This window comes from Panicum virgatum, chromosome 2N, assembly GCF_016808335.1.
Source record: "Panicum virgatum strain AP13 chromosome 2N, P.virgatum_v5, whole genome shotgun sequence".
NCBI classification, from domain to species: domain Eukaryota; kingdom Viridiplantae; phylum Streptophyta; class Magnoliopsida; order Poales; family Poaceae; genus Panicum; species Panicum virgatum.
In genome coordinates, this window is record NC_053146.1 from 47,723,616 (window position 1) to 47,794,352 (window position 70,737).

The 70,737-nt window shown below is 48.0% G+C and overlaps 4 protein-coding genes across 5 annotated transcripts in view; 3 read left to right on the forward strand and 1 right to left on the reverse strand.

The window, feature by feature from the left end:
* The window catches only part of LOC120660833 (protein indeterminate-domain 16-like), a 3,452-nt gene extending 2,639 nt beyond the window's left edge, over positions 1 to 813 (forward strand). Inside the window, exon 3 of the mRNA XM_039939477.1 lies at positions 1 to 813. This exon is cut by the window's left edge and continues 490 nt beyond it. Within this exon, the coding sequence (XP_039795411.1) occupies positions 1 to 471 (471 nt within the window). The 3' untranslated portion in view covers positions 472 to 813.
* A 15,627-nt stretch (positions 814 to 16,440) lies between these two features.
* On the forward strand, positions 16,441 to 18,443 carry LOC120658868 (putative clathrin assembly protein At1g25240). The gene has a single exon (XM_039937010.1). It carries the CDS (start codon positions 17,063 to 17,065, stop codon positions 18,317 to 18,319), a length of 1,257 nt encoding a protein of 418 aa, XP_039792944.1. The 5' UTR covers positions 16,441 to 17,062; the 3' UTR covers positions 18,320 to 18,443.
* Positions 18,444 to 18,918: 475 nt separating this feature from the next.
* On the forward strand, positions 18,919 to 21,671 carry LOC120660835. Of its 2 annotated transcripts, none has more exons than XM_039939479.1 (6): positions 18,919 to 19,256; positions 19,358 to 19,404; positions 19,509 to 19,666; positions 19,739 to 19,820; positions 20,700 to 20,820; positions 21,038 to 21,671. In XM_039939479.1, exons 1-5 carry the CDS (start codon positions 19,085 to 19,087, stop codon positions 20,811 to 20,813), a joined length of 573 nt encoding a protein of 190 aa, XP_039795413.1. In that variant the 5' UTR covers positions 18,919 to 19,084; the 3' UTR covers positions 20,814 to 20,820; positions 21,038 to 21,671. The 2 variants fall into 2 exon arrangements, with proteins under 2 accessions (XP_039795413.1, XP_039795414.1); XM_039939480.1 differs by having other exon boundaries at positions 21,041 to 21,671.
* An 830-nt stretch (positions 21,672 to 22,501) lies between these two features.
* On the reverse strand, positions 22,502 to 27,481 carry LOC120660834 (65-kDa microtubule-associated protein 6-like). The gene is made up of 12 exons (XM_039939478.1): positions 26,761 to 27,481; positions 25,836 to 26,039; positions 25,250 to 25,507; positions 24,700 to 24,915; positions 24,461 to 24,616; positions 24,218 to 24,377; positions 23,974 to 24,125; positions 23,702 to 23,789; positions 23,552 to 23,625; positions 23,383 to 23,457; positions 22,953 to 23,298; positions 22,502 to 22,847 (listed from the first exon to the last, which is right to left on the reverse strand). The coding sequence occupies exons 1-12, from the start codon at positions 26,833 to 26,835 to the stop codon at positions 22,843 to 22,845; spliced, it is 1,809 nt and encodes a 602-aa protein (XP_039795412.1). The 5' UTR covers positions 26,836 to 27,481; the 3' UTR covers positions 22,502 to 22,842.
* Positions 27,482 to 70,737: the final 43,256 nt, after the last annotated feature.

The following is a 70,737-nucleotide window of genomic DNA, read 5'->3' on the forward strand; positions in this document are numbered from 1 at the left end:
GGGCCCGGGGACGCGGGCGAGCGCGGCGGCGAGGCGCTGGTCGCGGCGGCGAGGGCGAGGCAGGAGGTGGAGGCGCGGGAGCTGCTGCGGCAGGCGGTGGCGGAGAAGGCGGCGGCGGACGAGGCCCGCGCGCAGGCGAGGCGGCACGCGGAGCTGGCTGAGCAGGAGCTGGCGAGCGCCAAGCGGATGCGGCGGCAGGCGCAGGTGGAGCTGAGCCGCGCGCACGCGCTCCGCGAGCACGCCGTGCGCCAGGTCAACGCGACGCTGCTCCAGATCACGTGCCTCGGCTGCCGCCACAAGTTCCGCGCGCGGCCGGCGCCGCCCCCCGATGTCGCCTGCAGCTACGTCTCCTCCGTCGTGACCGAGGGCGGCGACGCCGAGGTCGACGAGCCGCCGCCCCTGGACGCCGATGGCGGCGGCATGCGGCGGCGCCAGCACGCCATGGCCATGGCCATGGACATCGTCCTCTAGGTAGAGGCTGGATCGAGCTAGCTAGCCTTCTTCCTGGTCTACCTTTCAATTACTTGTTGTTTTATCAACGAGACGCCCGTGTTGGCGCATTCGCGGTGAGCTTTTGTAATTGATCAGATGCTGCTGATATGGAAGATAGCTAGCTTGATCGCCCCGGATAGCTGCTTAGTGTTGGAGTCCAGTGAGAGCAGCAGGAGAGGTAGCCAAGCGGAGACGAAGACGAAGGCTAGCTGCTAGCTCACTGTGACGTGCATGGAATCTTTTGGTGTTTGCTTCCCATTGGATCTAGTTGGAAAAACATTTCTCATGCATGAAAAGCAAGTTGATGATGCCCTTTGTAAAGCTCAGGCATGCATGCATTCATTCAGTAGCCACCCCCTACCAAGGATAGGGATCGATCGCATGCATGCACGATCTTTGTCGATCACAACCAACCACTACTGAATCCAACAACTGCAGTATCATCTATCAATCTACCATGCACCGATCTGTTTCATTCTTCGGAGTGAGAATAGTCTTTGATTTGGTAGACCACAAAACAGCAGTGGGCGGGGGATGATCTCTCGGCCTCAGGAGGGGCCAGGCCATGGCCGATTCGAGCAGCGGTTGGACCGAGGGGCGGAGGGCGCCAAATGGAAGCGGCCAGGAATGGCGTTGGAAGTGGGGAACCGAGTGGAAGAATCTGATGAGGGGGACAACGAGCTGCGCCTGCCGGGCGCCGGCCGGAACACGAGGGGAGCTGGGGAGGGGTGGCCATGGCCGCGCGTGGGAAATACCACGCGCACTAGAGATAAAGGCTCATCCTAAAACGTAAAATACAAAATTTTTATAAATCGCATTACACAAATAGATTTAAATCGCGAGACGAATCTAATGAATCTAATTAGGACGTGATTAGACACTAAATTGCTACATTAATGATACAGTAACATGCTCTAATAAAATATTAATTAGGCTTATTAGATTCGTCTCGCAGTTTACAGACGAGACATGTAATTAGTTTTATAATTAGTCTATAATTAGTACTTTAAATATTAAAAATTATTTTTTAAAAATAAAAAATGCAAAATAAAAAATGAACTGAAAAAGGCCAAAATCTCAAAGCTCCCAGGCCGCACTACTCACTGTTGCGGCTCAGCGATGGCCCTAGTAGTCCAAAACAGCACGCACAATAATGCGTCCGTGCATGTACGCCAGAGATCACGCACAGCGCACAGAGCGCTCGTCTCCAACTGAAATGATGAAACGCCGCTGCAGGAGGAGGGTCGAGGAGACCAGCTAGGGAGTAGGGATGGGCATGGAAACAGATGCGGACGCGCGCATGGTTTTCAGTGCCAGAATGGCTTTTTCTCTTCCTTCTTTTCTTCTTTCTCTGCTCTTATTTAGATGCAAAATTCAAAATTCCAAATCTATCATATCAAAAAATAATCTTACATGCATGGAGTATTAAATATAGACGAAATAAAAAATAAATTGCATAGTTTGCTTGTAAATTACGAGATGAATCTAATGAGCCTAATTGGGATATGATTAGACACTTAATTGATACAGTAATTGCTACAGTACACATCTTCTAATGGTGAATTAATTAGACTCATTAGATTCGTCTCGTAGTTTACAGACGAGTTCTGTAATTAGTTTTATAATTAATCTATATTTCATATTTTAAATGTGTAAAGATTCTATTTCAATAACTTTACCGACACAATTAAACAAGGCCTCGGTCTACTAGCTCCCCAGCTCGGCAGCTCCCCTTCCCCTCCCCGGCCGGGGGCCGGCCTCCCTCGTCTGTCTTGGGCTCTTGGCTAGAGATACCCCTGTCTGATCTGTACCGTCTCGTAGCACTGAAAGATATGCAGAAAAGCTCTCACGGCGCCCTCTGCCATTGTCTGCACGTTTGCTAGCTGCTGCCTGCTGCTGCATGCGCGCATGTGTGTGCGGGCGCGAGCGTGTGGGTGGTGAGCTGGTAATGGTGATGGAGATGGAGGCCGCACCCACACCCACAGGTGACTTGTACGAAGCCCAAACGAGGCCGCTCCTCATCACTCATCTGGCACTGTGCTGCATGCGGCTAATTGCAGATGCAGATGCGGCAGCCATTAAAGCGCGCTAACCAAGCGAAGCAAAGCACCTTTTTTTAGCTGACGAGCTGGAAGAACATTCGTGCGTGCGCGACGGCACGGCATGAAGGCTTATGCATCCGCAAATGCGCTGCATGTGATATGCGCTGGGGCTGCACCCAGCGAGAAGAATATATGTGCGCGGCGCCTTCTGCTGTGTCATGTGTAGTGTATTTTTTTAATGTGGCAGCAGTGCAGCACAGTCTCTACTCTCTAGTCTCTACACACTAGTACTATAATGTCTTCGTGGAGTAAAGTGTTTGATAAAGAAAGTTTATCCTTACGGTAGGATTATTGGATAGTTATTTATCAGCCCAAATTATTGAGAAGGATCTAAAACCCTGAAAACAGTGGGGGAGCTTGAGGAGCTAACCGGAGGGGGGGGGCATCCATGGCAATATGTACTCTAAAAATTAATGAACAGTAACCGTTTTACAATTCACACAGTAGGGATTTTCATTGGCCAGGGGGCGGCCATGGCCCTCCTTGGCCACAATGAAGCTCCGCCAGTGCCTGGAAATATATGTAGTACAACCAAAATATGCATGCCTTGGACACAAGGGGGAGCTCAAGCTTGCCATTGGGTGTCAGTGTTTACCGCCAAGCCTGCTCAGGGATACCCTTAGCAGTAAGGTTTGTAGGTAGGGATCGACTGCTCTGGAACTCGATGGTGCAACGAACATAAAGATTTAGACATGTTCGAGCCGCGAGTTGCATAATACCCTACGTTCTGTGTGGTTGTTTGTATTGCCTTAGGTGTTGATGTCTTTTGAGGGGGTCTCTGTCTGCCCTTATATATCCGGGGGGACAGGTTTACATGGAAAGTCCTAGCCGAGTATAGTTGGAGTCCTTCTACAGCACGATCGGGTAGTTTCCTTTGTACTTACAGCCAGTTCTACGCCTATTCTGATAGTTAAAAAAGAGGTAAGGTACATCCATGAGCTATCTCTTACTCTAGAACATTCTATGCCTATAAGCAGTCCCGCTTCCCCGGGTCTGACAAGCCCCCGAGCTCTTCGTAGCCGAGTCCTGCAGGCATCGAGTACTTGGCTGGGCGCCTTCGAGTACTTTAAGTAGCCAGAGCATCCTTCTGATTGCCTCTGGTCCTTCCTTCAGACACGTCGAGTAGTTCTTCAAGTACTTCAGGTTGCTCCGAGGCTGTGAGGTGCTCAAGCTCCGAAATCTTGATCTTATATGGAGCGCGAAGTACTCGCGCTCCATATGGAGTAGCCCCCGAGCCTTAGGTTGAATCGCAGAATCAGACTGAGGGTCACTTCAGTCATTTTTCTTCATTATTTTTCAAAAAAATTGAAAAATAAATCTCTGATACACATATCCCGCAGCCCCCGAGTCTTGAATTTAAATCTCTCAATTTATATTTAAGAATCAAAAACTCGTGGCAAAATATATGACAAAAACCTCCCAAAAGAGAAAACCATCTGTTGAACTTCCAGGTATTCATGAGATTGCCATCAGAGATCATATAAATCCACACTGTTACTTCTAGGGTTTTACCCTCTTTGGCTCCTGGCCGCCGTCAAATTCAGATTTACATTTTTCCAGTGCCTGTGGCCACCGTTAACCCCTCTCGTAGCCCCCGAGCCTGAACTCGTGACATTGAGATGGCTCCCAAAAAAAACAAGTGCAAGATCGAAGATGAAGCTGTTGCCAATCTTTCCACAGGCTGGCGCAGAAGCAAAATGTCTGAATCGGCTGTACAAGAACTAGAGAATATGGGTCTTCTCCAGACTCAAGGTGTAATCCAATGGCGTGCAGACGAAGGAGAGGATTACCCTTTTGAAGGTACACTTGAAACCGTCATGTTCCGTGATTTTGTGGAACATGATCTTGCGATACCTGTGTCTGAGTTTTTCCATGCTCTTCTGCAATTCTGGGGAATCCAATTGCATCATTTGACTCCATAATCCATCTTGCATCTTTTTATATTTACTCATTTCTGCGAAGCTTTCCTTGGTATGTTTCCCCACTTCCATATTTTTCAATATTTCTTCACCCTTGTACCCATTTCAAATGCTGCCAAACCCGCCGTCGTCGGGGGGTATGAATTAGTGCTCCGTCCAGAGACCCAAGACGAGTATTTAGCTTATGATCCAGCGGGTAAAGGAACCGAGTGGAAAAGTTTCTGGTTTCATGTCGGGAACTTCGAATCCCCACTTCCAGAAAGAGTTGCTAGTGCCCCCAAGTCCAAGCAAACTGGTCAAGTGCAGGACCCGGTGGCAAACAAGTCGAGTGCATTCTTCGCGCCATTGCCAATTTCTAAAACAAAGGAGTTTCTGGAGATCATGTGGTCTTCTCCTTTGTGAGTCGTCGGATCCAACCTATTCAACGTCGGAAACATCCTGCCTTCTGATATGAAGGTACAAAAGATCCCACTAGGCTCTCTCCAGAAGCAATGACTGATTCTGAAGTGGTCAGAAGATGTTGTAAAGTACTCGATAACTTCGACAATTCCCTGAAACTACCAGCACTCTTCTCGGCAACCAATCCTCCCGAAAAGACCTGGGTAAGAGTTTGAGGAATATTGCCGAGTACTTGCAGATAAAGTTTTTAATCTTATGAAGAATCCTTGCATCCTGTGCAGAAAAATTATAAGACATGGTATTGCATGGATCCATCTCCAGAAGATGCTACTCCTTCTGATGATAGCAGGAAGCGGAAGGCAGCTCCTGGAGCTTTGTTGCAGAGGAAAATACACCATCTCGACAGTGGCCAGTAAGAATCTGACATTTTTTTAATTAGATCCTATTTTGCCTCAGCTTTCTTATTTCGAATTTCGCTTGGCTTGGATCCAATATCTCCCAGCGCATGAGAAGGATCGGATCCAAGATTTCTGTAACTGGATGTAGAGTGATTCAGAAACAATTACTCGATCAACCCCCGAGTCACCAGGGATTGGGCTGATCGAGAACTCAACTGCCAATTTGTCGAATACAGACATGACGGGAACATCAAATGAGCTAAATCCTGAAGCACCCAAGCTTACTCCTTTCCAGTCTATGCCACAATCTACCCAGGAGGAATTGGGTAAAGAGCTCTTTGATGATCCATTGTTGTCTATAGACAACATGAAGAAACTCGCAGACTATATGCAGTGGATTTTTAAATATACCAAGGTAAACCTTCTTCTGCTGCTACTTGCTTATGCCGAGTAGTTGGTGGTGTCTGACCAATCTTGCTTTGTATTTTGTAGGAAGTTGCCAATCGGTCCTTCTTGAAGTCACATGCTTTGTATAAGACTATTGACAATCAGAAGATATTGGAGCAGCAGAATGCTCTAATTGCCAAACGCCTTGATGAGTCTCTTGCTGCACGGAATAAGCTTTACGAAGCAAACCGAAGCATCATCTAGAGCTTTGTGACATGAGGCAGCAGATCAAGAGCCTTCAAGAAGAAAAAGCCAAACTCCAAGAACAACTACAAACTGCTCAAGCCTGTAAGTATTTTGACCCTTGTCTTGACATTGTTTCACCGCTGACTAAAATATGCTTTCATCAGGCTCTCCAAGCGACCATAATCGACTAGTAGCAGCAGCTCAAGTTATTGTAGATATGGTAGATTCTGAAGAGGAGTCATCGAGTAGTAAGTCTTTGGTAGAGCGTCTAGAAGAAGCTCCCAAGAAATTATTTGATGTCATGACGGCCATCTCCAAGAATTTTCTGACCCATATGATCGGAATTGTCAAATCTTACTGACCTCAGCATAACTTGGCTCCCATAGCCAAAGGAATAGCTCCTAATTGTTCTGACGAGAAATTCAAGAGCTAGTGTAAAGAGTCGGAAGTAATTGCTAAGAAGATTTTGAAGAACTTGGCAGAATGATCTGCTTGTAACAGCTCTTGTCATCTTCTGTAGGATCTTGTCGTTGTATATATTGCTTTTATATAGTTGGTGTATCTTCAGAAGTATGATATGATACCGTAGGATAAATATGAAATACTCGAGTAATCGAGTAGAATGCTCGAATGGAGTAATCTATATAGTTGATCAGTTAGGATGAATCCCGTCAGACTATCCAGATAGAAACAACTATAAAGATATCCATAAACTACTCGAGCGAGCGAGTAGCTTGTCCTGACCATGGACTGGAATAATTTTTAAGATAGATCTGTTAGGATGAACCCCGTCAAGTTATCCAAGACGAAACCATCTTAGAAATATCAAATACCTATTCGAGCTAGTGAATAGGGTGTCTAACTTGTAGACTGGAGTAACTACTAAGATTGACCGGTTAGGATGAACCCCGTCGGGTTACCCTAGAAGGACAAAATTTAGTAGTATCCATAACATACTCGAGCAAGCGAGTAGTTTTGCCTTTAAAGCAAGGCTGGAGTTCCTTATAGTTGACCTGTTAGGATGAACTCCGTCGAGTTACCCAAGATGGACAAACTAGTAAAGGTATCCATATACCTTCTTGAGCTAGCGAGTAGGTTGTGCCCTTATATCGAGGACAAGGATGTGGCTTGTATAGTTATCCCAATGGAAAACTGTGTAAGCTATCCTAAACAGGTTTATCCAGTTCGTATGAATCTGTGGAGATTATCCTGGTTGGGAAAAATCTTTTGGAGAGTAGTCGGGGATGGTGTTGCCAGATTTAAAACTGCCTTTAATGTAGTCGAAAAGCTGATGAAAACCCTTGCTTTATTAAAGAGATCAACTGACATCGCCATGTTACTTGGATCAAGGATAACATTTGCGCAAGTGCTCAATATTCCATGAATTGGGTACCTCATTGCCATCTGCATCAATAATTCTGTATGAACCGGATCTTGTGACCTTAGATACGATGAAAGGCCCCTCCCATCTGGAATTTAACTTGTGCAGTCCAGTCTCATCTTGAATCCTTCGTAGAATTAGGTCTCCAATATTGAAAGATCTTTGCTAGACATTGCGGTCGTGGTAGCGCCTGACTCCTTGAAGATATGTAGCCGATTGGGTCAAGGCATTGATCCTAACTTCGTCGACTGTATCTAACTCAAGTTGTCGAGCTTCATCCGGTTCTCCTTCCTGATAGGCTTCTATTCTTGGAGATTTTCACATGATATCTGCGGGTAGTATAGCCTCAGACCCGTAGGTAAGGAAAAAAGGAGACTGTCCAGTTGCTTTGCTAGGCTGCGTTCGCATCCCCCAGACCACATGTGGTAATTCTTGAATCCACTTGCCACCTTTCTTGGTGTTGGCGTCATAGAGTCTTTTCTTCAAGCCATCGAGTACTAAGCCATTGATGCGCTCTACTTGACCATTAGCTCTAGGATGAGCTACTGATGCGTACTTGACCTCAATGCAAGAATTGTCGCAGAAATCCCAGAAAGACTGTGATGTGAAGTTAGAACCAAGATCTGTAATGATGGTGTGAGGAAATCCAAACCGATGAATAATGTCGGAGATGAAATCTACTGCTCTATCTGATGAGATCTTAACAATGGGCTTGTACTCGATCCACTTCCTAAACTTGTCGACTGCTACCAGCACATGATTGAATCCTCCTGGAGCAACGATTAATGGTCCAATCATGTCCAAACTCCAACAGGTGAACGGCCACGATGGAGGGATTGTTATCAAATTGTGTGCTGGGACATGAGTCTTCTTGCCAAAGAATTGGCAGCCGGGACATCGTCTGACAAGGTCTTATGCATCTGAAATGGCTGTTGGCCAGAAGAACCCCGATCTGTAAGCTTTGCCGACTAGTGTTCGTGATGCGGCATGATTGCCGTAAACTCCTTCATGTATCTCCCTGAGGATGTGTTTGCCTTCTTCGAGGGTAACACATTTCATGAGGATGCCACAGGCAGAGCGCTTGTAGAGGTTGTCACCGACAAGAACGAAACCCTTGCTACGCTTGATAATGCGGGCATCTTCAGCGCTCTTGGGATCGACATATGGTGGAAGCTTGAATTCCTTGATGAAGTCAATGAACTGAATCCGCCAATCTTCTTCGATCATCAGTAATTCTCTGACTGTGGCTGGGGCCTCCGCGTCAGTAGCTTGTTGACTTTGTACTTTGACTGATGGATGATGAAGTTCATGGACAAAGACTCCAGGTGGAACGGCTGCTCGAGTAGATCCAAGTTTGGAAAGGACATCTGCTCCCACGTTATTATCACGGTCCACGTGGTGGATTTCCAATCCTGCGAACTTGTTCTCGAGTTTTCTGATTTCTTCAACGTATGTGTCCATTGTATCCTTGTTGATGTCTCATTCTTTATTTACTTGCTGGACGACGAGTAGAGAATCGCCATAGACAAGTAGTCACTTGATGCCGAGAGAAATTGCTAGACGAAGCCCGTGTAGCAATGCCGCATACTCTGCTTCGTTGTTGGAGACTTTGAATAAGATTTGGAACACATACTTTAGCTATTCTCCCTTGGGGGAGATGAACAGAATTCCCGCGCCGCCTCCATCGAGCTAGAGTGAGCCATCAAAGTACATTACCCAATGCTCAGGGACGTTGTGAGGTGCTGGGATTTGATTTTCTCGCCATTCAGCAAAGAAGTCGACCAGTATTTGTGACTTGATTGTTCTTCTTGGCTTGAAGTTGATTTGCAAGGCTCCCAATTCAACTGCCCACTTTGAGATTCGACCAGTGGCATCCCGATTGTGGAGTATATCCGCCAATGAGAAGTCAGTTATTACTGAGATCTTGTACTCGTTGAAGTAGTGTCGAAGCTTCCTGGAGGTGATTAGAATTCCATATAGAACTTTATGGATTGATGGGTATCTGACCTTTGATTCAGAGAGTATTTCGCTGATGAAGTACACTGGTCTGTGAACGCCGTAAGCATGGACTTCCTCCGGACATTCGACTACTATCGTTGTACTGACCACGTGAGTAGTCGCAGCGATATAAAGGAGTAATTCCTCGCCTGGTAGTGGAGCTGTAAGAATTGGCGGCGACTGGAGATGATGCTTGAGGTTCTCGAGTGCTTCCGCGGCTTCTGTAGTCCACTCAAATTTGTCTTGTCACTTGAGAAGCTTGAAGAAGGGTAGGCCCCATTCGCCAAGCCTGGACAAGAACTAATTTAAAGCTGTCATGCAGTCTGTAAGCCTCTAGACATCCTTGATAGTAGCTGGGGCATCCATGACCATGATGGCATTGATCTTCTCTGGGTTGGCCTCAATTCTTCGGTTGTTGACGATGAATCCGAGTAGTTTTCCAGAAGGTACGCCGAAGAGACACTTGGTTGGGTTGAGTTTCCAATGAAATTTTCGGAGGCTGTTGAAGGTTTCTTTCAGGTCAGTAATAAATTGATCCTGGGTCTTGGTTTTGATGACAACATCGTCGACATAGGCTTCAACATTGCAATTTAGCTGATCAGCGAAGCATAGCAGTATCGCACGCTGGTAAGTGGCACCAGCGTTCTTCAACCCAAAGGACATGGTCTTGTAGGCGTATGCCCCGTAAGGGGTGATGAATGCCATCTTGATTTGGTCTTCTTCTTTCAAGGCGATCTGATGATAGCCTGTATAGCAGTCGAGGAAGGATAACAGGACACATCCTGCCGTGGAGTCGATTACTTGATCGATGCGAGGTAGCCCGAAAGGATCCTTTGGGCAATGCTTGTTTAGATCGGTGTAGTTGACGCGCATCCTCCACTCGTTGTTGTTTTTCTTCTGGACGAGTACAGGGTTGGCCAACCATTCTGGATGGTAGACTTCTTTGATGAACCCTACTGCGAGTAGTTTCGCCAGCTCCTTTTTTATGGCTTCTCGCCTTGTCCGGGGAGAAACGCCCTAGCCGCTGCTTCTTTGGTGTAGCTGTGGGGTCAACTTTCAGGGCATGCTCGATCAACTCCTTGGGCACTCCTGGCATATCCGCTGGTTTCCATGCAAATAAGTCTCGGTTGGCCCTAAGGAAGTTGACGAGCTCGAGTTCCTATTTGTCGCCCAAGCCAGCTCCGATGATAGTAGTTTTGGAGTCATCTCCCTCTTGTAGCTGTATAGTCTTGGTGCCCACGTTACCGGTTGGTTTAACCGGCGACTGGCTTGATTTCTTGGATGGCGTCGAGTCCTTGTTGAGTGAGAGTTCCTTAGCGGCAGCAAGTATCTCGCTGACGGAGCTAGGAACTTGGATTATGGCAGCATGATCTATTGCTTCTTTGTCGCACTCGAAGGACTTGAGGAGGTCTCCTTGCATGGAGAGTACTCCTGTGTTGCCTGGCATCTTGAGGAGCAGGTACACATAGTGTGGTACTGCCATGAACTTAGCCAGTGCAGGTCTTCCCAGTATGGCGTGGTAGGAAGATTCGAAGTCAGCTACTTCGAGCTTGATGTACTCCGTCCGGAAGTTTTGTTCTGTACCGAATGTGATCGGGAGGGTAACCGAGCCGATCGGTGTAGAAGAATTTCCAGGAACGATGCCGTAGAATGGGGCCTTGCTTGGGGTGAGCAGACTCATGTAGTTGAGACCCATCTTAGCCAATGTACTTGCAAAGATCAAGTTGAGCCCGCTTCCGCCATCAATGAGTACTCGAGTGAGTTTGGCCCCTTGGACGACTGGGTCGAGTACTAGCAGGAACTTTCTGGGTTCAGAGAAGCTGGTCCATTGATCCTCGCTGGAGAATGTGATGGGGACCTCGCTGTATTTTAATGGCCTCTGAATTGCTGGCTCAACTAAAAGAATTTCTCTGAGTAGAAGCTTCTGGGCTCTCTTGGAGAAGCTGGGATCCCCTCCAAATATGACGTTGACGACGTTTTGTGGCTGTTCAAACCCGTCAGGGTCTTTCTTGTCATCTTCATCATCCTTGTTCTGCTTTTTCTTAAGGGCATTTGGAGGTGCCGACTGGAAGGATTTGCGCAGGATCGTGCACTCCCACATCGAGTCGTTGCTCTTGGGGTGAATTGGGCACCTCTTGTTGTGAAGGATCTTGTCGAACTGGTCATGCGGCTTCTCATTCTTTTTACCACGCGGGGTATGATCCATAGTACCAACAGTATCGTCAGGCTTGCGTTTGCGCGCCAGATCCCGCTGGTTGCTTGGCCCTCCACGGTCGTTGTGACGCTTTCCGTCGTTGTCACTGTTACGGCGCAAAAAATGGTTGCGTTCTTGCTCCTCTTCATCTGCCCAGTGCTGCATCATATCTCATAGCTCCACTACCGTTTTCGGGTGGTTACGCCCAAAATCACGGTATAGAGACTGAACGGTAATGCCGCTCTGGAAGTAGTCGATGACGTTGTCGTCGGTGATGTTGGGGATGGTGGTTCTTGTGTCGAAGAAGCACTTGATATAGGATCTGATCGTTTCTTCTTGTTCCTGCTTGCACATCGACAAGGCGTGTCGAGTAGCTACTCGATATAGCGACCCTTGGAAATTGTCGATAAAGGCCTTCTTGAGATCATCCCATGAGTGCATGGACTCACGTGCCAAACTCTCGAGCCACGTGAGGGGTGCGGGCTCCAGGGCCATCGGGAAGTAGAGGACCTTGGTGTTGGTGTCTCCTCTTGCAACACTAACAGCGGTCGAGTATAAACGTAACCATTGAGCAGGGTCTTGCTTACCGTCGTACTTTTGGATGTTCGTTGGCTTGAAGTCCTTCGGGTACTCGACGTTATCGAAGACTCTGCTGAGGGCTTGGAAGCGATCAGATTTATCTGCAAGCTGCGATCTGTGTCTTGCGTTGATGATGTCCCATGCGTCCAGTACGGAATCGGCTACTTCTTCCCTGTTGTGGGCGCGGTTGTTGTTGCGACTTGGTTGGGGCCTAGGAGTTTGGTTTGCTGGTGGTTGGCCACCTCTGGGGTGATGGATGCTTGCGACTTCTTGATCCTCTTGATTTCTTTGATTTTGCTGCTCTAGCTGTTGTTGACGATGATGGCCTCCAAGAGTACGGCTTGCTTGAGGTATGACTGTTGCTATGGCCCTCGTCCGAGTGCCGTGACACTTTTTTGGCTCTCGAGTAGTTCAACAACGTTTTTGGCAAGGTGTATGACACGTTCCATCTCCGGGTTTTGAGGCATCTGCATGAGCCGCAGGGTTGCTTCTGTCATCGCGGTGATTGGGGTTCTGAAGACTGGATCCGCGACGTTGTTGAATTCGTTGTTGAGATTGCGTGGGGGGAGGCGAGCTCGCTCAGCAGCTCGAACCATGCATTCTCCTTTGCGTTGATTTCTTGCCCTGCGAGCTATGCGAGTAGCTTCGTCCTCATCTTGTGGAGCGTCTTGGGTCAGATTGTCTTCTGAAATCTGATCCAAAGCTTCGTTGGGGTCATGCTGACTTGGAGCACCTCCGGCTTGTTGGATGATCACCGGAACCAAACGTTCGGGGGAGAAGCTTTCTAGATCTGATTCGCAATCAGCTAGGATAGTTTCCCTGGAACCTGTCTCCCTCTCGGTTGCAATGGGAGTACCGTGTTGAAACGGGAGATCATCAATGCTGGCAACTTCTCGAAGGTTATCGAGTAGTTCTGCGAGAGTATGACTTTGGCAGGACTTGAGTTGGATTTTTTTGCCAGTGCATTGGTGATAAAATCTAGGTTTTCTTGAGATGACTCGACTGGATCTAGATATACGTCGAAAACGGGTGCCTCCCGACTAGCGGTGACTGAGTGGTTCCCAACGTAGAGGAGACGATCCAAGCTATTTTCATAGATGGATCTGATCATCTGTTTGTAAGTAGATGAAGCATTGCGCAACCCAAGGACGGGTTGAACGAGAGGAGTCTCAATCCGAGTAGAATTCGATTTGAGACCAATCTGAGTCCGAGTAGAACCCGAGTTGTCTTCGAGTTTCATCTCGACCTCTTTAGTGAAGTCGGGAAGCAGCATGACGCCTTGATCATCTGATCCGGCGAGTTTGCTGAAACTCTCCGACGTGGCTGCCTTCAGCGTGGGTGGATTGGTTAGATGGCTGTCAAAGCCGCCCGAACCATTGGCGACGCAGACCCACGAGCCGAAGACGAAGGTGGCGCTTGGAGGAGGCGCCATGGGGCTGAAAGAGAAAGTGGCCATCGGATTCGCCGATGAACTCGCCGAGTCCCCTACCTGGCGCGCCAGCTGTCGGTGTTTACCGTCAAGCCTGCTCAGGGATACCCTTAGTAGTAAGGTTTGTAGGTAGGGATCAACTACTCTGGAACTCGATGGTGCAAGGAACACAAAGATTTAGACAGGTTCGGGCCGCGAGTTGCGTAATACCCTACGTCATGTATGGTTGTTTGTATTGCCTTAGGTGTTGATGTCTTTTGAGGGGGTCCCTGCCTGCCCTTATGTATCCGGGGGGACAGGATTACATGGAAAATCCTAGCCGAGTACAGTTGGAGTCCTTCTACAGCACGATCGGGAAGTTTTCTTTGTACTTATAGCTAGTTTATGCCTATTCGGGTAGTTACAAAAGAGGTAAGGTACATCCATGAGCTATCCTTTACTCTAGAATATTTTATATCTATAAGCAGTCCTGCTGCCCCGGGTCTGACATTGGGGTCCGGTGACCCCGAAGAGTTCAGGAGATTTTAATAGAAAAACATAGTATATTAGTGTCAATAGTGTCAATGGTCCCGTCCTCATTTACACTAGACTCCGGTGGTTCCATAGTCTGGCTTCGCCCCTGCTTGGACAGAAGATTCAAGCAAGGATTCTGCCTGGATTTTCTATCACATTACTGCAACAGTAAGATGTCATATTCCTTTTTTTTTCTAAAAATAATATAGTTACAGAATGCATTATTATATTTCATTAGTATCTGAAAAGGTTGGAGATTTTCAAAAATAAAGGTAATATCTCTAAGTAATTATACAAAAAAATAAAGAACAAATTGAGTTGTATGTAAAACAAGGGGTCATATTCCGTCCATGGGTTTTCTCGGTTGCTATTCTTAGGACCAACACTTTGAATCGATTTTTCTAACCAGAGAATCATAAATTGTGCTTTGTGCTTCAGCAGCTATGGTACTCCCTCTATTTCTTTCTATAGGGTGTACTGTTATGGTTTTTTGGGATGAAAGTCAAACCTCATATAATTTGACTAATATGTCTTCTTAGTGTACAAAAATTATATCATTATATTAGAATTTCACATGTCTTATAACACAACATTGGTGTTGTAGCAATTGATGACATATTTGTAAAACAAACAAATGGTCAAAATATACAACCAAAAAAGTTTGCATTCTAATATTCTATATAAAAAGAAACAACATATATAGTCATATGGACCGCAGTATTATAGTTGTGCAATGGATGGTAGTTTGGTGGTCATTCAACACAATATACGTACACAATGGATTATAGGGGGCTAATTCTTGATGTCATTGAATATGTGTTACAATCATTAAGAGGTGAAATGGGAGGTTTGTTTGTGTAGTGATTCAGGGATTAGAGTACAAATCATATATAAGATAGACACCGCACATCGAGGACAACATGGTGTAGATATCCAAAAGGTTGAAATTGGTGATTGCTTTCTTAGGTAAAAATATCAACCACCTAATGGCGCGTTCTCTTCAAGAGAAGCAAATAAGGTGTCGTATTTCTATATTGTACGGGTGTTCTTTGGTGGTTGACATTCTTATGCAACTACATCCCTCCAATCCTTCAACTGATTTTTCTGACTAGATAATAAATCTTGTGGTTTTCTAACTAGATAATAAATCTTGTGGTTACTGCCTTAGCAACTCTGGTTGTTTTCCCATCTTGCACCGATCGGGGTGGGGCACCACAATGGGCAGTGGCAGAGTCAGCATAGACCGTAGCATCATTGCAACACAATGGGCAATGACAAAGATGCTTCTGCGGCCATTGTAGTCGGAAGCCGACACTTATATATGTGTGGTGATGATTAAGAGTCAAGAGCTGAAGTTGAGGATAATGATTACTGTGTCGATGATGTACGTAGTAGGGAGGAAGTGAGTGGGTGTTGGAGATGTAATCTAGACTTAGCTAGGAATTGGGGTACATAGTTTACATAAAAGATAATACTGGGTATTGAGTAATACATGATATGTAGATTCAAAGTTTGAAATTGACCATTGGTTTCTTTTAAAAAAAACTTAACCACCTAAAATTATTATGGGTTCGTCCCGTGGTGTTCATAGGTCAGAGTTGAAGTTAACAATGTGGCTTCCCCTTTACGTCATCACTGCCTCTCAATTACCTTACTTCGAACTATTGTTGCTCATCATATGCAAATGCTCTGTTAATTATATTTGTGAAACATTCAATCAAGGTGGAGCTCCTAATTAAAGTCCAAACTTGTGGTCGTTATAATTAATTCCCAGGGAATTCAAACATGATCTTATTCTTTTCATATATATTTCCCAAATTGTTTCGTTATGTGCCACCCTATTTTTGATGGATCGATGCAATCATGCAACAACAGTGTACGCACGTACAAGCTTCTGATGGTCGATGCTTACCGCCGTATGGACGCATGCATGCGTTGCTGAATCGCTGATTACTGGTGCGCGTTCATTGATGCCTTTCTTCAGAGTTCAGACTTCGGGCGAGCTTTCTTCTTCCCCCCAGTACCACCACGCCATCGTTTCAGTGCTTCCCATTTCCAGCAGCCCACGAGCAACGGAGCAAGCTAAGCAACTTTTCTCAGGTGGTGAGAGTACAGCCGCGCGCAGGGACGACGACGCGTCAGCCGGCCGGGCGCCGGCTGGCAGCTCGATCCCGTGCGGGTTTTTGGCGGGGGCGTCCGGTCACCGACCGCCGTGCAAGCAGCCAAGCAGCACAGCACTACCGGCCGCTGCGTCCTCTCGTCTGCATGTCGCAATGAATTCAGGGCGAGCTCGCTCGTGGGGCTGGCAGAGGCAGGCGTTGGTTTCTGGGGGCAGCTGCCTTTCCACGGCTCGCCTTCGTCTCTCCTGTGCGTCGTCGGTCTCCTTGGCTTTTGGTTGATAAGCATGGCCGGTGCAGTCGTCACTAGTTCTAAATGAGTTTTGGTTCGTTCCCCTTCAATGGGATCTGCAAAGGACGAGTAATGGCGTGTCTTGATCAAAACAGCGGCCGGCCGGTCGTCATGCGTGGAACGGTAGTAGGAAGAAGTCAATGCATGCGCAACGGACCAAACAAAGGTAGCTGTCAGCAGAAGAAGAACAGCGGCCGGGACTGTCAGTGACGAGCTCCATTTGGTTTGGTTTGGTTTGGTATCCCTTACCCGCGGTAAGCACTGATAGGGATCTCCTGTCTGTGCATGTGTGCTGGCGAAAAGATTTGCCATCCAAGGTTACCAAAATCACCAGGTAGGCAAAGCAGGCTGGTTTGCCTGTTTTCCGGCGAAATTTAGAATTTTTGACCTGGTGGCCGTTCACGTTCTTGCTCATGAAAACGTTGCGTTCATGCCGGCCATTCTTGGCAAACCTCTCCCTCTCTTCTATCTCTCGTTTCCATTATTCCAAGTTGTCAGCCAATGATGACTGCAATAGCTGGCGATCATCCTCAACCGCATTGACCCGCCGTGCGGCCACGGCCGGCCCGCGAGGCCGGCGGTGACGAGGTGAGCCGGCAAGGCGCGGCGAGCGGCGATGACGACGTCCGTGCGGCAGTGGTGGCGCCGCGCCGCCGCGCCGCTCAAGGACAGGAGGAGCCTGCTCCTGGCGCGCCTGCGCCCGCGCCGGCCCGGGTCGTGGGCGTGGCACCACCGGGAGCTGGAGGCGGCCGTCATCCGGGCCACCAGCCACGAGGACCGGTGGATGGACTACGGGAGCGCCGCGCGGGTGTTCGCGTGGGCGCGCACGTCGCCGTCGTCCCTGCGGCCCGCCATGTGGGCGCTGGCGCGCCGCGCGCGGCGGACGCGGTGCTGGGTCGTGGCGCTCAAGGCGCTCATGGTCGCGCACGGCCTGCTCCTCCGCTCTGGCCTCGCGCCGCCCGCGGCCCGCGCCGGGCGCGTCCCCTTCGAGCTCGCCGACTTCCGTGACCGCTCCTCGTCGGCCAGGTCCCAGGCCTTCTCCGCCTTCGTGCGCGCCTACTTCCGCTTCCTGGACTACCGCTCCCTCTTCGCGGCGCAGGAAGACACCGACGACGACGCCGACGCCGAGGGCTCCGGCTACCAAATGACCCTGCTCGACCGGATAGCGAAGCGGCAGTTCCTGCTGGAGCTGCTCCTGCAAATCCGGCCGTACGCCGACGGCATGGAGGTGCCGCTCGTCCTCGAGGCCATGGACTGCGCCCTCGTCGAGATCTTCCAGGTGTACGGCGAGATATCCACCGGCATCGCGCGGTTCCTCGTCAATGGCGTCCCCGGGCCGGCGAAGCCGCCGTTGCACAAGGCCGCCGCCGCGGCGGGGGTGAAGGTGCTCTGGCGGGCGGCGGAGCAGAGCGCGCAACTCTCGTCCTACTTCGACCTGTGCCGCGGGCTCGGCGTGGTCAACGCCCGCAAGCTCCCGGCGGCGTTCGTGCGCTTGAAGGACGACGACGTCCGGCACCTCGAGCGGATCCTCATGGGCGACGCCCAGGACGATGCCAGTGACGAGGCGGAGGTGGAGGGTACGGCGCCGGCTGACGTGACGAAGGACGCCGCGGGGTCAGCGTCGACGATGACCACGTTGGTGACGACGGAATGGGTGGCGTTCGAAGAGGACAAATCAAGCGCCGGCGCCGGCGCCATCACCTGCGGCGTGGGAAGTGAGGGGTACGTCGGTAACCACTGGAACCCCTTCGTCGCCGCGCCGCCGTTGGACCTCCGGCAAAGCGGGAACTTGATCGAGCTTTTTCTGACCTGGCGCAATGGCGAGGATGAATCTTCTTGCATGTTGCAGCTTCTTGTATGTGTGCACGGCTAATCACACGGAATTGCACGCTGTGTAAAGTAGCAACTTGACTCGGTTTTCACTTTTCTGTTCTTGAATCCGGTGTTTGTTCGTCTGGTAGCCATTACATTCAATTTACTGGAGATCATTAACCGCCTCTCTGGTCCAAGCGTGTTTCTGAGCGTACGTGCTTTATACTGCTATACATGAGATTTATGTACCAGGAGAATTAAATTTGAGTTTAAACTGCATTGTACTGCTATTTTCTTATTTTGGGATTTTAGGAAAACATTTTCTTTTTCTCAAGAAAAAACTTAAAGAAAACTAATAAACGCTTTGCCTGCAATGAAATTTTCGAACTTCCAATAGTTCAAACTAACTTTTAAGCTTTTCTGAAAATTTTGTTCCTAGTTGCTATGCTAGGTCTCCAAGCCCATTTTCAAATTTGAACTTAAGCGGAAAAAAATGGAATAGGGATTAGAATAGAAATGGTAGTGTACATGGGCCGGAAATCCTTTCTGTTGGGTCTTATTATTACTTCCCTCAGCCCATTCCACCAGGATCCATCTAGGCGGGCCGAAATATGTCGGACGCCCGTCTGGGCCCAACCACACACGGCAGGAGGACCAGGAGGCCACCGGCACCGTCGTCGTTTGCCTGCCCGCCGGTGCCCGCCGCACAGGCGCACACTAGAACGCCGCCCGCCGGACCGGACTCTCGCCGCAGCTCGCCTCGTTGGAGACCGGTGCCGGAAGGGGAAGCAGCAACTACAGCAGCTAGCCCGACGGAGGCGGTGGCATGGCGCATCTGATTCTGATCTCGTATCGCACCGGTGCCCCTCAAACCCCCACCCTCTCGGCCGGCCCCAAGCATCCCCGTCTCCACCGAAGCGTTCCGTCCCCGCGGCTTGGCATCAGGGTTCCCGGGAGGATGGCTGCTCCAGCGGCAGGCGCGCTGGCTCCGCTCGCAGGTTGCAACCTCTCAAGCCTAGCGCCTCCACCCACCTTGATTTATCGTCTCTCTTGCTTGCCTAATTCGTTACTCTTCCCCTCAAATTTCCTTCGTTCCCAGGTAGCCTAGCTCCGTTGTACTGCCGAAGGAGTCCTCCACTTCTCAAGGTGCTCTATCATCAATGGCCCTAGAAGGCTAGAACCAATTACACCCTGTTCCTCCTGTTCTTTATCATGTTTCCCAATGTAAGGTTACATGGTTTGCATTTTAGGTCGCCAAGCGGCAGTCTGGTGGTAACCGATTTGCTCCTGCCAGCTTTCAAAAATGTGCGGCTGTGTCGGACCATGGACGTCAGCGGGCAACTGGCACTGAGTACCAGATTGATGATGATGAGCCACTTTGGCTGGCAGTGTTCAGAGACCTCGCTGTGTAAGTGTGGATTTCCCCCTGGTTGCGCTGTCTGAATGTGAAATTGATTTTTTTTTCTCTCTGTATCGATAGGGGTCTGAAGGGATTGGTAGCTTTCTTAGCTGAGCAGCCAAGGCAACTGAAGCACCTAGAGTGGCCAGGCCTTCAAAACACGGTATGCCCCTTGCATTGGACCTTGTTGAGATGTTTAGAGAATTTCCACGATACATTGCTAGATACTGTAATTTTGTGCCAGTATTAGGTTAGTATATCAGTAGAGACAAGGAAGGTGCAATTTGAGTTTGTTAGAATGTGTTGGATTTGCAGCACGGCAGCAGATGTTGTGTAGGAGCACGAGCTAAACAGCCTAAACTAACTGGCAAACTATGATGGCTGACTGAAGCTATAGGTTGTTATTCAGATTGGAGTGGGCATTTTTTTCTTTTGACCATGGTATTAAATCAGAAGTGCAGCAATCTAATTGATGAATGAAATGTGGATAAATTTGATACATAACCTGAATCACCTTCAACCAAGAAGTGTCAATATGTGTTTATTTTCAGTACAAGGCTAAAGTTTTCATTGTTCTTATGCCTTTCTCGATGAAATGCTAAATTCTGTCCCTATCCTGAATTCCTGATTCTATTTTTCACTAGAGTCAGTTTTCTATCTGAGTCTTGAATTTATTGGTATGCGTATCCATATGCATTGTAGATGGGCAAGGCAGATTTTAACTGACTTCCAGATGCATTTTTAATAGCTTCACATTCAAATGCTAATTAAGTAATTATAGAACCGGCATTAGGCAATCCTTTGCAATTCTTTTGACTCTGTCTAGTAGGGCATAGCTAGGACTGGAGTATAGGAGTAACTAGTTTGTTTTAGAGTTTGGGGTTATTAGGTTTTTTTTATTGCCCTTGAAGTGCAGGGGAGGGCGTTAGCCACCTTATTGTGATCATTTTTATGAAGTAGTTTTTTGTATAAAAAAAATAAAGCTGCTGCATCAAGGAATCTTGCTTACCTCTTGATTTTGTCAAATCATCATCATTGGCAGCTGAAGACGGCTACACTTACTCTTGTACTGGTAGCTTTGTTTATTGTTGCATTGTCAACTATTGATGCTGCCCTTTGCTACGTGCTGGCCTTGCTACTTCGAAAATCTTCCTAGAATAACGGTATGTTACTTCTTTTTTTAGACCCAATTTTTCACAATCCTTTGCCATAGTAACTTACTGCATCAGACGCTTTAAGGACCACATCTTGCAGTTATACTGGCCTGCTGCTTCTTACATGAATTTAAGTGTTGCTGTATATCACGCTGTTGTTGTTGTTGTTGTTGTTGTATATCACGCTGTTGATTTACTGAGTACTGACATGTGATTCATTGATCAGCAGGAATATCTGCCTATTGCTTGTATATTATTTAGCTGGGAAGGATAATAGCGGGCACTGCAGGTGTAATGCAAGCTCTTGTTGTCGAAGGGGTCAGCGATGTTATGCAGGCTGGAGCTAGGGGGAAGGTACCATGTTATTTTGAGAGGATTGACAAGATCGAAACAGATGCTCTGCAACCTGTGCTGATGTGATGCAGCTGCTCATTATAGCATTTAAAAGGGAGGTACCTGGTTTCATAAGTTAAAAAAATGGTATCATTCTCTGTGGAACAAGTAAATAGGTCTAGTTAAAACTTGACAGGCTTGCTTGTAACTTGCTGGTCCATCAGCTAGGATCTGAAGAAGCTTTTTTCTCCCAGATGTGTGGTCTGCTTTGTAGGGTTGACAAGCCTTTCACTCTGATTTCTCGTTAGCATTGAGTTGGTGAGTCCTTTTCAAGATACAGGTCTACTGTTGAGCTGCAAAATACAACTTACATGTGTTGCTAGTTATGAAAGGCTGCAAGATTCGATATTGCATCAGGAGAATGGTGCACTTTTCATGTCGTTAATTGCTGGATGAAATTGCTATGCTGCATGCCTGTACCAATGTGAAAATACTAATGAAGGGTCAGTCTCCTAAATCATGATTAATTTCTGCCTATCCCATTGGAGAGTGTTTGGTCAGCGGCTAGCTACTCGATTTGGAATATGCAATTTACAGATCCTAGTATGATACAAAAGTATATAAAAAACTCGTATGTGAGACAGTTATGGAAAGAAAAGATGAACCTTTTTTTTTGCGGATAAAAGAAAAGATGAACCTGTCACCCTGCACTCCAAATTGTCGATGTTTCGTGCAATAATTACTGGTTCATTGATATATTGTGCACATTTATATTTGATCTCATTTGTGATTCAAGGACATAGATAGACACAATTATCGGATGGTTTCCTGTGAGCTTCTTGGCATTCATTGTACCAAAATGCCACGATAAAGATGTATTCTTCCACCAGGTACTTCCTTTTATAATCCTCTCATTTCCATTGTTGAAAAAAAAAGATAAGATCGTTGCCCGTGCTTCCAAATTTTGATGCTTGGCTACGATTAAACCTTTGTGATTTAATAATGTTGATCCTTATGATCGATTCAAGAATCAGTTAGAAAATGATAAGGAAAACGGGGTGTCATGTTGCCTTTGCCAATGAAGCTGATGCAATATGTTTGTCTCGAAGTACATCTCCATCCAGTCCCATCTTATTTAGAGCATATGATCCAAACAGTTCATTCCCCGATGCCTAGGATCACACATACCAGGCAAGCATAAAAAATTGAGACATGCAAAATCACAGCTCGTGGAAAACAAGTGCACTAATTCAAAAAAGAAGCAAGCTATGCATATAAAAGAAACGGACGCTGTTTATCTTCATTGTTCTTCGCAGCATGAGAGCTCAAGTTGCACATCGGGGCATACAAGGAGTACTGGGGCAGTAGAATCTGTAGTTCTGTACATAGATTTTCCATAGCACTTGTACAAGGCTGCAGCGCACAAGGTCACAAGCGAATCACATAAGTTATGATATGTTACAGCTGAGATGACTGCCCAAATTCAAATCATTCGCTACATCTTTCACCTAATCCTCAATCTACAATGCCAACAGCTTGAAACAATTCAACTCCAAAACCAACCCAAACCAAGTCTCTACCAACCTAATACTAAGTAGTCAAATCCGAGCTAAATATATAACATCAGGAATGTACATACTAATTACTATAGTGCTCTCCATTTACAATACTCAATACTTGGCTAATCAGATCATCCAATCACCCTGTGAGGAAAAAAGTAAAAAAGAACTATTTAGTTAAATCAGTGATAAAAATTGCCCAAGGTTGTTAAAATTAAGAAGCAATGCATCTTAATTCTGGAATAGTACCATCAGTATGGAGTTCATCCATGAGAAAGGGTTCCGGTTCAGAGCCACTGATGGATGTAAATGTTGACAGCGAATCATCACCGAAGTTCAGATGAGACGTCGATAGCCGCCTGAAATCACCAAAGTATCTATTGTGGCCAGAGTATGACCTGGGCGTCAAAAGCTCAGGAGTAGCACTGCCAAGAGATGATCGCCTAGGAGTTGGAGTCATGAGTCCATTAGTGTTTCCATTTGGCCGGTACCCATTTGTCTTCCTATTTAAACTGCTCGTCCTCTTTGGGGTTGGTTTCGAGCCAAAAATTGCTTCTTTCTCTGCAAGTAGGATGCTCTCCAACTTCTTCTGGTCCTGCAAGAATTCAAAACTCAGTAAAAAGCCATGTCAGTTAAGAATTGTTTTCAATCAAGGAGGGTGTTTCGTAAGCATTTATACCCGGTATCGTCGTTTTTCCTCTTCTTTCTGTTGCCGGCTAAGTCTGTACTCTTCAAGAACAGATATTAGGCGGCCCTATTAAAAGAGCATGGAAACCAACAAGTTAAATAGTTAATCAAATAACTAAGAAGAAGCATGCACACTATTGGTCATCCAATTTTGTACTAACCCCATCATAGAGAAAGGGTTTACTTCTTGCGTTTTCCCAAGCAAATGTCCGGTTTATCAGGTTCTCCACCATACCTTTGAAAATTCTGGGTCATGCATCGAGGAAACTGAAATCTATACATAATACTATGACACTCGAATTGAAACTTACTTGGGATTTTTGTGACCAAAATCCGTGCCTTTTCGGCCCGCTTAAGGTTTATGTGAGCACCCCTTCCAGCACTATACCGCTTTGGGTCCTGCAAAAGATCTTTGGTGTCATTTTCATGGTTTAATTTATTACATGTTCCTCATGAAAAATGAACATGATCAGTGTTTCTGCTTCTGCTTCGTAAGTGGTTCCTTCTTTCCACATACACTGAATTAGGTACTTTTTGCGGACGTACTAGGTATACTATTCCATTCTAGAGATGTTTACAGTACCTGGTTATATTCTTCAAGCCAAGCCTCTTCATCACAAGCAGCAATCCACTTATTTATCCTGTCCATTATATCTTTTCGGCTAAGGGACTCTTCTTTTGCTTTTAATATCTGTGACTCAATATTTGCCAGGAGCGCAGAGGGGTCGATGAGGCCTGGATGGAACAAGCACAAGAATGTCACTATTTGTTGAAAAAGCATGAGCACATGTGAATGTAGTAGCAGAGCAAGATGCATAAAGAACAACCAGAATCAATCAGCGCATCAGTTTGTTCAGGGGCTGTGCTGACATCAGGTTCTATGTGTGCATTTTGGCAGATCTCTTCTAATTCTCTCCTCCTTTTCATGACAATATCCTTCAGTCTGCTGGTTTTTAGTTTTGCTAACCTCTCAACTTCAGCTTCCATCTGCATGAGAAATTAAAACATGAATGATTACAGTAGGCAATAACGTTTAAAGACCTGAACAGTGAACAACAAAGAGGTTGAACCTTATCAATTAATTCCTGGGAGAGAACGCCAGATGATGTGATTCCCTCCTCTGGTAATATGAGAATGCTCATTACTTTGCTAAATTGCCGCTTCTCTTCCTCAGGCGAGTCCATAAGCTTCCAGAGTTGGCACAGTGATTCCATTGTCGCTCTCATCTGTCAGAAATGGATCATTTGAAAAATATGTTACGAACAATTAACGTTAACTTAAAACTGGGAAGAAAGGATCTCGAAAAGACCTTCTGGATTCGAGACTTCCGTTCTGCTTTTAGCTTGGATATAGTACTAGCAAGGCCATCCAGTGTGCTATTGCTGATGTTTCTTGATTGCTCAACACCATTCTGATGTAAACTAGGATGAATTTCATTTACAGTAGGTCCAAAATCAATTCCAAGGACTCCACACAAAGAGTGCACTTCATTTATGTACTCCAGAACCTTGCGGAGGCGTTCAGACTGAAAATTTGCAAAAAGGATTAGAAGTAAATGTGAAGCACTGACAAATAGTGAAAGTTGCATGCGTTCCTAAAAGAACTAAAGGGGTTCCTAGCTGCAGAGAATTAGGAAAACTTCAACTCAATAGAATTAAAATACACTATATTGGAAATGTATATTTTTTCTCAGTAAAAGCGTGAAAAAAGTTTTAGAGACCAACCAAGTCTTCTTTAGCATCTGTATTAGGTATTCCCTTTCCAGAGCACACGGAAGGCGCACCTCTGCTAACTATTAACCATGCAATACCAATACCAAAATCTTAAGAAAAGCAGACAGTCAGATTCAGGATGTATACCTTATCTTTCTGAAGGGCACGAAGCTGTGCTTGGTAACTGTTGAGCTTCCTTGTTGACAAGTCATGTTGATCCTCAGCAAGACTGCTCTCGCTATCACCCTGATCATTATATTCGCTTAACTCAAAGCGGATCTTTTCGATCTGCGATCGAATGTCTGAGAATTGTTTGATCCTTTCCTCTTTCTTGCATTTCAAGTTCTCCAATACAGGAACAACAGCGGCGAGTTGTTCCTTGAGCGATACAATGCCCTTATCTTTCTGCACAAGTGTTAAAAAATTATTTCTGGGTCACACCTTGCATTACGCAAGAGCTGTATTTCGTCTGTCAATAAACTAAACTCTGCAGAATATAGTGGAATGCAAACTACTGAATAACATTGGTAATGTGGAAACTGAAGCCTGAGTACTTCCCTAGCGGCCTAGCTGTAAAGAGAACCTTCAGGATTCTTGAAAATCAAGTCTCCTTGGAGGATTCATGTATCTACAATTCTTATCCACTTCAACGAGAAACAAATCATGCATGCCTTTACGCAACCAACATAATTAGTGCGTCACCATCAGTTGATCACCATGTATGGTTGTGTACCTTCATGTACAGCTTGTGTTCCCCTAGAGTTGCCATCAGAGATGCAACTTCAGCCTCTTTGGCAGCCACTGACTGGTGCAGCTGGACCCTAGTCCGATTGGCATCGTCCACCTTCCTGCGGTAGACTTCCAAGCACTCTCTTTCGATATCCAGCAACACCTTGTTCTTCTCATCCTCACTTTCTCCAACCTCTGCCCAAATTTGCTGGTGCAAGAAACAGCATTTGCATGAGTTACGTCAAACACAACATTATGATCAAAATAATTGTAGAGTTAAACTGGATACAGATAAAACAGCACATCAGTTTCAGAGGATTTTGGTTAGTACGGCCAGATTCTAAGCAATAACATACAAATTTGTAAAGGTACACAGTAAAAGCCCGATTAGGTTAAAAGAGTAATTATTGTCACATCTTAACTGCCTGCAGCACTAGAGCCAACCAGTATTGCTTTTTGGGCTGCTGAAGAACCAGAAAGGTGAAAAGGGGGAGCCATCCACAATAAAGCGACTGCACTGCATCAAGGAATTCACCAGTTCACCACCCAGAAAAGGAGATGATTGCACGAGAAATTGTCGTGCATAACTCAAGGAGCACTGGAGCAAAAAATTTTGCACTTTTCTGCGACAAGTGTAAACCCAGGAAGGAAAGAACAAGCAGCTCTGAAACCATGGAAGAAACCTAAGGACTGAGGTTCTAGCCAACTAACAACTGAGAAATGCCAAAAATGGCGCTAAAATATGTAGAAATGCAAATTTTCTTCCAGGAAAAAAGCGATAAAAACCGAAGAAGAGCAAAGAGGGAGAATTAACCAAACACACGAGGGAATCGAGAAACACGAAGTTAACATCGACATTTAACAAAAGAGAAGCATAGCGAGGATGAAATTGCAAAACCAACTTCTACAGACTACAACAAGATGAATACCTGAAGCTCCTTGAGCAGAGCACCACAGCTGGTTCCTTCCATGACCAAGCCCAGGCCAGCGCCTACGCCCACCATTGAAGAACTAGGAAGAGTTTTGCTCTCCACTCTCCAGAGACCAGCAAGACACGCCACAAGGAAGAGCGAGGAGGGAGAAGTGAAAGGACCGGACAAGATTCAGACTCCCTGAGACCCTGACACATAGGCGTTCAGCTACAGCCTGAGCTAGGCCATGAGCAAAGCTGCAGGTGAGCTTTCCAGCTTCCTATTCCCTCGTCGCCTTGGGATGAGAGAAAGCAATACGAGCAGGTGACGGAAAAAGAGACACCAAATGCCAGCAACCTAGGGGCCAAAGAAGCCCTTTTTCATGGTGGTTTTGGGAGTTTTAAGCCATCTCCGCCTCCTTTTTGCTGCTTTTCTGGCTGCTACATGAAGGGATCAGAGGTGGGAGAAAATGGTGGAATGGAGGAAGAGAAGCTTGAGAGAGAGAGAGAGAGAGAGAGAGAGAGAGAGAGAGAGACTGTGTATCTGTATGAGAATTTGGCAGGCTCTCTTTCTCCCTATTCTGGCTGGTGCTAGGTGGTTAGGGAGGCTCTTTAGTCTTTACTTCTTTATGTTGGTGCAGGTTGGGAGCCACAGCACTGAGAACTGAGGAGAGAATAAGAGTTTTTTTTTTGAAACAATAGGAGAGAATAAGAGGTGGTGGAGGGACGAGGCAAACAACGGAGGGTGGCCTTTGTTTTCAGTTATTTAATGGTGTGGTAAGGTGTACCTGTGCTGTGCATGCAAGATTCCCTCAAACTTTTGTCCAAACTACTCCAACTGATGTGGTTTCGGTAGTGATCTTAAACTAAAAAATATATCAAATGGGAAATGCTGGCGTACGATACTATAGTACCATGGATGGTACAGGTCATATCCTAATTACCATGAACGCTACAGTGCTATCAGGACGTTCACAGTTTTTGTATAAGAATACCCACTTAACACGGGCACATTGTTGTGGCGTACTAGCAGTCTACACTACTACAGAATCAGTCTTTTGTCCCGATTTCAAACTGGTTTTTATCCCGATTTTGGAATCAGGACAAGGCTTCTGGGATAAAAGCCCTCGAGGCTTTTGTCCCGGGTGGCAGAACCGGAATAAAATGTTCCTGACGCTAAAATTTTTTTTTCACCCCGCGGGATTCAATCCCAAGGCCTCTTGCCTAGCACATGATTTTCTTGCCAACTCACCTAAGTAGTACATGTGACTTAGTATAGAATAACTTTCTTTTGAACTATCACGTGGAGGGGCCTTTTGTCCGGGTTGGTGCCACCAACTTGGACAAAAGGGTCACCCTTTAGTCCGGGTTGGTGTTACCACCCGGGACAAAAGGCCCTGTCCCCCGCTGGCCCGGCTGGGCCCAAAGTCAGTTGGGACAAATGGCCTGAAACAAAGGCCTATTCTGTAGTAGTGGTAGTACTTGTCAGACACCTCTATCAATTGCGAGTTTTTTTTTTCCTTTTTTGACAATCTATCTGATGTACCAGTTAATTTTACTTGATCCTAGGTAACATCAAAATTTCTGAAAAAGCCTAGTTTTATGGCCAGGGCCAGCACTAGCACTGCAACTTATGTGAAGAGCAAACAAAACAAAACAAAAAAAAGGAGGAGGAGGAGGATGAGGAGGATGCGAGCTGCAAGTTGCAGAGAAGATCACTGGATCCCCCTGACGGCACCCGGCGCCTTGATGTTGCGACGGACGAGATACGCATGGGATCATGTGACGCTGCTGCTTCCTCTTCAGGTACGGCATCTTCCCGTCTTGGGGGCATGCAAGACGGTGCGCCCCGAAAGGCATCCGCGATCCTGACCAACTCGATCACGTGTGGTGGCTGCACTGCACTGTTCTCTACGAAATCCCTGCAAAATGCAAGCCAAAATTCCTGGAGTTAAGCCTCCCTCGCTCATAATGCTGTCCATTCCTCCGGACGAGCTTGTACTTGCTTTAGCTGCTTGTTTTGTCTACAAGTAACGGATCACTGTCACAGCCCAGTACATTGCGATTTGCGCACAATCCACAGGTACAGGATCACTATCACGAGCATTATTGAGCTCCGGGAGTCAAAGCCCGGCTTCCTTCAGCAGATCCCAGCTGCATCCGTTCCTTTTCCTTCCATCCATCGACCTGCAGCAGCAGATTCAGGTCAACTCACTGATCGGCTGATGAACCTTCGTCAGGCATGCATGCAGAGATGCATAATGCTTCCGTTAATCATCCTATACAGAGCATCTCGCGCGTGCTTATTAGCAGTTAGCATGATGGTAGAAGCGTTTGCAGGTTCGGATGGAGCCGGATTAGGTAGGTCTGCCCGACTGATCATGCGCGTCGACGTCAGCGCGGATGATTGGAGCAGTGCGAGGGCTGCGCATTCCAACGCGATGAGGGCAGGCGCTTGAGGTTGACGCCGGACCGAACGCCCGCCCGCCCACAGCGACCCGACTCGGCCACTCGGGACGGCCGGACGGGTCCGTGTCGCGTATGTACGGGACTACTGGTACAGGTTGCCGTCTGCTCTACTGCTTCCGTTGCATATTTGTATGGATAAGGTCACAATCGCTATGCTTGGCAGTAAGCTGGTGCTGCTTCACATCTTGATGTAAACATGGCAGATTGTTCAGGATTTTCTCTCTTTTATTACTGTGATAGTTAGTATATTACTGCGTTAGAAAAAACTTAATGAACTTTGGACTTGTTTTTGCCTGATGGAAAGATGGAATCAAGTTCTCTGTTCTGTCTGTCTGCTGATGCCTGCCTACTGTCCGCGCCTCCGCTTTAGTTTATTTTTGCCAATGCAAAGTGAAAGATGCCGACTGAAATTGGAGACAACTAAAGGCGAAGCTGTCCCAGGCCGAACCCGGGACCGGCGAGCAAGACGCCAAAGCGCGAGCGAATTCAGGGGGAGCCGAAGCCGAAGCCGACCGTGATCTCAACTGACGAGCGGTGTCCCCGGCCTGTCGTTAGCTAGCCCGCTACTCTACTACTAGGAGCTTGCAGCCTGCAGGCATCTCGTTCTCATCTCAATCAGGCGGCCAGCCGGGCCATCAGAGCATGGCTAATGATTTAGACTACTGCTGGCTGCAAGAATCTTTATAGCTCATCTCTCAGAATAAGTATTATAGGTGGTGGAGAGTTGACTGAGAGTCTACGTGTACAAAAAGAGAGAAGAAGCTGGGCGACTTGCCATCCGCCCGCTCAAGCGGGCTGAGAGCTCCTCCGTGAGCTGCTATTGGCTGGGTCAGTAGGACCCACTATCATCATGACATGCATCTCAGCCGGCTGCGGGCGTAGCTATAAGTCATGCCCTTAGCCCACTTGTATAATAGTTTAGCTCTCCACTATAAATATATAACCCACTTGTCTATCTTACAAAATTTCTTGTCTATCTTACAAAATTTCTTGATTCTTATGTCGAAACTGGCTGTAAGTTAATAGTCCACTTCTCCTCTCTCTTTTTCTCTCTCCTCCACCTCAGCATTCAGCCTGCTTTTAGCTCATCATAATACTTGCTCTCAGGTGTGCTACCGAAAGGCTGCGCCATTGAGTGCTCTCCCTTATCCGTTCATGAACCTATGGCCTACCCGTATGGAGTGTGGACATCGCCACTGATTGGCGGTGCCCACGAAGCCATGGATGGATTCGGAGCTCGCTCGCGCACGGACGCCCCGGATGGACTAGAATAATATACACCATAGAAGCATGGTGGAACCTATCTGGACCGTCCATCAAGGTATGTGGATGAGTGTTGTACTGTTTTCTATTCCAACCTTCGTGTCAGATGTACGTATACGAATCTTATACGTATGCACTTGTACCGATGAATACAGCTGAGCTGGCGACGGGATGGTGCGGGGGGAGGGGGGAGTATGAAACGGTGAACTGAGCTCTCATGCGGTTCGAAATTTGAAAATCAGATCTAGAAGAGAGAGGAGGGGAGTAGCGGCGACCGGCGTAGCACCGGCGAGGGGGCGAATCCGGTTCCTGGACCCGCCGGGTACGGTCATGTACCCCGGCGCTGGCTCCGGCCGAGGGCTGGGCGATGTAGCTGGCGGGGAGGGAGCGTGGGTGGCGCAAGCAGAGTGGTCACCGACTGGCGGAGCGCCGGCGGCGGGGCACATCCGGTTCATGAACCCACTGGTTCCGGCCATGTACCCTGGCTTCGAAGCCAGACGAGGGTTGCAAGCTGATGTTGGCGGGGAGGGAGTGTGGGTGGCGGAAGCAGAGTGGTCGCCGTCTTGGCGTAGGTTGGCTGGAGGAGTTAGTGGGTGGGACTTTGCAGCCATGCAATTCGAAGCTAGCCGAACAAAGCTTCCCGTCGGTGCGGCTCAGAGTGGTAGTAGTCGAAGTGGAGGGGGAATGGAATGCGCTTGCCGCGGCTCGGCATGTCCTGCGGCAGGCAGCTCTGAATCTGGAACCAGTGTACCGGCGACATCAGAATTGGCGATGGTGTCCCAACCATGCGGGACTCATGTCTTGCAGGTTGGTGATGCTTTGGCAGGAATGGAAGGCGATGGATGCTTGCGGCGGAGCAGCAACTTGAACTCGCAGAAGAGAAGAAACAGCGGGTCCGTTGGTGGGAGAAGGTATTACATCTTGCTCATTGGGTTTGTATCAAAAAGTTTTGCTTCAACCTCTTGCCATGCGTTGACATTTGATCATTTGAGTACTATTATTCCCCAGAGTAAATTGCGGTGGAGGTTCGGGGAGCACGGAGGCATCAATTGACCTGAACAATTCTATAAGGTATGTTGTCTGATGAAACTTCAGTACATATCATAGCTCGGGGGGGGGGGGGGCTTGTTTTCCATAAATTACTGCCACTTTTGTAGTTCATTGCCCGGCAAAAGGCAAAAAGTAGCAAGGCCTGTTGCGTTCTGTGGGTTCGAATCTGAATCGGCACCTAATGGTTTAGAACACCTGCACATAAAGAGGTTGGTTTTCGGTTCTTAATGGTATTATGGTTTTAACACTGCAATTAGCTGAATTTGTTCAAGCCCGGCTGGGCAAATTGATTGGTGTTTGCAGCACCAGTCAAACTGAGACGATGAAAGAGAGCCCATGTGCTGCACTTGAACAGATTAAAACACGGTGAGCGTAGCGAATAAGCAAGGCAATTCCTTTTGGACCCAGCGTTTGATAGGTTTGTTTTACGTAACATTAATTGATCTCTGCTACTTTGAAAGGGATCACGGTACTGGCAAAGGATCTGAAGAAAATCAAGAAGCTGGTTTAGTTTTGGCGGAGGTTGTTGCCGACAATGCTGCACCAGGCCGGGTTGATCCATGGTAGGCTGGCCCTTAATTATTTATGTTGAAAGATGGCAGATTCACACGATCCTAGTATTGCGGGCAACTAAAAATCCCTTTGCATGTGCAGGTTAGCTGGCTGTAACATGAATCATTGGGACCTTAATGAGCAACCAGCAGAGAGCTCAAGCACTATGTGTGGCAGAGTAAAAGGTGGGGGTGCTGCAATTGTGTCAGTAGATGCTGAAGTCTCAAGCACTAATCAACAAGTAGTTGGCTGGAAGACAAGGTTATTGATTTTTTGTCGCATAGAATTAATAGTTATTTATTTAGGATGTGTACAGTCTGATGAAATTTAAAATGTATACAGACTAACTAGATTTGTTTTTGACTTTGGAATTGGACAGGAACTGCGTGAGCAGCGGGCCAGATCATAGGGAAAAGGAATTAGGGAAAACAAGTGCACTGGAGCAGGCTCTTATGAAGTTTGCGGACCGAAATTCAGAGTACATCATCAACCCTGCAGTGGGTACTGAATTTGATGACTGTGAGGAAGCTTATGAGTACTACAACTTGTACTCGTGGGAGTGCGGCTTTGGAATAAGATGTGGCAAGAAGAGGTACTCAATGACCAGGGAAAGCTTGAAACTGCCTCAGGAAAAGAGGTACCAGCTGGGTCAGGAATTAAACTGCTGTTGCAGTGTAAGTTGTGACTCTGAAATTCTATTGTCCATTACGTAGTTCAAGTATCTCACTAAAAAGTAAATCTGACTGAGGTAATATTGTATTTCAGGGTAGGCCGAGCAGGGAGCTGAAGACAATGTCAGCTAGGACAAACTGCCCCGCAAAACTTCGGCTAGGGAGGACAGCTGATCATGGGTGGGTTGTGGTTGAGCATAATCCCATACACAACCATGAAATGAGTGAGTCATATGGGGAGAACAAACTGTGGCCATCACATACTCATCTTGATAAGTACACCAGGTCATTAGTGCGTATGTTAAGGGAAAATAATGTTCCAATAACAAAGCTGTACAGTATACTTGGTACATTCTTCGGGAAGATGGAAAACGTGCCCACTACAAAGAGATGTTTGAAGAATCTATGCCACAAGATAAATAGGGAGCAGGCTGAAAATGATATTAAGAAGACTCTTTATCTTTTTGGTGAGTTCATGAAGGATGATCCAGGGTTCATGTATTCAATAGACCAAGATGAAGATGGGAGGATAAAAACTATGATATGGACCAACAGTAAGAGTAGGATGCAGTATGAGCACTTTGGGGATGCTATCACGTTTGACACGACATACAAAACAAACATGTATGAGATGCCATTCGGGCTTTTCATTGGTGTCAACAACCATTTTCAGTCAGTTTTGTTGGGCGGGGTTTTGATGACAGATGAGAAGATAGAGACTTTCAGATGGATATTCAAAAAATTTACAAGGTTAATGGGAGGCAAGGAACCGGTGACAATTCTTACCGGTGAGTCTGCTTAATAGTTTTCTTTAGCACAGTTTATTATATGTACAGTGAAAGTATGGAACAGATAGAACATTACTTTGCTAGTGGTACTGTTGATGCATATAGTGTTTTGATTGGGGAGGGGAACAATCACTGATGCAATTCATTGCTGCAGACCAGTGTAGGGCAATGGAGGTTGCTATCGCAGCGGAATGGAAAAAAACATCCCATCGATGGTGCAAATGGCATGTCCTAAAGAGGATTGTAGAGTGTTTGGGGACAAGATATACACAGAATAGGGAATTCAGAGATCAGTTTCACAAGCTGCTGAAGGAGATGCTTACTATTGATGAATTCGAAAGACAGTGGGCTGGATTGATGTATTTGTGTGGGCTGGACAAAGACCCCTTCGTGCTTCAGATATATGCAACAAGGGAAAAGTGGGTAAAGATCTACTTCAAGGGTATTTTTTGTGCTCGCATGACCAGCACGCAGCGGAGCGAGAGTGCCAACATGATGCTAAAAAATATTGTACCTCCTAACAGCACCTTGCACAATTTTGTTGAGCAGTATTCGAAGCTTCAGTTCATAAGGGACCAAGATGAGGACTACGAGGAGAAAAGGTCGAAGAAGGTAAGATTGTTATTGATGCAATTGAACTGTTGATGTGAAGTTAGATTTGTTGACATAATAAATTATACACCTGAGCTGTTTGATTGAGCTGTCCAATATCTGTAGGAGGGGAAGAAAAAGTTGACAGGAGGGCCATTAGTCGTTCATGCTTGGGAACTATACACCCCTAATGTACACAAGATGTTTTGTGAGACAAAAGATGAATCAGAATTCTACAGGGCAATTGAAGTTGTAGCTGGCAACAGGTACATTGTTGAGCACTATGATTTTGAGAGAGTGCAACAGTGGTGCAAGGGGAGGTATGTGGTGGATGTTGTAGGTCAAGGTGAGAAATATGAGTGTGAATGTGGTTTACTGGAGCATTTTGGTTTGCCATGTGCACACATCTTGAGGGTAAGTGGTAAATACATCCAGGTGATGTGCTAGGGTTTTATTGCATTGAATATGTGTACTTCTTTTGGAATTTGGATTACTGAATATATGCTTTGTTGAAATAACTTTTGATTGGTCCATGTGTTCCTGTACAGGTGCTCATCAGTCAGGGTGTGCAGAAGATACCAGATAGTCTGATCGTTAAACGTTGGACAAAGAAGGCAATAATTATGTTACCCGCACATCTGTGAGCGTACGGCAATAAGGATGTTTCGTTAATGGCTCAGACATATCGACACTCTTCTATTATGATCAGTGTGCTTGAGTATGTTGAGTTAGGTGACAGGAACATTGAGAGCTATAAAATAGGAATGCAGTTTCTGGAAGAAGGGAAAAAGGCAATGAAAGCTCTTGACATAGAGCGGGATGGTCTTGGCCTAACTGATAGAGAGAATGATACGCATTTGCCGGAAGAGGTAGCTGGTGCTGATCAATTTCCACTTAGAGTTCCAAAGAAGAAGAGAGACAAAGGTAGACCAAGTAACAAGAGAGACAAGCCGGGTTACGAAGGAGGTTCTAAAAGACCCCGTTTTTGCAGTATATGCCGCAGCGACAAGCATAACAAGCTGAAGTGCCCTGAGAAAGACATGGGAAATCAGCAGCAAAGGCGGCAACCGACTTGTTCTCGGTGTGGTGTTCTAGGACATAGCCAAGATAGGTGCCATATTGGTGACCAGTGCCTTGCTGCAATTGCTGATATGTTAGTCTAAGGCTGTCAGTCATTTCTTTTTTGTAATCAAATCATTTTTTGATGGCTCTGTGCCTTTTTGCCATTCTCGATTTGCATTGAAGTGATTCATTCTTAGGGTGTAGTGCTGAGATAAAAACTATGTGCCTACACAGCATTACTGGAAAGAGCCACAACCATATATCAATTTCTCTATTATTATTAGTTTGGAGTCGCAGATGTCTGGTAAACAATGTGTTTAATCTTGTGGCCAGAATACCGGCACGTTGTGTTTGGAACAAATTTGATACTAACACTTGATTTTAGTAACAATGTGAACAAACTCCAGGTCAACTAAGTTCAAGGAAGACATTGTCTTCTGTGCCAAATTGTATTGGGACGGTGTAAGCGGCCTGTTGTACAAGAGCCCACGGGGGCATTCATTTCTAGGGGTTCGGGCCCCAAAAAATGGTGAAAATGGGTACCTGTACTTCGTAAAAGTACCGCCAAACACATGAAGCTGTATTTTGAACTCTCGCGCTTAGAAATTTGGGTGCGTCGTTGACTACGGGGTACATAAGCCGGGGTTACCTCTCTGAATTGGAGACTAGGCTCATAGCTTTGGAGGGCTGCGGAAAAGGTAAGGTTGTGAGGAAAGGGAAAATAGTGCGAAGCAGGAACCAAGAGTGGGAAAGCGAGGGGTATGGATTCAGATGCTTCGGGTGGGATCAGCTCGTTGGTAAAACTTTGCGTGCTTCGAATGGGCATCCACCAACCTTTTTCGTATATCTGTTCTGGGAAAATTATGCGAAGTTGTACTTTGATTTCTAGATGCAGGGATCGGACTTGGCTGTAGGAGCGAAGCTGGAGGGGGCTATGGGGCAGAGTACAGCTCAGAAGGTACTCGGAAACAAGAGGAAGAGAGGAGATAGTACATCAGGTCTGGTGGAGTCATCCGATTCGGTAAGGTTTAATGAAAAAATGTTGCATCCGTGGAGTTATCGATTTGCATTGGGCTGAATCTCCGGATCCAAATAAATTCTACCATGGGACCTGTGTTTCATGCGCAGGATTCGGTGAATGCGAAGATAGTTTCCTGGAACGGAGGTACACCACTTGATGAGGGAGGGCCGTACCAGGTACCGCACTGTTCGTTGAAGTAATTGTGGGATAATGGAGCATTGTTAGATGAATGGTTTGCTTTATTTCTTTGACCTTGCAGGAGCTTGAAGGAGTCACAGGTGAGGAGGGGGAGGGGGACAACTATTCTGTAGATCTAGTTGGAACAGGAAAAGAAGAAGTTGAGCTTGCGGAAGGGGACCAATGCTTCGGAACATTTGGTGGACAAGATGATGACAGTTCGGATCATGAGCTGGACGATGCATCAAGCCTTGCATCCAAAAGGGTTGATGCCTCGTCGACGGAGAAACAGTGGTAATTAAGACAAAAAATGGATGGCGTTGCTGTCTTTTGACTTCTGACTAAATATTGGCTGCAGTAGTTCATTTGGTGCAGCCAAGAGCAGATGATTAGATTGGGAATTGTAGTTGTTCCTGATTATGGAGTTGTAATTGTGCTTAGGCATAATGTCGGGCAGGCCTTGACATGCGATAAAAGCATGTATGCGGCTTTAGAATTGAGGGATTTTGTTTAGTGCTATTTTTTTGTTTGGATCTAGGAAAATAGTACATGGCTATTGGTGAACAGAGCTGTGGCTTTTGTAAGCATACAATTCCACTATCATGGTCCATTTATATTGTTTAAAAGCAATAATCTATGTGTGTTGCATGTATCGATTTAACTTGGCGTGCGGAGATGGTGTACACTTAGCAGAGGTGTGGTGGGGAACAGTAAATGCTCCTGTGGGGCTCCTCGTGGGGTACAACGAGGCCAGTTAATAAGGATAGACAAGGAAAAAAATTGAAAAGGCAAAAGGTGTGGGGCTTTTCAACACCGGGGAAGGAAGGAAGACCGCCGACCACAGGCAATCCATGGCGGCAAAGCCGTGAGCACCGACGGCAACCCCATGTAAGGTATCTCTTGCCCATCGATAGGTTCGATTGAATCCAAATGTGTTGCTGGCTAATGGAGTACCCGCACAGGATCTGGTGGTACAGGCTTGCCATTTGGGGTCAGATCTGTAGTCCGGCCATGGCCTCCAAGGCAGAGAGCAATGCCGGAGACCTGTCGCAGAGGAGAGCTGTGACCAGGAGCCATGCGCGGCGCTGTGAATCATCTAATGAAGCTGTTTTTGGGGAGCGAACTGCAAGAAGATGCAGTCTTGGAGATGGGCGCGATACGGGAGAGACGAAGGGGAATGGTGAAGCGCGAGGCAAGGGCGAAAAGGAAGAAACGCTGGAGTACTACCCCGACAAATTTCACGGTTCTTTCTCATCTTAGGCTGTAGTTGAGGTTGTTTGTACATTTGGGAAGAAAAAGAGAGATTGTTGAAGAGATCGGTTTAGGGGGGCTGTTGCATTTGAAAACAAACATGACCCATAGTCGTGCATTGGTTTTCTGGTTGTTGTGGAGGCTAGACCCACAAAAAAAATGGAAATATTGCTAGGAGGTGGGAATGAAATGGCACTGACTGAGAAATCAATAGAGAGAGTTCTAGGGATTAGGAGTTATGGTGTTGAACTGGTTCAAGCAAAGAGGGCGGTACCAGACAGTTTAAAATTGACACTGCATCAGACCTTTGGGACAAGAAGTCCAAAAGTCTTGCCTAAGTGCGATGAGCTGCGGAGGGTTTTGTTGAAGGAGTATGGAGAAGGGATGTCAAAAAACGATGAGGACAAATTTGTAGTTGCATTGTCAGCTTTTTGTTGTGCGTATATGCTAGGACCAGAAGAAAGATCCGCAATGGTACCAAAAAACATTTGGTAATTTATTTCTGTTGCTGGAAATGTTAGGAATTGCAATTGGGCAAGGTATGTGCTATCGGTAATTCGAAAGAATGCCCAGGAAGTGAAAATAACATGATGCATGGCGACCCTTTCTCTGTGAGGCTAGGTGGCTGCTAGCTGTATCTAGAGGTAATTAAATTATAATCCTGTGCTGCGCATTGATTTTGATTTTGTAGCATAGGATCATGTGTAGCTAACAGGATAATGGAATCACTTCTGTGTGGGGGCTAATTTATTGTTAAAGTGCAGCTCCTGTACCTAGATCATGTGGACCTTGGCGAATTAAATATACCAGCAGGGGTCACCCCACGTGTGATGGCGTACAGCAAGTACAGAATATCAAATCTGATTGCTTTAGATGAGATCAGCAAAGTATCATTCGGTGCGAGATCAGTAAGTCATATACTATTCCCACGGGATGATAGAAAGATCCATGTCTTTAACAGTACATCTATGGTTTATTATTGGAAGTCACTAATTGATTATATGTTATCATCGGGTGCAGCGACGTTGCTTAGTCCAAGAAAATGAGGATAATTTAGGATCAATTGATAAAGACAACGAGGCTGGATGTTCGTCATCTAATATAGGATGTTCTGACCCAAGGCACAAGGTACAGTACCCCCTACCCCTGTCCCTCCATCCCTGCCTACTAGACAAATAAGGTAGGTAAAGTCTATTAGTTGATGTGTGTGTAGGAAGTAATTCAAGGAGTGAAGGATGCCTATTGTGGCTTGCTTAGTGCGCTGGACTCTGCGCATGAACATCTAGATGCTGAGTTGAAGGCTACATATGACAAACAAAAGGAAAACATTGATAAGGTTTTTTCTAGTATTAGGGGAACCATAGTGAAACAACAATCACTAGTAGCCGCACTTGCAGCTGGGAGCAGTGGAGCTGACCCTGTTTGTTCGGATAATGTGATAGGTAATAATATTTGTACAGTTTGTATGATTAACATGTTTTCAGAAACACCTAAATGCCGTTGCACATTGCATATACAGATAATACATCTGCTGCCGCACGGGGTTCACCAGGACAACCGCGTGGCGAAGGTGGGGGTGCCTGGAAGAGTACAGAACTAGGGGGGGCTGAGGGGGTAGAAAAGTTGGCAAATGTCTTGTCAACAGGTTTGTGTATTGCGATCATTTACTTGAAGATACACATACATGTTACAAGTATGTATTCAAATTAATATAGCACTATGGTAACCCACAGATGTGGAGAAGGATCATGGTTGTGCAGCAACAATGGCCAATAATATTCAGGATGATGTTGGCATGCATGGAGCAAAAATAAATGATGGGGTGGACGGGGTTCCATTTGACACAACTCCAGTGGGAGGGGACGTTCATAGAGAGGTGGAAGCTTCATGCACAAATGATATTGGAACATCGACTTCACCAAGATTCGATGCAACCCCGGGGGGGGATGGTATGTGGGATATGCGTACTATTGATTTATCTTTTGGTGATTCGGAGTGTTTTGTAGTAACAGTGTTTGTGCTTTAAAATATATGCAGGAACCAAGATACCGTGCCGCTTGTTTGACAACACGCCTGGTGGAGCCAAAGATGCTTCAACATCATCAAACTGGAACGGTGCGATGTGTTTTTGATGTTCCAAAATTTTGATACTATGGTTGAAGTATACATTTACTAATAGTTATTGACGCACATTGTAGGTGGAGGGTTTATGGACACTGATGCAGTTGTGGACAGCTTGGAACTATGTTCAGGTGGGGCAGGAGGTGTGCTGGCCGCAGCAAGAAAAGGTACTTCACCTAACAACCTTCATTTAGGTGGTTCTTAAACTATGATGTGTGTAACAGTGTTTATAAATTCTGTACCAGGCATTACATGGGGATCAAGAGTAAAGAAAATGGGGTTGAAGGTTAAGCATGGCCCTGGGGATAGCGGAAAATCTTACTCAGGAAGTAAGCGAGCTGTTGATCGTAAAGTAGTGTCCAGGCGTGTGCGCAAGAAAACACTAATTGCAGAAAATATAGAGAATACAATGGCTGAAGGCGAAAGGTTGTATGCGCGTGCACGGAGCCTGAAGGTAACACCTTGCAAGAGGCATGTTCTATCGATTGAGATCGCACCATCACCTTTTGATCTTCCTGTACAATGAGGGAAAGGTGTTAGCACACGTTCCATGGTAAAGTATAAGGCAATTATGCATATGTCAGGTGTTGAGTTGCAAAGGTAATGGTACAGTAATAACCACACAGAAAAAAGGGGGGCTTGAAGAATACATTTGACTGATTCTGTGTGCAAGTTTTGGATCGAGCATGATGTCCCCCGACAAATCAAAATCAAAGGTGCAGTGCTGCAGGACCAGTTCAGAGAGGATGGGGTGATCAGGAGCGAGATCTTTTGTGCTATGGTTAGGCACTTGCAAAATTTGGACGCATCTATGTACAGGAACAACGGTTGCGACCATAAACAATGGAGGCACTTAATGGAACCAACTTTCAGTGTAAGCTACTTGGGAAACTTACAAATGACTGCAGTGATTAATCTTTCCTGACTGATTAATTTTGTTCCAGGAAAAGGTCCTTGGAACAAAAGATTTTGTTGTGACAGAAGATCTGAGAGACATGTTCATTGGACACCACCTGGTTAGCCAGATGGAACACTGCAGAATGGTATGGCGGCAAATTAATAATGAAAATGGAAACTCCTATAAAATGAGTACATACCTAAGTTTTTTTTGGGGGGCTATGGATGCAGATAATGGTACCTTGCAGGGCTGCTGGGAACTGGTGCTTGTATGTCTGGGACATGGTGAAACGGGAAATACATGTCTTCGATCCAGTGAGTACAACCATGGGCGAAGATGCATTGTGGGCTATGCATGATAACTTTGTGGCCAAGCTGCACATGGCTCTACATGCTTGCAAGGAAGAGTTATTTGTGGGCTGGGATGAAGATTTTGACAATTTTCATGACCACTACTTGGAACTTTCGCATCCTCCTGCTGCAAGGTTATGATGCTTCAGAATTCGCCCTAAAATTGTGAGTTTATGTGACTAAAAATGGCGTTTTGTACTGCAGCTGTGACTCGGCTTTCTATGTTTGGCACTACATGAGGTGGTACGACGGAGAAGAATTACATAAACCTATTCACGCTGTAAGTATAAAGGAGAGGTTTTTGAATACATGTGGTGGTATTAGATAAACCATGGTGTGTAAATGCATCTTACTTTTGCCTTTTCAGTCAACTGCATCAAGATTACAGAGGTCGCTGTTGTACGATATAATGGCAATGAAAGGGAATAAGGGGCACATACCAGATGAGCTGAAGGAACAGATTGACTTGTCTTCAGGTTCTGAATGAATGTGTAGGGTTGCATTTGTTAGCGCTGTGTTATTTTGGTTCGGTGGAGTGATGTTTCGAAGGAAATATTGTAAACAAGGTGGTTACTGACTAAGTGCTTAGCATTTAGTTGTTTGATACTCATGTGGAGGACTTTGTTTTAATGGAGAATGAACATATTGATAACAAATACTTGCTTCAGTAGAACTAGTTGGCGGAGTACATGATTTTAGACGTTGCATACATACAACAGGATAAGATTGAGGGTACACTGGTTGGATGGTACAGTCTAGAAAAGTGAATATGCGACAAAAACAATAAAAGAAACAGCAAGTAAAACTAAGATTGCATCCTTCCACTAGGGGCTCTTGTACACAACAGTGTCGGTTGTGGGCCGGCAGCGTTCAAGTTGGCGCTTTGTGCCAAAGTAGGCGTTGTACGCTGCGTAAGCTTCTTCCTCCGTAGGAAAACTCTTAAATATGCTCTTTTGAACCCAATGACTTGGTCATTGCACGTGGGCCAGTCGTTGTAGACCCCGGGCTGGCGGCCATGGAAAACAACGTACCACTTCATGGTGAGTTACTGGGGGGTACGGAATTTGTGAACAAACCAAACAAAAATATTCATTAGCATGGTTAAAGGAGTAATAAAGATGGGCCACTATTAAAATAAAAGGTGCATGATTAAAACTAGAGAGATTTGAACCAGCGATTTGCAAGCCAAAAACGTGGGAAGAGAGACAAACCTTTGTCAAGAGAAGAGAGGACTTGGAGGCAAAATTGGGGCCTTGGCGTACAACAGCTAGTACCGACGGATGCTGTGTGCTTTCAAAGTGGGTTGCTGTGGGTGGGATAGAATTTGAGAGGTGGGGAGAGACGGTGAAAGGGTAACATATATATAGGGGTGTGATCCTACCGTTGGGACCTGAAGGTACAAGTTACCGTTGGTGGTGAAGTGGAAGGAAGCTAGAAAAGGTAGACATTTTGGTGGATAGATACGTGAGGAAGAGAATAAAATAATACAAAGCAAATGAGTGTGCCACCTTGGAAGTGTGTACAATTGGGTATGCCAATATTTCGGTTAGACGTGACGATCTAAAAAAGAAAAAGGAGCGTTAATAAGTACTAAGTAAGCTACTGGGATGGGTGTATCGAGCTTGAGTGCTAATTGCAACTAAGTGCTTACGACCAAAGTAAGATCAATGTATGCAGTGTTTAACATTGCATATACAAAATACAAATGTTGGAGTGGTCATATAGAGCACAGAGGCACACCAGTTAGAAATGAAACACGTTTAATCAGAATGCCGGGAACATCTGAAAAAGAGGTTTGGAATAAATAGGCAACGGTACAGAGTCTCAATAATATGGAAGCATAGGGGAGGTGGTCGTTCATTAGATATATGCAGCCCACATGATCAGGGGCAAATGCAATGGCGATCGAGGTAAACCTGAAAAATTAAGAGATAAGGAAAGAAAGAGTCATGGTTAGAAAGGAAGGAAATTGGGTACATGAGTTCATATACAAAGCTGACAGGGTATAGGAAATGAGAGATAGGGTGTTTCAGAGTGTACCGCTGACCTTGCTAATTCAAAAATCAAAAGACGCTTCCCCTTGCAATTATGACTCAGACTTCATGATTTAATTATACGAGAAAGCATGGGTGGTAGGTCAGCTTCACTATCTTTAAGAGATAACACCTCAAACATGAACTTGAGCCGAGTTCGATCGAGGTATTCCTGCATGTGTGTTAGAGGGAATAATTTTAAGAACTATATGACCAAACTTGTTGTTCATGTATGAATGGCTCAAATTGGTATACAGAAAAGCATTAACATTACCTTGGTGATTTCAACACCTAGTGAATTTCCATTGAAGTGGCGGGGCATAACAAGCATTGCAATGCCACTGTAACAACTGGGAAAAAAACAAATCAGAAGTGACTTGCATATGAATCTAACTATGAACCTTTATAGGTTTGTTATCACCATGAATTAACAGGATTAATTTATGGGCCGAAAGCAAGATGGGCTTGAAGCAGGAGATTGAAGATGGCTTGTAAATCGGCTCCTGTGTGAGCGATCGGGCCCCATGGGCCATGTATCTTTAGATTTAGTTCAAGATTAGAGATAGAGTCCGATCGGGACAAGATTAGTTTAGATTGTTTCCCAAGTCTCCGGACTATAAATATGTACCCTATGTTATTCATAAAGGGGGGAACGTCATCACGTCTCGCAAACAACAACTCTCGGTGCATCGCCACCCCTAATTCTAGGGTTTCATCCAAGTAAGCGCCATGCTGCCCTGATCGCCTCTTGCGATCAGGGCAGCGTTGTTCTTGCTTTTACCTTGGTATTACTCGTACTGGAGCATTTTTGATGGCGAGTAATGCTAGTTATCTTGATGTTCGTAGCATGGCTTTTAGTAGATCTATCGTGCTTTATTGCTTATCATCTACGAATATCATGTTGTTTTCGTGCAGTCATGTTTCAATCTTATGCTAGTTCTTGTTGTGTAGAATTAGTTGCACGGAGACAACACCCTGCTTCTTTTCTGTCTAGTAGATCCAATCTGTTACGATTTGCTCTTGTACATAAGAGTTGGCGTGATATCTGCTAGGTTAGGCCTTGCAAAACGGATTGGATGATCCGGTGATGTATTAGATGCGTTGCCTTAGTCTTAACAGGGAATTGATACGGGAATCGGCTCTTGCTAGTTCTTAGGCCTCTGTTTTGGGTTACAGTTTAGTTATTTCTTACGTTTATTAGGCCCAATCACGTGTAGGATGTTCCGATCTAGCAGTGAAGCTTTGACCGTCGTGGATTAGTTTCTTTAGATTTAATTGAAGCAGCTTTACACTTATTTGCTTTATTTATCGATATCCGGATAGATGCAGATCCAATCTGACACCGGGACTCGATCGGCTCTTTAAAGCCGATGCAACAGTCGTCCCGGGGAGCCGACCACGGCTCGGACTTATGTTTCCATGTGTTTGTGTATGCAGGCAAATCGTCGCAAGCACGTCTACACCTTCCTGATCGGGTATAGGTTAGGTGGCACGCCCTGCGTCTTCACAAGCCGCGGCGTGTGCTGGAATTGCGGGCCGTCGACGAGGGAGCAGTGCCTGCCAGCGCCAAGGCAACCTCCTGGCTCTTCATGTTGCCTGTCGCTGCTCGCCGGTGGGTTTCGACCGACAACACATTCTGGCACGCCCGGTGGGACTTTCATCAACAACAACGCCCACTGCAGAGATGGCAGGAGCTCAGGACCAAGCATCGGTTCTGCCGGTCGCCAAGCCTGTCACATATGAAGAACTGACTCTGGAACACAAGCAAAAATATGATGAGATCAAAGCTCAGATCAAAGCCGATCTCATCGGCTCTTTTGAGAGGACCCACAACCATGACATCAGGTGGAAGGGGTTCTCACCAGAAGGCGCTCTCGACAACGTTGATCTGTCCGTGCCTTCAGAGGAACGCACCAGGGCCCTACGCCAAGAGATGAACTACATGGTGGCTCACACGCTCCATCGGCACTCAGAAAGCCTGGTGAACGAGCTTGAGCGCGTGGCACATCGCATTGTCCAGGAGGTAATCAAGGGCCAGTACTCCCCGTCGGGACCAACTCTAGGGAGTTACAGGGGGGAAGCTGCATTGCAAACCAAACCGCCAGTGTCCTACTCGCTCGCGGCAGCAATACAGTAGAATTCGCCGATCTACGTCGTCCACAAGATCGGCGGTGATCCTGGAGAAGGCCAGTTCCTCACCGAGCCGCCCAAGGAGATCCCGTACGGCTACACGTGCGCGTACATCCCTAACAGCGTCAATCCAACACGCTCGGTGCAGTTGGCAAGCCTAGGGGCTTCTGGAGCAGACGCGGAGAAACAAGCGTGGCTGGCAAAGTACGCTACTGGGCCGAGTGCTGAGCCATCGGCCCCAGGAGTTCTTAGTGTGGAGCAGGTCAGTGCAATACTGAGAGACCAGTTCAGCATCCTGCCCAAGAGAAAAGCGATCGGCTATTCCAAGCCGTATCCGAGTGACTACGACTTGATCCCATTGCCACCCAAGTATCGGCTCCCTGAGTTCACCAAGTTCAACGGGTCAGAAGGAGCCAGCTCCATTGAGCATGTGTAACACCCGGTTTATAAAAGAACATAAACCGAGCAATCATATACGTGCCAGGATCAAGTCACACGTATATACAACAGAATGAACAGTATATCATAGCACATATCACGTAAAAAGACATAATAAAGCGAATACGAATGTTATTTATTACAATAATGACAAAATGTCTGATACAGCGGAAGCGAAGTACAAAATACGATAAAGCTCTCCGAAGCTGAAGCAGGGCGCCACAGGGACGTCGACTGGGAGACGAAGCACCTAGAAGTCCTCGTAGTCCTGGTAGCGCTGGACGAACTCCCTCGTGTCGGCAGGAACTGAGCAGCAGTAGCGTAGCCAAGAGGAAAAAGTAGAGAAGAGGCAAGAGTGAGTACTCAACTTGTACTCAACAAGTATAACACAAACTATGAGGCTCTAGGCTGGCTGACTCAACTGCATTAGCTTTTAAGTGTTGGCAAAATTTTATTAAAGCTATTTACTACGAGTTGATGAATTACCATTAGCCCAGTTACATAGTAATTAATCAGAATTAATTAAGAAACTACTGAGAACTATACCAAAAACCAAGCCACCAAGGTAACCCCGAGAAACACCTCCCTCGTCGGAAGGAGATAACTTCACTAATCAAAAGGAGGATCTGGGCCGCTCATAACCGTGAGCACGGCTAGTATACCAGTTTTACACTCTGCAGAGGTTGCACATCTTTACCCACAAGTCGTGAGCTATGCCAGTTGTTCATCACACTTCCTTAGGTGAGATGGCCAGCGACTCACTACGAGGCCTTTAAAAAGAATCTCGTTGGTAAGGCGTAACCGCGAGAGTTAGGTCGGCGACGATGGGGCCCACCTCCGGGGGTACAAGCACAGGAGCGCAATCCAAGCACAGACCAAGCCGGAGGAGCAGGGACCATTGAAGCTTACTACTCTTGCCCCGCAGGTAAGTTACTCCAAACCAAAAAGATCTAGTTATTACGCCAAGTCTATCCCATTCTAGCCTTGTGGTAGCGCTGTTGTCCCAGGTTGTCGCTCTATGAACCGGTCCTTATGGAGAGTGGCCAACCAAGCACTAAGCACCGTGCTGGCCCCCTAAACCATGTTTCTACAAAAACCATCTTTTAACGAGACGTGAGCCACTCAAGCCACACAGAGTGCCACTCTCAGAATTAAGTTCAAGTAAACCATTAATCAATTTAATTAAAAAGGACCAAAGTGTGTTATAGCGCAGCAACCTAGCACAACTAACCAAAATGCAACCCAAAGGCATATATAGAGGATATAAAGTGGCTAGGAAATCCTTAAAGGCATACAATACTAAAATGCAGTATGAAAATGTATTTAAAAGTGATGGGTTGTTCATGTTATACTTGCCTTCCTCGTACTGCTCTGGCTGCTGCTCAAACTGCTCCGAAGACGGCTGCTCCGGGTACTGGTACTGGGGCTCCTCAGATGGATCAACGTCTACTCACGAACACATGGCCAAAACAATGCACGAAAAAATAAGCATACAAACAAACATTAACAAAAACTAAGAACAGTACAACAATACATGAAAACAGCGCACAAAACTACTCTAGAACTATTCTACGCGTTACAACGATCGCGTGGACATAAAGAACGCTAAAAACGGAGCTAAAACGCATTTTCTGGGCTAAAAACAAGGTTCAGGGGCTTTTCTGCTAAAACCGAGGACTAAAACATAAATAAACATTAAATCTAAGGGCTATCGTGCAAAACCAACGGCTCTGGACGGCGGGTTTGAATTCTGGAAAGCTCAGGGTGTTAAGTGCTAAAAACCGGACCTAAATCTAATTGTTTTTGAACTACCAGGGACGGCGGGTTTATTAAAGAAAACTCCAGGGTCACTTATGCAAAAGAGCCTGGCTGAAGCGGTACGTTCGCATATGGACCGCCGGATCTAGATCCAACGATCCGGACCTATCCCGATCTGGATCTAATCTCACGCGTCAAATTCGGATCGGGCGGTTCAGGGCAAAGGAGCGCTGGGCGGCGGCGCTCAGCCGCCGGAGCAGAGCTCCGCGGCGGCGAGCTCGCCGGAGCCGGCCGTTCTGGCGCTCCAGTGGGCCCTTTGGGTTGCGGTCTGGTGCAAAAGGATGAGCGTGACACGCGTAAATCACTGGAGCACGAAGGGTGGCGGTGCTGTGCTCTGGCGGGGCTCGCCACGGCGAGGAGCGGGACTGCGCGGCGGCGCAAGAGCGGGCCTGCGGCGGACGGACGCCTAGGGCGCGCTAAGGGCGGAAATAACCTGCGCAAAAGGGAGCAGGGGCTCGGGTGGTGCTCACCGTGGGCCTGGATCGGGCGAGGGAGCGGCGTAGGGTGGCCGGCGACGGGGACCGGCGGTGGAGGCGGGCGGCGTTCGTTGGCGTGGTCGATGCGGCGGTGTCCCGGCCCTCCGGACTCCACGGGGATCCTCGGGGTCGCTCTGCGAAGCCGGTGAAGGGTCAGAGAGGTCCAGAGGTCACCAAAGAAGATGAATTGGGGCGGCTATGGCGCTTACCGGCGGCGGCGGGAAGCTCTGCACGGCGGCTAGGGTTCGTGGGGCGGCGCCGCGATGGGGATGAGGTGCAGGGGAGGCCGGGGATCCCATTTATAGGGCGGCTGAGGCCTAGGCGTGCGTGCCCAGGGTGCTGACGCGGCGCGGGGATCACGGCGGTGACTGAGCCGGCCGTTGCGCGAGGTAGCAGGAGGATCCGACAGCTGGGGCCGGGGAGTCAGCGAGAGGGAGGCGGGGGCGCGTGCGGGCCGGGCGCGAGACGGAGGCAGGCCGCGGGGCGGACCGGGTCGCGAGCTGGGCCGTGGAAACGGCCGGGCGCGCTGGGCCTCGCGGGATTGGGCCGCGGGAAGGGAGAGTGGCGTAGCGGGCCGGAGAGCGGGCTGGCTGAGGCGCTGGCTTGGGCCCGGGCCGGACTGGGCCGAGCGGGAGAAGGAGGGGAGTGGGTTGGGTTTTGGGTTTCGGGTTGGGCTGGGTTTTCTATTTTCTCTTTCTATTTCTTTTCTATTTCTAAACCAAAACAAACAAAGTTTGAATTCAAACAAATTTGAATTCAAACTCCCTAGCACTCAACCAAAATAAACAACATATGCACCAGCATGTATGCAACAAAAAAAATTAAACCTATGGTAAATTTTAATTAATTAAGGAACAAAAATTAGATTAAATGCCAACTAAACACAATAAACCTTAGAAAATTAAATAAAGCCAATTAAATTTATTAATAGATGCTGAAATTTAAATTAGGGTGTTACAGACCCTACCCCCTTAAAGAAATCTCGTCCCCGAGATTTAGCTGGGCTGGCTAGCAAAGAGATCTGGATATGTCTTCTTTAGCTCATCTTCTCGCTCCCATGTAGCCTCAGCTTCACTGTGGTGACTCCACTGAACTCTGCACATCTTGATGCGCTTGTTCCGAGTAACCCTCTCCGATGTCTCCAAAATCTTCACCGGATGCTCAGTATAAGTCAGATCTTCCTGAACATCGACCCCATCCAGTGGTGCCTGCTCCTCGGGTACTCGCAAACACCTCTTCAGCTGAGATATATGGAAGACATCATGAACTCCTGAGAGACTGAGAGGTAACTCCAGGCGATAAGCAACTTCGCCTTTCCGCTCTAGCACCTTGAATGGCCCCACATACCGAGGTGCTAACTTCCCTTTGACATTAAACCTGCGGATTCCTCTCATCGGAGATACCTTCAGATACACATAATCACCAACACTGAAAGTCAGGTCTCTCCGTTTGCCATCAGCATAGCTCTTCTGTCTGCTCTGTGCAATCCTCAGATTTTCTCGCACAGCCTGAACCATCTGCTCTGCATCATCTATGATCTCAGGACCGAAGAGCTGCTTTTCACCAATCTGATCCCAATAGAGAGGAGTTCTGCACTTTCTGCCATACAATGCCTCGAAGGGTGACTTCTTCAGACTGGCCTGATAGCTGTTGTTATATGAAAACTCAGCATAAGACAGGCACTTATCCCAACTAGTACCGTACTGAATGGCACAAGCTCTCAGCATATCCTCCAACACTTGGTTGGTTCTCTCTGTCTGCCCATCTGTCTGAGGGTGATAAGCCGTACTGAAACGCAGCTTCGTATCCAACGAATCATGGAGCTGCTCCCAGAAACGAGAGGTGAACTGAGACCCTCTGTCGGATATAATCTTCTTGGGCACACCATGCAAGCAGACAATCCGAGAGATGTACAACTCTGCAAGTCTAGCACCGGAGTAAGTAGTGTTCACTGGAATGAAGTGAGCAACCTTCGTCAATCGATCCACTACTACCCATATAGAGTTGTACCCTTTCTGAGTACGAGGCAATCCAACAATGAAGTCCATAGTGATTTCCTCCCATTTCCACTCTGGAATCTTCAAAGGCTGTAACAGACCTGCTGGCCTCTGATGCTCAGCCTTGACACGCTGACAGGTGTCACAAATAGCCACGTACTCTGCCACTGAACGCTTCATCCCATACCACCAGAAACGTTCCTTCAGATCATAATACATCTTGGTGCTGCCCGGATGAATAGAATAAGCTGTATCATGGGCCTCACTCAGAATCAACTTCCGAAGATCCTTCACATCTGGAACACAGATCCGGTTCTTGTACCACAAGGTACCCTGATCATCCTTTCTGAAATGAGGAGCCTTGCCCTTCTTGAGCAACTCACGAATCTCCTGCAGCTTCTCATCATCTTTCTGATGCTGCCTGATCTCTGCCTCTAGAGTCGGTACTGCCTCAAATGCTGCACTGGAGGTATGATGCAAGAAACCCAGACTCAACTGCTCGAACTCCTCGCATAACTCTGGAGGCATCTGGAAAGCCATGGCCATGTTGACATAACTTCTTCTGCTCAGAGCATCTGCTACAACATTGGCCTTGCCCGGATGATAGTGGATCTCCAAATCATAGTCCTTGACCAACTCTAGCCATCTTCTCTGCCGCATGTTCAGCTCATTCTGCGTGAAAATATACTTGAGGCTCTTGTGATCAGTGTAGATATCACACCGCTGCCCATACAAGTAATGCCTCCAAATCTTCAGAGCATGCACAACTGCGGCTAACTCAAGATCATGAGTAGGATAATTCAGCTCATGCCGACGTAACTGCCGTGAAGCATAAGCAATCACTCTGCCCTCCTACATCAGAACACACCCAAGACCATCCTTCGAAGCATCACAATACACCGTGAACCTCTTCGTCTGGTCTGGCAGAGTCAGGACTGGCGCCGTAGTCAACATTTTCTTCAGCTCATCAAAGGCCATCTGACGCTCATCAGTCCATACGAAAGCCACATTTTTCTCCAGCAAAGAAGTCAAAGGCTTCGCGATCTTGGAGAAATTCTCAATGAACCTCCGATAATATCCTGCTAAGCCCAAGAAAGATCTGACTTCCTTCACTGTCTGCGGTGTCTCCCACTCGAGTACATCTTTCACCTTGCTCGGATCAACAGCAATGCCTCCCTGAGAGATAACATGACCGAGGAATGGCACCTCGTCAATCCAGAACTCGCACTTGCTGAACTTGGCATACAACTGATGCTCTCTCAATCTCTGCAACACGAGCCTCAGATGCTCTTCATGCTCTTCCTCTGTCTTGGAGAAGATCAGAATATCATCAATAAAGATCACCACGAAAACATCCAGATAATCCATGAAGACCATGTTCATCAGATGCATGAAGTAAGCCGGAGCATTAGTCAAGCCGAAGGACATGACCGTATACTCATATAGCCCGTACTTGCAGGTGAATGCCGTCTTCGGAATATCCCCAGGACGGATCCTCAGCTGAAAATAACCCGAACGAAGATCAATCTTCGAGAATATACGAGCACCTCGAAGCAAATCGAAGAGATCCTCAATACGGGGCAGTGGATGCTTGTTCTTGATAGTGACTGCATTCAGCTCCCGATAATCCACACACATCCTCTTCGAGCCATCCTTCTTATCTACCAGCAACAACGGAAAAGCCCAAGGAGAGAAGCTGCGACGGATATAGCCCTTGGCTAGCAACTCATCAATAGTCTTCATTACTTCTTCATGCTCTATAGGTGCCATACGATAGGGCCGCTTTGCAATAGGAGCTGTGCCAGGCAAGAGATCAATGCAAAACTCAATGGCGCGTTCAGGCGGCATACCTGGCAAATCATCCGGAAAGACATCCGGGAATTCAGACACCACGCGAATACCGTCCGTGGGTCTAGCCTCCATCTGATGAAGAAATCCAGAAGGCTCTACTGCACTGATAACAACCTCTTGGCCACTGGAAGCTGATAGCAAGACTGTCCTCTGAGCACAATCTATCCGAACTCCCCATTTGGCCAGAGTCTCCATTCCCAGAATGACATCAATGCCCTTGGTGTCTAGCACCATCAGATCAGTACAGAACTCTACTCCCCTCAAAGAAACACTGACTCTCGGGCAGTAAGTGTGAGACCTCAACTGTCCTCCCGGTGAAGATACTAACAGGCACCTCTTTAATGTGCTAGTATGAATACCATGATGCTCGACAAAAGACTGAGTAATGAAGGAATGCGTAGCACCAGTATCAAAAAGCACTGTAGCTGGATATGAATTAACCATGAACGTACCAATAACCACGTTGGGAGCCTCGGCCGCTGACTCGGCCGTCACGTGGTTCACCCTGCCCTGTGCTGGCGCCCTGGGCTGAGCTGGGCACCCCTGCTATCCCGCCTGCGCCTTCCGGGGGCAAGCGTTGGCGTAGTGCCCCGGCTGGCCGCAGTGAAAGCAGGTGCGAGGAGGTCCCTGAGCCTGCTGTCCGGTAGGAGCTGCCGGACGTGGAGCCTGCGGTGCCGGTGGAGCTGGTGGAGCAGCACGAGCCGGAGGTGCCAGTAACCTCGGGCCCTGACCTGCCTGCTGCTGTCGAGGCGGGTACTGCTGCGGTGGCCTCTGCTGGTACTGCTGAGGAGGCCGGTACTGAGGCTGGTACTGCTGGGGCTGCTGGAGTCGAGGACGAGTGTTGCTGCCGGAAGCAACGGGGACAACCTTCCTCTTCTTGTCCTCCATCTCCAAGTGCTTACGCTCAGTGTTGAGCGCACTGTCAACCAGATGGTTGAAGTCGTCGAAGCGGAGGTTGAGCAGCGCGTACTGGAGGTAGTCCTCAAGACCCTCCATGAAGTGCTCCTGCTTCTTGCGGTCATCCGCAACCTCGGCAGGGGCATAGCGAGCTAGCTGAAGAAAGCGATCACGATACTCCGTGACCGACATAGTCCCCTGAATTCACAAAGACAGATAGATATCGGAAGATTAATTCAAGATTCATAAGGATAGAACAAGGGGCATTAGCTCAAAAGAAACCGCTGAATGATTATATTTAAGATTACCTGCTTCAGTGCAAGGAACTCCTTCTGTTTCATCTTCATAACGCCCGCGGGGACGTTGTGGCTACGGAAACGCTCCCTGAACTGGAGCCAAGTGAGAGACTCGCGGTCATGGACCGGGTGAGACTCCCACCAGTCCAAAGCTGCCCCTCGCAGCTGTCCTGCTGCGTACAAGACGCGCTCACGATCATCGCACTGGGCGATGTCCAGCTGACGCTCCACTGCACGGAGCCAGTCGTCGGCCTGAAGAGGGTCGGACGTGTGAGAGAACGTTGGCGGGTGACCCCTCAGGAACTCAGCACGCCTGTCGCGAGGCTGCGGCGGTGGAGGAGGCGGAGGCTGAGTGTGAGCGTGCTGAAGAGCCTGAACAGTGTTGTTCAGGGTAGCCATCATCTGCATCTGGAGCTGGAAGTACTGCTCCGGAGTCAAAGGCGGAGGCATCGGGATCCCGCTACTCTGGTTGTTCTGACCCTGCTGCTGGCCAGAACCGGAACCGGTGCTCCTGGTGTTCACCATCTGATTTGAACAAAAGATTTCACGAGTAAGGATATTGCAGGAATAAACTCAGATGGATATGATAACTCTTTGCGGAAAAAAGACTCAGCCATGATAAAGTAGACAGGATAGAGTTGACTGTTTTACCCCCAACGATCTAACTCATTTTATAAATTAGTTAACTTTAACATCTGAGTGATTTTCTTTAAACAAATTTATACTACAAAACTATGCAATCAGTCAAAAATCCAAATCAACCATGTAGCATAATAACAAGCAGGCAATTTTCACAACTTAGCCGAGTTTAGCAATAGACTCGACTAACACAACGCGTCGCATAACGTGCTATCGTGTTATTATAAAAAGGTCACCTAGCTATGCTCATGGTGGTCAGATGACTGATTCAGGCCAAATCTACGAAAACTATTCTCCAGAGAGAGAAATCAAGGCAAGAAGGGTAAAAGTCAAAGAAGTCAAGGGGTATAATAGTAAAATAGTTTCAGCAGACAAGGATTGGTGAGAAGAAGTCCTAAAACTCGATCAGTTCTATCTAGGCTTCGTCCTACAGTCGATACGGCTCTGATACCACTCTGTAACACCCGGTTTATAAAAGAACATAAACCGAGCAATCATATACGTGCCAGGATCAAGTCACACGTATATACAACAGAATGAACAGTATATCATAGCACATATCACGTAAAAAGACATAATAAAGCGAATACGAATGTTATTTATTACAATAATGACAAAATGTCTGATACAGCGGAAGCGAAGTACAAAATACGATAAAGCTCTCCGAAGCTGAAGCAGGGCGCCACAGGGACGTCGACTGGGAGACGAAGCACCTAGAAGTCCTCGTAGTCCTGGTAGCGCTGGACGAACTCCCTCGTGTCGGCAGGAACTGAGCAGCAGTAGCGTAGCCAAGAGGAAAAAGTAGAGAAGAGGCAAGAGTGAGTACTCAACTTGTACTCAACAAGTATAACACAAACTATGAGGCTCTAGGCTGGCTGACTCAACTGCATTAGCTTTTAAGTGTTGGCAAAATTTTATTAAAGCTATTTACTACGAGTTGATGAATTACCATTAGCCCAGTTACATAGTAATTAATCAGAATTAATTAAGAAACTACTGAGAACTATACCAAAAACCAAGCCACCAAGGTAACCCCGAGAAACACCTCCCTCGTCGGAAGGAGATAACTTCACTAATCAAAAGGAGGATCTGGGCCGCTCATAACCGTGAGCACGGCTAGTATACCAGTTTTACACTCTGCAGAGGTTGCACATCTTTACCCACAAGTCGTGAGCTACGCCAGTTGTTCATCACACTTCCTTAGGTGAGATGGCCAGCGACTCACTACGAGGCCTTTAAAAAGAATCTCGTTGGTAAGGCGTAACCGCGAGAGTTAGGTCGGCGACGATGGGGCCCACCTCCGGGGGTACAAGCACAGGAGCGCAATCCAAGCACAGACCAAGCCGGAGGAGCAGGGACCATTGAAGCTTACTACTCTTGCCCCGCAGGTAAGTTACTCCAAACCAAAAAGATCTAGTTATTACGCCAAGTCTATCCCATTCTAGCCTTGTGGTAGCGCTATTGTCCCAGGTTGTCGCTCTATGAACCGGTCCTTATGGAGAGTGGCCAACCAAGCACTAAGCACCGTGCTGGCCCCCTAAACCATGTTTCTACAAAAACCATCTTTTAACGAGACGTGAGCCACTCAAGCCACACAGAGTGCCACTCTCAGAATTAAGTTCAAGTAAACCATTAATCAATTTAATTAAAAAGGACCAAAGTGTGTTATAGCGCAGCAACCTAGCACAACTAACCAAAATGCAACCCAAAGGCATATATAGAGGATATAAAGTGGCTAGGAAATCCTTAAAGGCATACAATATTAAAATGCAGTATGAAAATGTATTTAAAAGTGATGGGTTGTTCATGTTATACTTGCCTTCCTCGTACTGCTCTGGCTGCTGCTCAAACTGCTCCGAAGACGGCTGCTCCGGGTACTGGTTCTGGGGCTCCTCAGATGGATCAACGTCTACTCACGAACACATGGCCAAAACAATGCACGAAAAAATAAGCATACAAACAAACATTAACAAAAACTAAGAACAGTACAACAATACATGAAAACAGCGCACAAAACTACTCTAGAACTATTCTACGCGTTACAACGATCGCGTGGACATAAAGAACGCTAAAAACGGAGCTAAAACGCATTTTCTGGGCTAAAAACAAGGTTCAGGGGCTTTTCTGCTAAAACCGAGGACTAAAACGTAAATAAACATTAAATCTAAGGGCTATCGTGCAAAACCAACGGCTCTGGACGGCGGGTTTGAATTCTGGAAAGCTCAGGGTGTTAAGTGCTAAAAACCGGACCTAAATCTAATTGTTTTTGAACTACCAGGGACGGCGGGTTTATTAAAGAAAACTCCAGGGTCTCTTATGCAAAAGAGCCTGGCTGAAGCGGTACGTTCGCATATGGACCGCCGGATCTAGATCCAACGATCCGGACCTATCCCGATCTGGATCTAATCTCACGCGTCAAATTCGGATCGGGCGGTTCAGGGCAAAGGAGCGCTGGGCGGCGGCGCTCAGCCGCCGGAGCAGAGCTCCGCGGCGGCGAGCTCGCCGGAGCCGGCCGTTCTGGCGCTCCAGTGGGCCCTTTGGGTTGCGGTCTGGTGCAAAAGGATGAGCGTGACACGCGTAAATCACTGGAGCACGAAGGGTGGCGGTGCTGTGCTCTGGCGGGGCTCGCCACGGCGAGGAGCGGGACTGCGCGGCGGCGCAAGAGCGGGCCTGCGGCGGACGGACGCCTAGGGCGCGCTAAGGGCGGAAATAACCTGCGCAAAAGGGAGCAGGGGCTCGGGTGGTGCTCACCGTGGGCCTGGATCGGGCGAGGGAGCGGCGTAGGGTGGCCGGCGACGGGGACCGGCGGTGGAGGCGGGCGGCGTTCGTTGGCGTGGTCGATGCGGCGGTGTCCCGGCCCTCCGGACTCCACGGGGATCCTCGGGGTCGCTCTGCGAAGCCGGTGAAGGGTCAGAGAGGTCCAGAGGTCACCAAAGAAGATGAATTGGGGCGGCTATGGCGCTTACCGGCGGCGGCGGGAAGCTCTGCACGGCGGCTAGGGTTCGTGGGGCGGCGCCGCGATGGGGATGAGGTGCAGGGGAGGCCGGGGATCCCATTTATAGGGCGGCTGAGGCCTAGGCGTGCGTGCCCAGGGTGCTGACGCGGCGCGGGGATCACGGCGGTGACTGAGCCGGCCGTTGCGCGAGGTAGCAGGAGGATCCGACAGCTGGGGCCGGGGAGTCAGCGAGAGGGAGGCGGGGGCGCGTGCGGGCCGGGCGCGAGACGGAGGCAGGCCGCGGGGCGGACCGGGTCGCGAGCTGGGCCGTGGAAACGGCCGGGCACGCTGGGCCTCGCGGGATTGGGCCGCGGGAAGGGAGAGTGGCGTAGCGGGCCGGAGAGCGGGCTGGCTGAGGCGCTGGCTTGGGCCCGGGCCGGACTGGGCCGAGCGGGAGAAGGAGGGGAGTGGGTTGGGTTTTGGGTTTCGGGTTGGGCTGGGTTTTCTATTTTCTCTTTCTATTTCTTTTCTATTTCTAAACCAAAACAAACAAAGTTTGGATTCAAACAAATTTGAATTCAAACTCCCTAGCACTCAACCAAAATAAACAACATATGCACCAGCATGTATGCAACAAAAAAAATTAAACCTATGGTAAATTTTAATTAATTAAGGAACAAAAATTAGATTAAATGCCAACTAAACACAATAAACCTTAGAAAATTAAATAAAGCCAATTAAATTTATTAATAGATGCTGAAATTTAAATTAGGGTGTTACAGCATGTGAGCCGATACTTAACGCAGCTTGGGATGATCTCAGTATCGGATCCGCTGAGGGTCCGGTTCTTCGGCCAATCTCTTACAGGCCCAGCTTTTGGATGGTACGCGTCATTGGCCCCAGATTCGATTCGAACTTAGAGGCAGCTGGAAGACCAGTTCCATATCCAGTATCACTCAGAGGCTGCTGAAGCTGGGATTGCCGACCTCGCCCAAGTCAGGCAGAAGTGAGGAGAGACTGTGTCAGAATACATACAACGCTTCAGAGAGGTTAAGAATCGATGCTACTCATCACGCATCACGGAGAAGGAGGCAGTCGATCTGGCAGTTCTGGGACTAGCTAAGCCGATCAAGGATATGGCTTTCCAGTTGGAGTTCGCATCTCTGGCGCACCTGGTGCAGAAGCTGACGGCGTACGAGCTTTACCATCCTGAGTTGTACCAGGACAAGTTCAAGCGCCATGTGAACATGGCCCAGGCGGATGAATCTGATGACTCTGGCGAGGAGCAAGAAGTGGCCGTGGCAGAGTGGACTCGGGGGGCAAACCCCGTCCCGTGCAAATGGATCAAGCAGCAGGGGCTTGTGAAGGGCTTCGACTTCGACGTAGCCAAAGCAGAGCAGATATTTGATCTGCTGCTCAAAGAAAAATAGCTGAAGCTCCCAGAGGATCACAAGCTGCCAACCGCACAAGAGCTGCAGGGGAGGCTATACTATAAATGACATCATTCGTTCACTCATGCCACGGGTGAATGCAAGGAGCTGCGTCATCAGATCCAATCGACTATCGAGCAAGGCCGATTAATTCTGGCTCAACACACGATGAAGGTCGACACGAAGCCCTTCCGAGAAGCCAACATGGTAGAGTTGTCAGACTTCACTCCTACGAGCCAGAATTTTTCATTCCAGATCAACATGACGGGGCCTGTACGTCGTCGTGACGAGCAAAGGAGAGAGGCCGTTTTTGGCAAACGGCCCCAAGATCAAAATGAGCCAGGGCGACAGCATGTTACTGAAGAGCAAGTGCGTCATATCCGTAATCAGCTTCCTGCTTCCGATCGGCTTCTGGAAAAGTATGAATATCAGCACAAGCCGCGTCGCCGATATCAATCGGAAGAAGAGGAGTACGAGTACCGAACAGGGAGGACGCTGGGAAGGCGCCTGGCTGTACGCGACCACTGGCATTTCCCGTTCTTCAGGTACTGCTGGAATTCCGGCATGAGCCGTGTCGGTACCCCAGGACTGGGGTACCCCCTCTTGCTGTGTCTAGGCAAGGATCTTGTAGTTATCCTTAACTACATCCAAACAGCCGGACCCCTGCGGTCCGGAGTCCTGTTCTCCCAGCAGCGGCCCGGACCGTTCCACAGTTGGGAAAGGTCCGGAGACACCACGTGTCCCGGAAGAGGCAGGAACTCGTGCGCAAACAGCCGGGGCTCCGGACCTCCCAAGGAGACCGGACCCCCGCAGGGTCCCGGACCCCTCATGGGGTCCCGGACCCCCTGTATAGTAACCGGACCCCTCACTAAGGGAAGAAATCGGCACCCCGCGTCGGGGTGGTCTGGAGACGCCACGTGTCTGCAAGATATGGCCGTTTGGGTTTCCTTACTAACGTTCACCCACCATTGCATTCATTGCGGTAGGTGGACGTCTGCATTGATATGGCAGAAGCTGAGGCGTTTCATTGACCAGGGGACACTATTGATCGCATATTACCAAGGCAGTGAAGCCGCTGGCACCGCCCATACCGCATCTACCAGCCTGTCGTGACAGATGGATACGACGGCTCGGCTTCGCCCATTATGACGCTACATAATAGCCTTAGCAGGCCACGCCGCAAGCTACGCTACTCCAACGGGCGCCTCGCTGACGGGACAAGAGAAGACCCCCCTGAGTCAGAGGAGCAGCAGTACGCATATCGGAGGAAAGATTCGCTACCACTGTAGCCACAGTCACGTTGGGCCCACCTGTCGGGGCATCAACGTTCTATGTATCCGCTCCCCCTTGATCTATAAAAGGAGGGGGCGCCGCTAGAAAACCTCAGGCTGGGCAAGAGCCAAGGCTAGCAGAGGATAGGTTCATACACACCACCAAAAACAATACATCTCCCAGTGGACGTAGGGTATTACGCTCCGGCGGCCCGAACCACTCTAAATCGTGTGTTCTTGAGTCCTTGTCTCAGCATAGATCCAGCCCCATCGCCTAGTACTTCCCCGAGTACTCCCTCACTGGGAATAGGCGGGTGCGTTCCGCCACCCAGCTGTGGGTACCCCTAGAAACCCCACAACATTTTGGCGCCGTCCGTGGGGAGCGTCAGGCGCAGGTTGGATCTTCAGGCCTCTGGGCTGTGTTCTTCCTCTGCAACGACGAACCTGAAGATGAAGGAAGGCAGGGCCACACTCACTCCACCTGTCTTGGCACCGGCGCGGCAACGCCCTCGGTGCGGCGGCGCACGACAGCGACGCCTGCTGTGCGTCGCCACTGCGACACCTCGGAGCCGGCGTAGCGGCGCACAGCGGAGGCGCCGCTGGGCGCTGCTGCCCCTACGTCGACTCAAGGTTTTCTCTCAAGCAACGGCCACACCTCCTCTGCGGTGGCATGGTGTCGGCTCAAGGCTTCCTCTCAACATGGAGCCTGGAGCCGACGGCCATCCCGGAGGAAGTGGACCGTGTCGTCCTGCCGTCTCCAGCACTGGAGATCCACCTCAGCGTTGCTCGGTGCTGCTGCAGACAGGACCCCGCCACCTCGCGCGGGGGCCCCTGGCGCTAGCACCAAGGACAAGCCGGCGAACGACCGCACTTCTCCACGCGTCGCACCGGTCCATCTGCTGCGCAAGGGTTCTGGTTTTCATCGGCAACGGCGACGGCAGGGGAGGGGGCCTCTTCCATTCAAAGCCAAAGAATTTGTCTCATGCCATGTAAGCATGTGACAGCTCTTAGGCAAGGAGGGGTCCCCCGAGCTCCCGAGGTGATGCTGGATGATGCGGTTCAGGCACGCCCAGGGCGCCTTCACCTCCGAAGAAGAACACGCTGTATAGCATGCAGCCGTAGGTTACTCCTAAGAAAAGACTAAGAGAATATCTCCTTTGTAATAACGTGGTGCCTACGTGTGTGTCCAGAGCGGTCAAGGTCCGACCTTGTAAACCCGACCTCTGGCCCTATCACACAAACAGGCAAAAAACGGTCCGGAGCGGTGGAGGTCCGACCTCGTAATCCCGACCTCTGATGTATACCGTGACAACCACAATAATAAAGGAGATTTTCTTTCTCAGTTTTACCTAGGCTCCGCCCTGGTTTACATTTATTCGCCTTGGTTTAACTATTCTTGCCTCTTGAACGGAGTTTCCCTTGTTGCTAACAATTCAAGTTAAGCTGCTAACTATGGTCAGGTGAAGACACCCCTTCTAGCTGGAAGGCAGTCCGGACCCCTGAGGACCTGCTCTGGAGAAGTGGTGCTTGTATCCTGGGGTAGAGAAGCTCCGCGTAACTTAGCCTGGTAATGTACCCTAAGTTTACGTACTTCACTACCCTGTTACAAGTACTCTAGTATCCAGGACTGCTGTACTTAGAGGTCCCGGGCTCCCTTCTAGTATAAGGCTTGGTTTCTTTACACCTCACTATGAGGTCTGGTAGCATGCTTCATCAGATTGTCAGCAACGGTCGCTCCAAGTCCACTCCGGTGGCCCGCTCCGGCGGAGACCACTCGCCACGGTCGCTCCAAGTCCACTCCGGTGGCCCGCTCCGGCGGAGACCGCTCGCCACGGTCGCTCCAAGTCCACTCCGGTGGCCCGCTCCGGCGGAGACCGCTCGCCACGGTCGCTCCAAGTCCACTCCGGTGGCCCGCTCCGGCGGAGACCGCTCGCCACGGTCGCTCCAAGTCCACTCCGGTGGCCCGCTCCGGCGGAGACCGCTCGCCACGGTCGCTCCAAGTCCACTCCGGTGGCCCGCTCCGGCGGAGACCGCTCGCCACGGTCGCTCCAAGTCCACTCCGGTGGCCCGCTCCGGCGGAGACCGCTCGCCACGGTCGCTCCAAGTCCACTCCGGTGGCCCGCTCCGGCGGAGACCGCTCGCCACGGTCGCTCCAAGTCCACTCCGGTGGCCCGCTCCGGCGGAGACCGCTCGCCACGGTCGCGCCAAGTCCACTCCGGTGGCCCGCTCCGGCGGAGACCGCTCGCCACGGTCGCTCCAAGTCCACTCCGGTGGCCCGCTCCGGCGGAGACCGCTCGCCACGGTCGACAAAAGCCGGATCCGGGAAGTGGTGCTTGCTCCCAGAGTGATCCGAAGTCTGTGTAGCCGCTTAGCTTGGTTCCGTACCCTAAGCTTACACCTTCGTCGCCCTATGGAGAGCACTCTAGTACCTAAATCTGGCAACAGGTGTACCGGCCTCGGGGGTCCGGGACTCCCGCTCTCTACACGAGCACGTCAACGCGATCAAGTTGCGTAGAAACACATCCTGATAGTGGCCCCACCCGCGGGTTCGTACCTCTCCCGAGGTGGGCCCGGGGGCCACTGTCGGTACCCCAGGACTGGGGTACCCCCTCTTGCTGTGTCTAGGCAAGGATCTTGTAGTTATCCTTAACTACATCTAAACAGCCGGACCCCTGCGGTCCGGAGTCCTGTTCTCCCAGCAGCGGCCCGGACCGTTCCACAGTTGGGAAAGGTCCGGAGACACCACGTGTCCCGGAAGAGGCAGGAACTCGTGCGCAAACAGCCGGGGCTCCGGACCTCCCAAGGAGACCGGACCCCCGCAGGGTCCCGGACCCCTCATGGGGTCCCGGACCCCCTGTATAGTAACCGGACCCCTCACTAAGGGAAGAAATCGGCACCCCGCGTCGGGGTGGTCTGGAGACGCCACGTGTCTGCAAGATATGGCCGTTTGGGTTTCCTTACTAACGTTCACCCACCATTGCATTCATTGCGGTAGGTGGACGTCTGCATTGATATGGCAGAAGCTGAGGCGTTTCATTAACCAGGGGACACTATTGATCGCGTATTACCAAGGCAGTGAAGCCGCTGGCGCCGCCCATACCGCATCTGCCAGCCTGCCATGACAGATGGATACGACGGCTCGGCTTCGCCCATTATGACGCTACATAATAGCCTCAGCAGGCCACGCCGCAAGCTACGCTACTCCAACGGGCACCTCGCTGACGGGACAAGAGAAGACCCCCCTGAGTCAGAGGAGCAGCAGTACGCATATCGGAGGAAAGATTCGCTACCACTGTAGCCACAGTCACGTTGGGCCCACCTGTCGGGGCATCAACGTTCTATGTATCCGCTCCCCCTTGATCTATAAAAGGAGGGGGCGCCGCTAGAAAACCTCAGGCTGGGCAAGAGCCAAGGCCAGCAGAGGATAGGTTCATACACACCACCAAAAACAATACATCTCCCAGTGGACGTAGGGTATTACGCTCCGGCGGCACGAACCACTCTAAATCGTGTGTTCTTGAGTCCTTGTTTCAGCATAGATCCAGCCCCATCGCCTAGTACTTCCCCGAGTACTCCCTCACTGGGAATAGGCGGGTGCGTTCCGCCACCCGGCTGTGGGTACCCCTAGAACCCCCACAACAAGCCGATTGCCGACTATAGATGATTGTCTGGAGTGCAGGCCTCGGACACACTAGTCAGGCGATACTTCGGTGTTCCGGCGCTTGGGTCCCAAAGTGCGTCACGACGATCATGTTGAGCGCCAGACCAAGGGTGATTCCGAGCCAGAAGAAGAAGACAGGTACCATCGCCCACGGTGGTGCCCTGACGGGCTTAATCGCTCGTAGAAGCGTAGAGTACAGCGCTTGCGCAGTCTAGAAGAGGCAGAAGCAAGGTACCTCGATGTGCTGAGGAAGGCACGTCCGGATCTCGCAGAACAGGTCAGGCACAGGCGATGGGTGGAAAGGCGCCCTCCAAGGAAAGAGTGGTGCCACAAGCAGGCAAAAGCCGAAGAAAAGCCATCGGCTGATGTGAACATGGTGTTCAGGCTCCCATCAGAGTTCCGGGCACCTCAGCCGGAGGATTTGCCTGTTGCACAGTTGGATCTTGGCCCCCAGCCGATCATCTTTGAGAAGCCAAAGGAAAAAAGCTACAAACATTTGAAGGGGCTGTATCTCAAGGGCTTCATCAACGGTAAACCCGTCAACAGGATGCTGGTTGACACCGGTGCTACAGTCAACCTGATGCCATATTCAGTGTTGTGCCGGTTGGGGCGTTCTTCTGCCGACCTAATCAAGACCAATGTGATACTCAATGACTTCAACGGACAACCATCAGAGGCAATGGGGGTTCTTAATGTGGAGCTGACAGTGGGTCGCAAGACGATCCCGACTTCGTTCTTCATCATCAACAGCAAGAGTACATACATGGTACTGCTTGGGAGGGATTGGATTCACGCCAACTGTTGTATCCCTTCCACCATGCATCAGTATCTCGTCCAATGGGATGGCGATGAAGTAGAAGTGGTCCCTGCGGACGATTCTAGCGAAGTCTCGCTTGCAGATATGAATGCCTGGGATGCAGAAGCACAAGAGACGATCTCAGGGATCGCCCTGGAAGATTGTGATCAGATCGAAGCGACAAAAAATGGACTGAGGCTGGTCTTATCCACTGGCCTCACAGAGTAAACGCATCTTGGCATGCTACGGGGTGTAATAGAGATAGAGAGGCTGGTCCCAGCGACCGGGCCCAAAAAATAGAAAAATCCTGTTTGGGGTCGGAATTGTTGCATCATGTACATACGATGGCCTTCTCCAGCAGTTGACCACTCATTGACTATTTGGTTTTGAATGATGATGGGAGTATAGAAACGGCTAGCCCATGCGGTTGGCCAAATAATTTTTCTTGTCATCTCCCTGTGTTCGCCGCTGATCATGAGGATAACGAGGACTCGCCTGCGTTCACAGCTGGTTTTTCAGACGACGGCAAGCTAGGATATGGGTTCACGTCAGCTGATGATTTGGAAGAGGTTGACATCGGTCCTGGGGATAAGTCACGGCCGACATTTATCAGCAAGAAGTTGGATCCGGTCTTGCGTAAGGAGATGATTGCACTGTTGAAAGAGTACCGGGATTGTTTTGCATGGGACTACACCGAGATGCCCGGTCTAGACAGAAGCATCGTCGAGCATCGGCTCCCGCTCAAGAAAGGGTTTCGGCCGTTTCAGTAACGAGCACGTCAGATGAAGGCCGAAGTCCTAGAAGAAGTCAAGAAAGAGGTGGAGAAGATGTTGGATGCCGGGTTCATCAGGCCGTGCCGGTATGCAGAATGGATCTCTAGTGTGGTACTAGTGCAAAAGAAGGATGGCCGATGGCGTGTCTGCGTCAATTTTAGAGGTCTCAACAGGGCGACGCCAAAGGATGAATACCCGATGCCTGTTGCAGACATTGATCAACGCAGCTGCCGGCCATAAAATGATGAGTTTTATGGACGGTAATGCCGGCTACAACCAGATCTTCATGGCCCCAGAAGACGTGAACAAGACCGCGTTCAGAGTACCAGGCGCAGTCGGCTTGTTCGAATATTTGGTTATGACCTTTGGACTAAAAAATGTCGGTGCAACGTACGAACGTGCCATGAATTACATTTTTCATGATCTCATCGGCAAACTGGTAGAAATTTATATCGATGATGTCGTGGTCAAATCCAAATCAACTGGGGGGCACCTAGAAGATCTGCGTCAAGTTTTGGAGCGGACTCGAAGGTTTGGGCTCAAAATGAACCCAAAGAAGTGTGCTTTTGGCGTATCGGCCGGTCAATTTTTGGGATTCCTGGTGCATGAACGGGGAATCGAGATCGGCCTGAAGAGTCAAGGAGCTATAAAGACGATGAAGCAACTACCACAAAGAAAGAGTTGCAGAAGCTCATCAGTAAAATTAACTTTGTCAGACGATTTATTTCTAATCTGTCTGGGCGCATCGAACCATTCATGGGTTTAGTGAAGATCAAATCCGATGATGAGTTTCGCTGGGGGGCAGAACAGCAGCAAGCTTTCGATGAAATTAAAGAATATTTATCAAAGCCTCCAGTGTTGGTTCCTCCTCAGCAAGATAGGCCGTTCTATGTGTACCTATCCGTGGGTGACACTTCCATTGCTTCCGTGTTAATCCAGAAGCACGACGGCCAGGAGAGGGTGGTTTTCTACCTCAGCAGGCGCATGTTAGATGCCGAGACCAGGTACCCTGAGATCGAGAAGCTTTGCCTTTGCTTATTCTTTACGTGTACAAAGCTTCGTCATATTTTGCTCTCGGCGGAAACAATTGTCATATGCAAATCGGATGTCATAAAGCATATGCTGTCGGCTCCTGTCCTGAAAGGCCGGCTTGGCAAATGGATGTTTGCATTGTCGGAGTTCGATATTCGATACCAGCCTGGGAAAGCAGTCAAAGGATAGGCACTGGCGGATCTTGTTGCAGACAGGATCAGCACTGATATTACTGCACTATTTATTCGTGCTTGGGCTATGTTTTTTGACGGATTGGCTTGTGATGATGGATGCTGTGTGGGAATTCTGTTGGTGTCACCTCGAGGGGTGACTTACTCTTTTTCCATCAGGATGACTGCCCCATGCACGAATAATTTGGTGGAATATGAAGCCGTTCGCAAAGGGATGGAACTACTCCTCGAAGCTGGTGCAGAAGTGGTGGAAATATTTGGAGATTCGAAGCTGGTGATCTCTCAGCTCACGGAAGAATATAGATGTGAGAGCGAGGCTCTTTTTCCGATATGGATGCAGTGCCGTGAGTTGATGTCACGATTCAGGTACATCAATTTCCACTGGATACGAAGAACTCTGAACAATGAAGCTAATAATTTAGCACAGATGGCTTCTGGGTACAAGGAAACAGCCGATAGGGTCGATGTAGAAGTTCAGTTTCTAGAACCCGGAGACTGGAGAGCCGATATCTTCAATTACTTGAAGGATTTGGCTCGGGGGGCACCCAGAAGGATAAGACTCAAGGCCATGAAGTACGTTCTGATAGGGGATGACATGTTCTACAGGATCTTGGAAGGACTACTGCTTAAATGTCTGGAACCTTCAGAGTCAAATCGGCTCTTGCATGAGGTTCATGAAGGAGCCTGCGGTACTCATCAATCGGCTCATAAGATGAAGTGGCTGATTAGGCGATCGGGTTATTACTGGCCCACTATGCTTGAAGATTGCTTCAAATATTACAAAGGGTGTCAGGCATGTCAGAGGTTTGGCAAAATTCAGATAGTGCCAGCATCAGTAATGAATCCTATCATCAAACCGTGGCCATTTAGAGGATGGGCCATGGACATGATTGGTCAGATCAACCCGTCGTCTAGCAAGGGTCATCAGTGGGTTTTAGCTGCTACAGATTATTTCACAAAGTGGGTAGAAGAAGTGCCCATGAGATCAGTAGCGTCAAGAGATGTGATCAGCTTTGTCAAAGAGCACATCATTCACTGATTTGGGATCCCTCAGACCATTACAACCGATGGAGGATCGGTCTTTATATCAGAGGAATTCAGGAAGTTTGCCGATGATATGGGGATTAAGCTGATAAGATCATCTCCATATTATGCCCAAGCTAATGGACAGGCTAAAGCATCCAACCAGAGCCTCATCAAGCTCATAAAGAGAAAGATCGATGAATATCCTAGGCGCTGGCATGAGGTGTTGTCAGAAGCTTTGTGGGCGTATCGTATTTCATGTCACGGGTCCACCAAGACATCGCCGTACCATTTAGTCTACGGCCAAGACGCTGTGTTACCATGGGAAATCACGGCCGGATCAAGGCGTGTTGAGTTTCAGAATCATCTGTCTGCTGAACAGTATGTAGCCTTGATGAACGATAATGTGGAGGATCTGACAGAGCTAAGGCTTTGGTCGCTGGAGAAGATCAAGGAAAATAAGGCTAAAGTAGCTCGTGTGTACAACAAGAAGGTCAAGCCAAGGAATTTCCAGGTTGGAGACTGGGTTTGGGAGGCAGTATTGCCATTGGGAACTAAAGATAAAAAGTATGGCAAGTGGTCCCCAATTTGGCACGGATCGTACAAGGTTGATCAGGTTTTACCTGGGAATGCATACATGCTCGAGGAATTGGACGGCGCCAAGTTTCTTGTCGCTGTCAATGGCCAACACCTCAAGAAGTATTTCCCGAGCATGTGGGAAAGCGAGTGACGAAAGCCGATGAGATCCATCTGGCTGTAGTGTAATAGGCCAACACGTTGAGTTGGCTGGTAAAAAAAATCAAAAATCATGATAGGCCAACACGTTGAGTTGGCCAGTAAAAAAAAGAGAAAGGCCAACACGTTGAGTTGGCCGGTAAAAAAAACATGACAGGCCAACACGTTGAGTTGGCCAGTAAGAAAAAAGATAATGTCTGAGACAGCCGATGTGCGACCATCGACTTAAGATGTTTCAAACAGTTACAAGTTTTAGGTTAACAGGCGGTAATAATTGTTTCTTCAGTCTATCTATTGGTTCAGGAATTCTTCTATGGCATGGATGGCTTCTGTGCGGACGGCGTCTGCTCGTGCTATGATTGCTTCGTCATCCTTGTCATCGCCTGTTACTATCTGCCGACTCAAGGTGCTTATCTCTGCAAACTCCGCTTGTATCTGCTCGGCCATTTCCTGGGTTTCTTGTTTGGAGTTTGCGATGGAAGTTTCCTCAGCCTGGATGAGTTTCTTGGTGGTACGAACTTTTTCTTCGAGTTCTGCCAGTTCTTTCTTCAGGAGGTCGAGTCGGTTCATGTTGGCAGACACGTCAGCTTTGATATCTAGAGTTGCCTTCTTCTGGTTGAGGGCCTTGCACTTTTGGGTAATGTTAGCTTTCAGAGAAGCTTGAGAGCGACGTGCTTCTATTCTTTGTTGTGCTTTATTCACTTCTACCCGGAAGAATGGAAGATTGCTGGCTGGCCAAAGCTTGATTTGCAATGGCTCCGGGAGTTGGGATTCTATTTGCTCGAAGATGTTCTTTATCTCGCTGGAATCACCAACTAAAGCAGTGAGTGGAGCAGATAGTAGATCCTTGATGAGATGAAGCTGATGTGCCAAATTAGCCGATTGCTGCAAAGGTGGTGTTTTTGCTCCAGGGGCAGTCAAACTCATTGATACCGGGTCAAAGGAAAGCAAACTTGAAATGTCAAAGCCCTGTGGACATATCTGAAGTTAATAGGAAGATGCATTTATGAAGTTATCGACTGGTTCAGAATTGGTTCTTGTAATGTTACATGTTCTGAACAGGAAGTGATGATTGGCTCTGCTGTAGCTGATCCGGTTGGATTGGAGGTGACAACAGGGGCTTCGACTATGTCAGCCTGTTCGTCATGCATATCCGTCAGAGCATTTGAAGTTTCAATTGCCCCAGTGTCAGCTTCATGAATGGTGACTCCGTGTTGTACTGGGCTGCTGGTACCAAGGATATCTTCAGTTGCGTCCTGGGGATAAAATTACAGTCAACCAGAGTATGTGTATATGCAATAAAGAAGTTTTAGAAAGATGCGTTACCTGGTTGGTGTTGGACTCTGATGGACTCGGGGAAGCTGGTGTTGGTTTCTTGATAACGCGTCTCGTGATCATCTTCCTTTTCTTGGTTAAGACTCGGGGGGCAACAATTGCAGAAGTTTGTCTTCGTTTGGAAGCCGACTGAAGTAAGTCTGGCTGAATAGTCATTATCACTTTCTTCATTGATGGCAATCCTTTGCAGAAGAGTACATCAGGGGCAGTTGGAAGAAAGTGGAATGGCTCCCCGTTGCTGGTCATAGGTTCTGGACCATCTTGTTGCTGCAAACAGGGTGAGCAAGAATTAGACAAGTGGAAGGATAGAGTACTCAGAAGGGATAAAGTGCATAGATTCGGTACCTCTTCCTCGGGGATTACATATTCAGGATCAATTTGTTGCAGTCGTGGACCTAGAGCTTTCCTGAATATATGTGTTTTCCACATTCTCCACCATGTGCTAAAATCGATTGATGAAGGATTAAAGGATAGATCGGCTGGTATTGGAATGTGGAGATCATCGAACATACTGTAGCATCTTGAACTGGTGAGGCCATCAGGTAGATCGGCTCTACTCTCCACCAAGTGGTGAATATGGAAGTGGGGAGGGACCTGTCCTAGGCAGAATTGCCGAGCTGCTATGACTGGTTGGTAAGATTCATAACCTGGCTTGATAATTCTATTAGAGGTGCTAATGCCAACAGGAAGGAAGCCAGGTCGGATCATTAAAGAGTATAAATGCCGAGTGCTGTTGTCATCGGTAAAATTATCTAATCTGAAGGCAGTTGGGTTTTCAAAGGATTCAGATTCAGTGAATGGGAAATAGAGTGGATTATCCAGTCCCTTGTAGAAGATTCTGAACCAGTTTGCTGCATCTGCTGAATTCAGTTTACTGCCAGGAAGACTAAATAAAGCTTGGCCATAGCTAGTACATCTAATTGGTTTGCCACTCTCATCAGGAAAAGAGTTCTTGGTTAGGCCTTGGAAGTTCAGAATCTGGTGCTGAAAGTACAGTTATGCCCACAACTGAATAAACCACCAAGAGCCTCCAGTTCTCAGTTTCTTTTGGTTAAGCAAGTTAGATGTCATCAAATGGAGATATCTGTAGGTTTCTCCAAGAAAAAGTTTGCCTAGGCCGATGTGATTGCCATGGGCCAGGTGATAGGCCAAGGGAAGATAGTTCTTAGTTGGAGCTAAAGAAGGACCACAGAAGATGAAGTGCTCTAGCCAAAGATTTAAGAAGGCTGTGTGTTCTTTTTCAGTCACTGGACCTTTTGTTTTCATATGCTGATTCATGTAAGTGCCCCAGTTTATGCAGTTAACCTTGGAAGAAAGTTTGAAGGGGACTTCTGCCATTTTGTGGGCAGCTGGATTAGGAGATCCAATATCTAGGCCAGTGATCATGGTGACATCTAGCAGAGTGGGAGTCATGGGTCCATGACCAAAGAGGAAACAGTTCAGAGCATCAAACCAGAAATAGCCGATGGTTTTCAGAAGATTCTCATCTTTGTCAAGAGGAGATAATGATAAGCTAAGTGCATCGGCTATGTTCAAATCCTGCCACAAGGGCATATAAGCGTTTGCTACTCTGCTGTACCATGTAATCCAGCTCTCAGGAGGGTTGGGCCAGGCTCTTTAGAAGTCGGCCCAGAGGTTCAAGTCGATGTTTTGACTCACGAAAGGGATCCTATTTGCTTCACAAGAGATCAAATCTATGGGATTTTCATAGGTTTGTGGGCCAAGACATAAAGATTTTGGATTGGAGGGATGCGGCAGAAGGATGTCTGACACCTGAAGTTCAGAAATTCAGAAGTATGCATATGGTGTCATGTTTCAGAGTTTAGTGTTTCAGAGACTTAATAAGCTGAGGGAAGCTAAAGGATTAGGCCGAATATTACCTTCAGGTTGCAGATTGCCGCATCACCGATTGCAGAATCTGTTGTCTGAGCTGCAAAGTCTGACATGGTTCAGATCCGTTGACTTGGGGCTTGGT

Bases quoted from the DNA above. Each gene is read 5' to 3' on its own strand.
- LOC120660835 (XM_039939479.1), top strand. From the start codon at position 19,085: ATGGCGCATCTGATTCTGATCTCGTATCGCACCGGTGCCCCTCAAACC. The intron at 19,257-19,357 runs GTTGCAACCTCT...CTTCGTTCCCAG, and splicing joins CGCGCTGGCTCCGCTCGCAG to GTAGCCTAGCTCCGTTGTAC. The intron at 19,821-20,699 runs GTATGCCCCTTG...CATCATTGGCAG, and splicing joins GGCCAGGCCTTCAAAACACG to CTGAAGACGGCTACACTTAC.
- LOC120660834 (XM_039939478.1), bottom strand. From the start codon at position 26,835: ATGGTGGGCGTAGGCGCTGGCCTGGGCTTGGTCATGGAAGGAACCAGC. The intron at 24,617-24,699 runs GTCTTTTCGAGA...CATTTCTGACAG, and splicing joins GGAAGTCTCGAATCCAGAAG to ATGAGAGCGACAATGGAATC. The intron at 24,378-24,460 runs GTTCAACCTCTT...TTTCTCATGCAG, and splicing joins CCCAGGAATTAATTGATAAG to ATGGAAGCTGAAGTTGAGAG.
- LOC120658868 (XM_039937010.1), top strand. From the start codon at position 17,063: ATGACGACGTCCGTGCGGCAGTGGTGGCGCCGCGCCGCCGCGCCGCTC.